This window comes from Prunus mume, linkage group LG7 (genome assembly GCF_029339155.1).
Source record: "Prunus mume cultivar Tortuosa linkage group LG7, ASM2933915v1, whole genome shotgun sequence".
In the NCBI taxonomy this organism is placed as follows: domain Eukaryota; kingdom Viridiplantae; phylum Streptophyta; class Magnoliopsida; order Rosales; family Rosaceae; genus Prunus; species Prunus mume.
Window position 1 is genome coordinate 17,460,718 of NC_142704.1, and position 72,089 is coordinate 17,532,806.

Below are 72,089 nucleotides of genomic sequence, written 5' to 3' on the forward strand. Positions count from 1 at the left end.
GCGAGTTGGGGGCTAGAGCAATCCCAGGATGGGTGACCCACTAGGAAGTTGCTCGTGAGCTCCCATAAACAAAATCGTGAGGGCAGAAAGGGGGCCTAAAGCGGACAATATCGTGCTACGGCAGAGCCGATCCCGGAATGTGACAATTTGGTATCAGAGCCACTCTGCCGTGTTGTGCGAGTGTACCAACGAGGACGTCGGCCCCTAAGAGGGGTGGATTGTAACATTCCACATCGACCAACGGAGAGAGGTGATGTGCCTTATATGTACATACCCGCCTCCATATGGTACGAGGCCTTTTTGGAACTCACCGGCTTCGAGTCATTGGAAACCGGGTTAAGTGAGTTGGGGGTTAGAGCAATCCCAGGATGGGTGACCCACTGGGAAGTTGCTCGTGAGCTCCCAGAAACAAAACCGTGAGGGCGGAGAGGGGCCCAAAGCTGACAATATCGTGTTACGGCGAAGCCGATCCCGGGATGTGACATGTACCATCTGGATTTCTCTTTATTTTGTAAACCCACTTACTTCCAATAATATTTTATCACCTGGATTAGGAACTAAGAGCCATATGCCTTGCAAATGAAAAGCATCAATCTCCTCTTTCATTACTTGTCTCTACTAAGAAGAAACGGAAGCCACCTTAAAACTCGAAGGCTTATCTAATTTAGGAATAGCATGAAGGCAGGTAAAATAACCTTGATACTCTGGGAACTGTTTGGTCTAAACTATACCATCTTTGGCCCGAGTAATCATTGGATGATCATTAATAGGCACTAGTGGAACAGATGAATCTTGAGTACTCACAGACGAGGAAGAAGCATCTGAGACCTCAAAAGGAAACATAACCTGTAACTGTTGTTCATTCAACATAGGTATAGAACCTGCAGAAGCCACTGGAGTATCATTCAATGAAGCTTGATGTTAGATGTGAGATAAAGACCCATGAGTAGATAAGATAGACTGAGATTGAGAAGTGGAGACTTGTGTATCAAAGGAAAGAGACAATGGATCCTGAGAGCTAAGAGGGACTTGAATAGGCCTTAAAGGCAAAGAAACAATGATAGGAGCCACTGATGTAAGAGAAGGAGACTGAGAAGAATGCTCACATATCGATTTGCGTAAAAGGGAATACGCTTTCATCATGAAGAACATGCCGTGAGATCACACTTTGGTAGTAATTCTATAGTAGTAGACAACCCCTTTGTATCCAGGCGCATATCCTAAGAACATACATTGAGTGGTTCGAGGTTGTAACTTATGCACATTATAATGTTTCAGATACGGATATACCGCAGTACCAAATATTCTCAAAGAAGCAAGATTAGGATGATGGCCAAATAAATGAAAATAAGGAGACTAATTATGTAATACAGAAATGGGCATTCGATTTATAAGATACACAACATGAGCAGTGAAATGAAACCAAAATTGACCTGGTAAGGTTGCTGCAGTTAACAATGTAATGGCTATTTCAATAATATGCCTATTCTTCCGCTCTGCCAGTCCATTCTGCTACGGAGTATATGGGCAAGACAAACGACGCACAATTCCCTTAGAGCCCAAGAAATCTATAAAACCCTTGCTAAGAAACTCACCACCACCATCACTCTGAAAACACTTAATGGCAGCACTAAACTGATTTTGTATCAAAGCATGAAACTGTAGGAATTTGGAGAAAACTTTTGATTTAATAAAAAGTGGATAAACCCATAAATAGCCAGTACATTCATCAAGGAAAGAAACAAAATATCTGTAGGCCTCAACAGATTTGTAATGGGAAGGTCCCCATACATCAGTATAAACTATATGAAAGGGAATTTCAGACCTACTATGGCTAATGGGAAATGGAAGCTGATGCATCTTCCCTTGAAGACAAGCTGAACACAAGGGATTCGAATTGGAGGAATCACTTGCACACTACAAACTAGAGGCTTTAAGCATTGATTGCACCGCTTCATTTGTTAGATGGCCAAGTCTGTGATGCCAAATGGAAGACTTAACATGTTGACCAAGCAAAGCTACTTTCTTGGGCAGGCAATGAAAAGATACATAAGAGGGAATAGGATACAATCCGTTGTTACTCTCACCTTTTAGAAGGATTGTCTTGGTGACTTGATCTTGTATCACAAAACCAGAAACATCAAAGCTGATAACACAATTATTATCTTTGCATAGCTGATGCATAGACAAGAGATTAGCAGATAATGTGGAACATGAAATATTGATGGCATTTTAAGAGAAGTAGAAGCATAGGCAAGGGCAGTAGTGCCAATGTGTTTAATTTTCAAACCTTCTCCATTACCAACAATCACTTGCTTTGTAGATTAACAAGGAGCAACATGATTTAATGAGGAAATATCAGACACCATGTGATGTGAAGCCCTACTATCTGCAATCCAGACCTGATCAAGCACATAGGAAGCTTGGGTAGTTATAGCAAAAAGGTTGGAAGGAGGAGCTTGACCCTGATAGACATAGTTGGATCTATGGAAACAATCCAAGGCTCCATGACCCCTCTTACCACAGATTTGGCATTCAATAACTTGAGATCCATGCCTAGAAAAGCTTGCCTTATGGCAAAAATAACAGTTAGTAGCTGGGTGACCCCATTTGTTGCATATCTGACATTCAGGAACAACTACATATTTCTAAAAAGAATTGGAACCAAATCGATTTCCTGAGAAAGATGACGTAGAGGCTCTGCTTTCAAATCTGCCTTTTATAGAACCAACATGATTAGTAAAACCAGAAAAACCTTCATGCTGACTATTGCCAATACCGTGATGCTGATGATTGTTAAAACGACTAAAACCACCATTGTTACCAAGAACAGGTCTTGAACCAGAATTGCAATCCAATGAAGGCAAGACAAAACGATCATAGGACCCCATATAGTCAACTGGTAAAGAAGATGGAGTAGGCAATAAACCCATATCGGAATTAGAAGGGCCCATAGCATTCACAGAAGCATATGACGAAGAAGAAGAAGTAACGAACATAGCAGAGTAAGGAACCAATCGAGCTTCTGCAGTTTGCACTGCAGCCAGCAATTGAGCACGAAAATCCTTCAAAGAAATTGGAGAATCCCTTGCAATCAAAACCGTCTTGATCATGTCATTTTCCTAAGGGAGGCCATTAAGAGTCGCAATCATAAAGTCATCGTCAGACACCTTAACCCCAGCTTGAACTAATTGATCACGGACCATTTTCAGATGCAAGAGAAAGCGCTCGATCGAATCTTCACCCTTCTAGGCCGTCTGTAATTCAGTCATCAAATGATTGATTCATGCCCTAGAAATTGACGCATAACGATCGGAAAGACTCAACCAGGCGTGACGAGCAGTCTTGGTGCCAAACACATACTCGATGGCCTCATCAGAGAGTGGCAATAAGCAAACTGAGTAAAGCCTTATCGGTGCGAATCCATTCCTTGTAAGCAACAATAACTTCAAATATAACACCTTCCTCATCAACAATAGCAAAGCAAGGAGGAGCAACATCAGTTCCGTCAAAATGCCTAAAAAGATCATAACCTTGAATAATGGATTCCAATTGAAAACTCCACTTGAGAAAATTATCGTCTTTGAGACGAAGAGTAATCATCCTAAGCAAACCGTCAATTTTGATCGAAGAGGAAGAAAAGGAAGTCGCCATTGATGAACAGAAAATAGAGAAAAACAGAAAAGATGAAAGAACAATAGAGACAGAGCAAGAGAAGAGCACATCGAATAGACAATTCAGAAAATCAGAAGCGGATCGAAAGTGTCAAGCCACGATGGGCTCTGATATCATCTTAACAAGAAGAAGAGGATGAGATTTAGGGATTTCAAGAGAATAAAGAAGAGAGAATGTAAGAAAGAAAATAGCCTTGTAATTATGTATTTCTGATTATATGTAAAACGAATGGTAAAAGCACAGCTTTAGTACAGTGCTTATCTCTTATTATCACGCTAACAAACTTAACAAATACAGCTATAACTCTCACTAACAAACCTCACAGAGAGCATGTGAGCTGCACACGATGAACTAATAGTTTCTTAACTAAAACACGTGGTTAACACCCTTTGGCTTTGTGGATGTTTTCAGTTTTGGGTTTTTGTGTTTGTGTGCCATTAATGTTTACTTTGGTGTTGGCTGGTGTTTATTCGTGCTTTTGGGTTTGGTTGGTTGTTGAATGAAACCAAAACAAAAACTGAGGAAGAAAATGGATATGAATTTTGAAGGAGGGTTTGTGGTGTTGGCGAGGTTGACAGGTGCTTAGAGTGTTGGGGAAGTGAAATCCATGAAAGAAGGGGGTAGTTGGATCAACTACATAGAGGAGAAATTGGTGGAGGAGAGTAAGATTGTAGAGCAATAAGTCGACTTACAACTTATTTGATTCTTGTTGTTTTATGTCTTGCCATCATTTTTTGTCATAACTTTGAACACTCTGAAGAATGGGTGGGGTTTTGGAGCAACAATAAGAAGAAAATCATATGAATTCAACCAGTTCTAAACCTAGGAATCAAAAAATTTGACCAACCCAACCCAAAAAATCCCCAAAGTCTAATTTGGAATAGAGGGAAGGTAACTAGGCAGACCTTAAGCTGCGCATGATTAGACAAAATTGCCCCTCCACGTGAGGGGCACATGACAAAAAACTAACATAAGTTACATACAATTTGACAGAAATTCACTTTTGTCCTTAAATTGCTCGAAATTGAAAGTACAGGGACAAAATTGATCAAATTGAAACTATAGGGACTAAAGTGGTTAAAGTGGCAACCTACAGGGACCAAAAGTGACTTTTTGCCTTTTTTCATTGGTTCTTCGAAAATTTTCATACACTAATAACCAATTAGAAAGTGACAAGTGTCGAGTTTCGGATTTTTCTCTTCAAACAGGCACCATAAGGGTTTTTGTATATTATGTCATGTTAGAATGGGCCTATTTATGGAAAGCCCTATTTTGAATTATAATACTAAGGCCATCTCCAGTCATGGGCCATATGCCAAATATAACCCTAAAATAATACAAACTCATCTCCAACCATGGGCTAAAAGAAATTTTGGTCAAATTTAGAGGGCCACATTTGGCCTTTTAGAGCAGTTCCAACGACCCGGGCAAAGGGGTTTAGGCCCAAAACGGCTTCCATGGACAAACGCGTTGCGGGGCTATTGGTGGGCTCCACAAGCTGGGCCCTCAGCAAAACCAGCCCTTGCTCTAGCATGGGTTTGTTGACATCGAAACAAAAAAAAAAAATCTTAAAAAAATACTACAAATTTCAGAATTTTTTTAAAATAAATACTTAGTCATATTTTTCATTTCCCACACCAAAACTCTATACAAATTCATCTCCTCATATCTCATGTGAATAGTGGTTGTCATGGCAATGGGTGGAAACACCACAAGCCTTTTGCAAGGGTTACTACTATTCACGTGAATAGTAATAGCCATTGACTCTCTTTGCCTTTTGCCATGGCAAATGAATGGAAGTGCTCTTATTCCTCCAACTAGCCAAATGTGGCCTTTGCATAGGCCTTTGTGGGCCCAGAGCATGTGTTTTCCATGAAGAGAAAGTATCACGCGTATTGCAAGAGCACGAAACATTTCATGCAACTGCAAATCCAACAGCCAATATTAAAGGCGCATTGACATTATCGATGACGTCAGCTAGTCATTAGGGTTTTATTTTTATTTTTAATAACCTTTTTAAATGTTTTTAATTTGTTTTATTTTTAATATATATAATTGGTTTCTGATCATTGGAGGTCAGAACCATTGATTGAAATTTTATTTTTTATTTATTTATTTAAAACCTTTTTAAATGTTTTAAAATAATTTTTTTTTTAAATATTGTCTCTAAATCATAGTTTAATTAAATTAAACTATACATAGTTGTGGAATACATGAGTATCATACCATAATTTTTCTCAAAATAATAAAATATGATATCTTATTGGTCTAATGGGGAATTTTGAATTTTGGGCGCAGGCAGATGCTTTGGCAAACTAGGACACGATCTTTAACAACCATTTGTTTAGGAGATATTCTTGGGTTTTTTTTTCTCTTCTTTTTGTGTCGTAAAACCACAAGTATTATTTGAGACCATTTCTCTGTAACTTACAAATTCTTTAAGTATAGCAAACGAAGCAGAAGCTGTGCCTGCATCTTGATGCCTATAGATGACAAGTTTAACATCACTCTCTAAAACAAATTATAATTCATGTACTTCTACTGGTTCCAGCACATAGCAAGAAGTTATATGAAGAGTCCAACACTTGAATCATGCAAGATACTTGAACATGTTATGATTTTCCTTGTCCCTCTCCAGGTAGTCACGGACGATGAGATCTTCAATCTGCTTCTTAATTGCTCTCATGTCAGGCTTGAATTTATGTCTTAACTGCTCAACACACTCCATAACTAATTGCTGATGACCCAAAACCTTCCGACTCTTCATAATCCGCACGATTGCAGCATCAATAGCATATCGCCTGAATCTGTCAACATCTTGGATCACCTCCTTCCTTTCATCCACTGGTGGGAGAGGAATCTTAATTCTTCTCATTCTGTCAGTGAATTTGGAGTTGAACTCAAAGTCGTCATTTGGCGAGATAGTCTTTGCATTAGGCTCCTTAATAAGGATCTTGTACTTGGCACATGAAAGCGAATGAAGGATTCGAACAGCTGCGTCATGGGTAAGGTTTAACTTACCTAGTATTTCTGAATAGCTCAATTTATCAGCGCTATTGAAAAGTAGCAGGAGAGCGGCCTGATAGGTTGACACAACCAATTCGATTTCTTTTGGCTCGAACTTGCCAATAATGTTGCAAGTGCCCAATGAGTAAATCCATTTAATTTTTCTGCATTTCGTCTTCGTTTCATAGAATCCCTTGAAGACTTCAACACATTTCACCATTTCTGCAGGTAGGCTAAGATCACATGATTTATAACTTGGCCAGAAACCAGTTGTAAGAACGGTGACGGTCAAATCCATCCCAGGATTTACATTTGGGTTACTGTGAAGATACTCCTCAAAGCTGGTCTCATTGTCCCGAGCCAATGTCAAATCTGTGACCATTCCCTCCATCTTTGAGGTGAACTGTCCACCAAATTGCTGTTTCATCTTTGTTAGAATACTTTTTTCATGTTCCTTGTTGGCACTCTGATCAAAAAGTAGCCGGCGAGAAAGTTTTTTCCTGTAGAATTCTGCAAAAAGGTCTTTGTCACTGATATAAGCAAGCAAGTTAACAACCTTTTCAAGCATTCCTTCTATGGCATCATCGCTCAACTTCTGGCTCCCACCCTTTTTGAGGATATCATCACAGAATGCAGCAAGTAATTGAGCACTTGAATTCCCGGAAACAGATTTATTGCAAAATCCATCAAACGCCTCTCTCAGAGCCTTGTGAAAGATAGAGTTTTTTATTAAGAAATCTTCGAAATGTGCCATATACTTATCATGAAGCTCGATCATTTTTGTGACAAGGACCTGTTCCAGCATGCCAGAAGCTCTATCAGAAGCCTGGTTGTTTGCTGCATATTCAGCCTGTTGGACCAGGGTTTTAACTTCAGTGCTAACTTTCTGTTTAAATACATTAGCAAGAGGTTCAAACAACTCCTGTTGCACTTTTTCCACCAGCTTTTGCTCACTGCTTGAATGCATGTAATGAGAAACTCTAGCCCTCTCCCTTCTCAAGCATTCCTCAGCCTTCACCAAGTGATCAAAACAAAAATCCTCCAAAAGCCAACTTGATGCTTTACGAGTATAGTATTCACCAGCATGTCTCAGCATGTGTTCCTCAAAGTCCTCCTGATAAGTATTCATTTGTCCCATTCCAATTCCAACAAATACATCTATCACATTCTTCACTAGTGCCCTGTCAATCTGCTCTCCAGCACGTTCTTTATCAACAAGACCAATTACGGTAACTCTGGCATTAACATTTATCTCTCGATAAACCAAATCGCGGAAGCATGTAAGTCCAACGTCATTTAGGCTAAGAAGTGATCTCCTAGGAATGAAGAAGCGATCAAGAAAATTAAAACAGTTTGACAACCACCTAATCATAACTCTATAATTTGCCCATCTTCTCACAAGCTCCCACAGCATAAATTCGTCGTGTTTCTCTATTACAGAGGGCAACACCGTTGTGGTTACATATTCCTCCAATGCCTCCTTATATTTATCATATAGCTGTTGAGAATAATTATGAGGAGGCTTTTGGGTACACATATTGTAGATAGTTGTGTAAACGTTCATATATTCTACCGAGCTGAACTGAGGCTCCGGTAATCCTTCTAAAATCCTCTTTATTTTTGTCAGCATACTCTGGATATAGTCCCATCCTTGATCAAACTCGATAAGTTGGCGACAAATTCCAGCTATAATGAAAGGATATGCAACAACATGTCACGGAATCTGCTATGGTTTCTTGACAATATATCAAAGTGAGTGAAAATCAAAAGACCAAATGTTTTTTAATGTCTCCCCATCCTGTATCTCTCTTGAAATTTTGACATGATACAAGTTCCAAATAAGAATTCCTCCTCCCCAAAACGCTCATAGTTTGACAGGAAATAGAAATTAAACGTTCTGCAACAGGAAATAGAAATGAAAAGTTCTGCAACTTGAAATTTTGCATCAGATTTTTCCTAGTACAACATTTTGCATGCTTGTTCTGAACTGGATAAATTTGATCAAACAAAAAATGAAAGAGAAATCTATCAGAATTACGAATTAGTCAATTGAAAATTCATGGAAAGAAGTATACCTGAGATCATCGCTATGAGGGAGGAGCTGACGGCTTAGGAAGAAAACCCAGGAAGTGAAAAATCGAATGGCTGCGTGGACCTTCTTCTTCAATGGGCTCTCTGCCACTCCAATTGTCACCAACAGCTCTCTCTCTCTCTCTCTCTCTCTCTCTCTCTCTCTCTGTATCTACGCAGCTGGAACAAGTGCTCTAAATAAAAACCCAAAAGCAAAAGCAAAAAAGCAAGAACGAGGACTTGAGAAATGGAAATTTCTGTTATACTTCTGCACAAATTGAAGTTTGCTCAGGCCATTTTCTACGAATTTGTCCCAACCTGACCTGACAAAGTCAACAACGATAAAGCAGAGTCCAAAGCTTCAAAGCAAAGCAAAGCAAACCTGCACTAACAAGATTGGGCCTATACCTTCCTTACGGGGTTAGGCAATTACACAGACTTTCAAAGGGCTTCGTTGGACACCCAAGAGATATCTTTGGATACCCTTCTGCTATACTTTAAAATTCCCATAATTTTTCAAGACACCCAATCTCATTTCAGATATGCCAAAGGTAACACTAGAAAGGAAAAAATAATAATCATATTTTGGTTCTTAAACTTGGAAATAAAGAAAAAATAAATAAAGAGAGAAGGAGGGCAACCACCCTAATTTATCATCTTCTTCCTCTTTTTGCCTCGTTTGGTGGCTCAGCCTTATATTTTTTCTAATGTAACACAATTTGCATTTTGCACATTAGAATATCATCTCACGAATGCATTGTTTGTTTATGTGAATTCAATTTTTTTTTTTTTATAACATGATAACTATCGTATTTTAGTTACGTTATTCCGATGGAGCATAATTCAATTTTCATATTAATATTTTGTCTTAGAAATATACTATCCTCATTTATTTTTCTACACCAGGTTATATTCACTATCTTGTTAGAAAAAAATATGGTCAAATATGTACTAAAGTGCAAGTGAAAATCATTCTACTTATCACTAAAGAAAACTCTGATGAATAAACCTTACACTAATTAGGCAACGTATCTAATTTTAAATGGAAAATGAGAGAGGATTCAACTTATGACGAAAGAAAAAAACTGAATAAACCTTGCGAGGATTCAACTTATCGCACCCCAATATGGGTATGTCCAGTGGCGTAGCTAGAAATTTTGTTAAGGAGGATCAACCTTAAACAATTATGATAATCACGTTGTAACATTGGATGAAAATCAGATCTCCAATGCCCGAAAAAAAACCCTCATGCAAGCTACCTAAAAGCAAAAAGGAAAGTTTTAAATCATATTTCTAAATTATGGAATCATCCATAGATCTAAATACATGATATATAAACTATAGAACTTATAATATGAAATAAAGAAGATGAAAACACCATTTTATGAGATGGATGTGCTACAAGTGGAAAAGTGTCAATCATAGACAGGTAGAAAACAATTTAGAATGGTCAAAATGTTCTTTCAAAGAAGTGACAAAATCAGAGTACATAAAACAAATTAAGGCCCCGTTCGGTAATATTTTAAGGGGTTGTTTTCATTTTCAGAAAATAAAAATGAGGCAAAAACACGTTCGGTAGCCTAAAAACAGAAAACACTGAGAATGTTTTCATAAAATGAAAACACGTTCATGTGTACTTGTAGAAAACAGAAAAAAGTTGTTTTCATTCTCATGGGAAACATTTTCATAAAAAGAACTCACATATTATTATTTCAAATTGTACTACCAGACACGTTTTCATTGTTTTTGTTTTCTCAAGATGTTTTCTAATTAATCTACAGACGATTTTCATTTCACGAAAATGAAAATTCTAAGAAAACATTTTCCGAAAACGTTAGCAGACGGGCTCTAAGAGTCTCACAGAAAACAAAATAGATTTCATAGTTGTCACCACTACTGTATGCTTTCACCTCCTCAAGATCACCTGCATCAAAACTGGATTCCAAACCAAGCTAAAATCGCAGTAGGATAATCACAATAGTATCTTTACCTTTTGAAATTAAAAATGCAGAATTGTTCATTAGGTGGGGGACAAAAGGGCTCTTTATTATCTTATAAGATAAGATTTTCCATTATTTACAAGGGGGAAAAAAAAAAAAAACTAAGCCAATGACCAAAAGAAAAAAGAACTAACAGAATGGGAAATTATAGAATAGTACGATATCGCTATGTCATCTCCGACTTTTATGTAATGACACTGTCAGTCTGACTGATACTATTATTAGCGACTTTTTTTTTTTGGTTCTTTTTTTTGTTTTTGGCAAATCAATCACCCAATTGGCGACTTCAAGAAGCAAAGCAGAAGATGTTATCAATAAATTCGGGCAAAGAAACAGCCAGTAGAAGATCCAATAGTAGCGGTCGCTCCTCTCACTCGCGTGCCTCCGTGATATTATTTGCTTCTTCTCTACCACTCACACACCAACAACCAACAACCAACCGTTACTATTACTATAAACACATATTTTGTTCTTCCCATCTTTGAAAAAGGAATTTTGACAGACAACAACCCACAAGATCATGGACTTCACTTCCCCTTCCATTGACTTCATCTTCATCTTGGCCTTCATCATATCCATCCCAAGTTCACTTTCCGTACCATTCGTCGTGCTTCATGGTAATTTCCTGCTCCCTATTTCATTGTTGCCAGCTTTTTTCTTTTTCTTTCTATTTAAAGGATGTGTATTTGGTTTGATGAATCTGTTTTTGCATCTGGGTTATTGATAATTTTTCTGGGTTTTGGTTGTTATTATTTTCTGGATATGATGATTATCCAAGTGTTGACTAATGGGTTGTTGAAATATGCTTTATTTAGAAAAGATTTGAAGAACTAATGGGAACTTGATTATTATCATGTTCTTAAAGATGTTCATGTAGACACTACTATCCAAAATGTCAGTATGTCTATGCGTGGATTTAATCTTAGTGTGGAAAAAAATTCCTGAAGCGAGTGATCTCCAGTGAATTTTATTTTCTGCAACTCGAATTTTATGTGCTTTTATAGAAACAGAAATCTAGCATATCCACTAGTTAACCCGACGATTACAGATCAAAGAATTAAGACCCTGTATATCAACGTACCTTTTCCACTTAAGAGTATAATGACATAGGTTTTTCCTATGTTGTATCCTCTCTGCAGCAACGTTAAGGGAACATAATTGAGAAAAGAAAGCAAATTGCTTTCTGTGTCTTTACTGTTTTTGACTTAGCAGTAGAGTGAAAAAAATAGGTCGTCATTTTTTAAAATCATCACCAAGAAAAAAACTGAAATTAAGAAGGTTGATACTGTGGCGATATGATTTCAGTTCTGAAAGTGTTACCAATTGGATTATGCACTCTATCCCTTATAATTGCCGCATGATATTGTAGTACTTCTTTTGGCCTCCTTTTATATGTTTGGCTAGTATTTCATCCTGTTCTCTTATCATTATTTATCATTGTACTCGTATGCTCTCTCTACTCCAGTCCTAATGCTTCGTCATGGCAGGCATTGGAGATCAGTGCTCTAATCGAGGAGTTAAACAGTTTACAGAGGAACTGAGGAACTTTTCTGCTACTGAAGGATATTGCATGTATGGTGCAGTTTTTTTTTTTTTCACCCAAATCTGTTTGTTTTTTGCCACTAATATATGTAATCCTGCTAGAGATAATTGCTAACAGTTCATTCATGACATTTCTCTTAACAACTCTTATATTGTTTCCTGATTCAAATTCTGATTATAAGTTTTGTGTTGACATATGTTGTTGCCCACTTGAGTTTTATAGAACAAGATGATAAAATATGGCACTTCATTGTTTTTAAAGATTCTTGTTAGTATGCCAACTGAGAAGTGCACCCTTATAGTTGTTTACACGTTTTTTTTTTTTTTTTTATAAATGTTTTAGGAGCATCTTTGTGTTTTTCCATGTGTAACGAGATTGCTTGCCTTTGCCTTCCTGCAGAGAAGTTGGCGATGGAACATGGGATTCCTGGTTTCTGCCTCTTGAGGAACAGGTTAAAACTAAAAACTGGAAAAACAAGACTTGTCATCTTAGACGTAATTTTTATGTTCACTTGTAATTTGACTTTTTGTATGTGTTTGCAGACCAGAATTGTTTGTGACAAGGTAATAATGCTCTCTACGTTAGTATATATTGCTGGTCTGGCTTTTGAAGTTTTTGTTACCTTTGACTGTGTTCCCCACTACAACTACAGGTAAAAGAAATGGAAGAACTGAGACAAGGTTACAACATTGTTGGTCTCTCCCAGGTATTATCATGATTGGATCTTTCCGTTTGGCACCTATATCTGTAATACAGTATGCTCCAAGTTGTTTATTGATTTACATTGGGGCACATTCACAAACCTTTAAATTCAATCCTTTTTCTTAAAATGTGTTTGCTTATGTGTCGGACTGGTGAGACTTTCTGAGTAGAAGTAATTTCATACGTAGAAGTAAGCTATTTTTTAGTTTCCATCTCAGCTAATGATGTCGCGCATGTTTCTTTTAACAGATGAAGTGAGCTTATCATGTTCAAATTTTACATCTAGTTGTCTTCTTAGTATATGCGTGTGTGAAACAAGGCTGTATTTCCATATTAAGTGTTCTTTAGCACGGTACAAATGATGTATTTTCCTTAGTGCATGCCCTAATACCTAATAAAAATGGCCTCGCAGATTTGTGAAGGCCTCTCTTGCCTTAAGTCATGCAGCCTCACGCGTTCTCAGAAAAAAGTGATCATTTGATTTATGTCCCATGAAAGGGTTTTTCAAGTTTGTCATACTTATGTAGCATATAAGATAATGGAACTGATACCTAATATTCATGGCCACATACTCATGAATAAAATGGTGATTCCGGAAATCAAGTCCCCAGAACCAGAATAGCTTCTTGAATTCCTTCCTCATCGGTTACTCTTAGTAATATATGTCATTAAGTCTTTTCTTGCCTCATCCGCCTAATTTTGTTCCTTGTTCCATTGCTTATTTGTGATTGTTTATCAATGGTTCTCTTAGCACATTGACTTTGAATCAAATGACTCCTTACAGGTGCTATTAATCACCATCCTCACCCAACTGATTCTTGGTTTGCAGAACTATATATTCTGTAATATTTTTCATTCTGCTGGTCGCTGGGCATATTGAAACTTTATGAATTTTCATTTCTTTAGCTGAACGAACAGAAACAAATATCTTTCAAGCCTTTGACTTGTGGCTTTGCTTGTTTAGGCGGGATGATCTGTTGTTACTTTCTTTTCTTTTCTTTTTCCGGTTTTTGAATTTTCTCATGTTGTTGGTTTTCATGTTAGACTGTTTTCTCAATCCCCAATGCTTATAAGTGAATTAGTTTATTATAGCTTACAAACATAAATATTGCGTGTATTCATATGAGTTTTGAATGATGTTCAAATAATTGCAATCAATTGATTCTTTCTCATACATTTTTTTTCTTTTCTAAATTTAACAGGGTAATTTGATTGGCCGAGGTGTTGTAGAATTTTGCATCGATGGACCTCCTGTAAGATTCAGTTTAGTAAACTCTGATATTTCCAAGTTTTTTCATCTGTCTTTCAACCAACTACATCAGTAGTTATTATAATTAATTAAACTTCAGTTATCATACACATATTGAGCTAAGCTGTCTATAACATGTTTGAAATGTATAACAAATGGTGTTTTAAGTTCTTTATGATTTTCTTATACCATTGTAGCTCGAAAAGCATTTAAAACTACTAGTTTAGTTGTGTGTGTTAGCCATGCGAAGTTCATTAGTCGATACATTCAGCTATGGAATCGCGTACTACTCTGTACTCCTTATGTTATCCATATAAAATACAGTTCCTTTGGTAGTAAATAAGAGCAAGCACATTTTTGTATGGTCTTAGTCTATAGGGAAATGCTCCATTAGATTTACAGGTCTTTCTCCGTATCATTGTTTGTTTTTTCTTAATGCACATTTATTGCGTAAGTGGTTGTTTTATTTCCTCACATCTGTGGACTTTACCAATATCAAAATTTTTTGCTTTTTCAATTATTGAAACAGGTTAAGAATTTTATCTCTTTGGGAGGACCTCATGCGGGTACTGCTTCGGTGCCTCTTTGTGGTGTAAGTATCATACTATCATCTTGGAATTTTGATCGGTCCTTATACAAATGCTTTTGTCACACCGAGATTTCTTCTGGTTAGGAGAGTACATATAAACCACAATTGGACGGACATGCAGTGTAGAATCCATATTCTTACAAACTACACCATAGTATGGTATATGAGCTTGATGTTGCCTCTTCCCAATAGCCTGGGCCTTTGGGAGAAGCTTGGGGTTGTTAAATGTAGTTTGTAAATTTTAGGTACAATTGACACACATTTGGAGAAATTTATGCTTTTATACAATAGTTGGACTAGCACTTTCTAAGTACTTCGTCACAAATGGCTGCAGCAAGTATCATTTCCTACATCGTTCATTCAATCGCAGAAGATAAGAATAGTTTGAAAACATGTTGTATCATAGTCCACTTAAGAGTGGAATTTTCAATGCAAAGATCTCATTATTCTGGTTTTCTACCTAATTGTCCAAAGGTTACCCTTAAGTGATGTCTCAAATCAAAATGATCATAGAGTAGATAACTATCACTCATAAGAAACCTCTAACGCTTAAAGGTTTAGTTAAAAATAATGTGTGACCTCTTTTGAGATATGTTGATATTGCTCAACAGCTTTTGTGTTTGCTTTTGTCTTTCTGCAGTCTGGTATATTTTGCATTATTGCAAACCAGCTACTCAAATCAGAGATCTACTCTGACTATATCCAAGTATGCATCTATTTCTGCCGATTCTTTCTTTTTGTCTCCATTCTGGTGTCAACTTTCAATCTCCTAGGTATATTTCTGATGAGGCCTGACCATTTGAACCAATTCTGGAATTGCAGGCTCACTTGGCTCCCAGTGGTTATCTTAAATTACCAAATGTGAGTGGCTAAAAGTAAAGCACTAGGAGACATTTTAATGAGGCTTTTACTGCATATTGTTATGTTATACGTATATACAAATAACCTTGCAGTTATAAGTTTGCTGAAATTAATAGCCTGCTTTTGTTTTCCTTTTCAATTTTTGGCTTATAGATTAATTTCAAAATGTTGTTTGTGTTTTCTGGGATAAACTTGGGATAAATTTCATTTGATGTAGTAGTTTTCATGCTCTCAAGTGTCCATTCATACTACAACAAAAGCCATATATGCCACTTGTAATTTTTCACCTAAGATTAAATCTCTGTTTGCTTAACAATAGCTGTAAACCTAAGCATCCAGATCAACAATTTCTTCACAGGCAATGGCTGACTATTTAGAAAAATGTAAGTTTCTTCCAATGCTCAACAACGAAAGACCGGATGGGAAAAACTCCACTCTCAAGGAAAGGTTTAGTAGCTTAGAGAACCTGGTGCTTATCATGGTAAGTTGTAAAATACATATTTCTGAGCGTAACATTTCTTCAATCTCTTTCTAGATTCATTTTTGTCAATGTTAATTTTGTATTTCTGCAGTTTGAGCATGACACTGTTTTGATACCTAAGGAGACCTCATGGTTTGGTTATTACCAAGATGATACCTTCAAATCAATTTTAAGTCCACGACAGGTAATTCCATAATGCTAATACTATTATTGTTAAACTGAGTATTTATTTACATATTAATGTTCGCTAAAATCGAGTAGCCTTGCTGATGGTTTAGTTACTTATTTCTTTTTGCCACTTAACAGTAAATTCAAGTGGGATGCGTTACAAGATTTGCTTTTATGCATTAAGCACGAACGTCATCTTAGCTTTCGCTTATTTTTATGCAGACCAATCTCTATAAGGAGGACTGGATCGGTTTGAGAGCCTTGGATGAAGCTGGAAGGGTTAAGTACATCAGTGTTCCAGGAGGTCATCTCGGAATCTCCACGAGTGACATGAAGAAGCATGTGGTGCCTTACTTGAACAGTTTAGCATCAACAGAGATTGGAAAAAAGGAAGGTAATGATCCTAGAAAGAGTGGAGTTCAACATGGAATGCCTCTTTTGGATGAGAAAGCATCAACTGAACTTGTTCTAGAAGGATCATCATCATACAGATGGCCCTTATCAGTCAAGACTTTGTTCAGTGAACTTCTTGGGCTCACAGAAGACGAGTCACTGACTTAGCCTTGACTAAAGATTAATTATTAGTTGAACTCAAACAATAAACTCAAAAATTAAGCTATATGTAGAGTAATTGAAATTTATTCGTTCCCTGTTACTGAAATGGTTATACTATCTCTGTAAATAAAATTGCTTGCGATTGTTACCACAAAACATATCATTTCATATTCTGCATGTATGGTGTTTTTGAGAAAACATGGGAGCCATGGTATCTCAAATTTATCTTTGGAACCAAGTCTCACCAGAACTCTGAAAACTTGTTCATGATGTAATTACCAACATGTTGGTTCGTAATTCCGTTTTTTTGTTCTTTTTAGTTTTTGTGTTTACCATTTTTCTTTCCAAATTTTACTGACCAGATGATGTGACACTGAAAAGGTTAAATTTATTTAAGTTTGAGCTCACTCTGAATTTTATCTATTTCTAACGAGCATTTTTTTTGTCTTTTTGCACAATAATAAAGAGCTTAATGATTCGTCCAAAATAATAATAATAATAAAGAGGTTAATGATTTAAGTATTGGGGTAAACAAAGAAAAGTGTGGGGTTTAAATAGAAAAAACCCTATTTGGAATATACTGATTTGAATAAATTGCAAACCAAATTGTGATACTGCAATGGTGTCCATTTTCCATATGCACAGAAACTTTTCTTGATAAGCGTTTTGTGGCCACACCAGTTGTTTTGTTCATACAATTGGCCAACTCCAACCTATGGCAAAGAAGTAAATGTGTATGACAGCTTTGTTTAGGCAGCTAAAATGAATTGGGGATCAAAATCTTTGCACCATCTTACTCTCACAAGAGAATAGAGTGATTCTTAGTCAGCATTTTGAACTTGATAACAAACCATGCAGGTTCTGAATGACTTTTCCAAGGTTCTTTCCTACCAGCTCACTCAATAATCACTAAATTATACGTACTCCATATATAACCACTATATTTTATGCATCATTACCATAATGCTCAACTTTCTTTCATTTCGACTCAAGATAAAGTAGCGGACTCAAATTACAGGAGGAAAAACACAGTTTAGTGCTGCCTAATGTAACATTATTTTCCAATTTCTGTACGAGAAGAAAGTATAAAAGAACGCTTAGCAAACATCTTATATGCATTCTAATGAGGTTTTCCTTAGTAGACTTGTATGTCCACATTAATGCTTCCCATATGATCAGCCCTCATCGAGCAGCTGCTTTCCCTACCGAAGTTCTCTCCTGACATCTTCTGGTGGGCACGGCAGCGGAGCCACAGACATGAGATTCTTTCCAGAGCTGCCTGACCGGCTACTCGAACCCGATAGACAACACTTAAGTCTGCCCATATCTCACTTCCCACAGCACCTGACTGGTGATTTGCATCATATCCTTCAAGATCTGATTCAGTTATCACTACTACAGAGCCTTCGTCGAATGGAACTAGATCCTGTGAGGAAACAGACTGCAGGGATCGAATCATTAGATTGGTCATGTGGCTGTAAACAACAGCTTTCTTCACCATTATATAGTAGTATTCCTGTACAGCCTGCAAAGCAACCGTCAAAGAAGAGCTCAGGAAAAGAGTAAAAGTCAAATTGAAGAATAGAGTTAGATCATGCCAGACAAACAAAAATCTAGTTTAACGAATTATAAGCAAACTGATCCACAACATACAATCTCCCAAGATGGATTACAAAGAAGCTCCTAAGATCTCTTTAAGCATCAGTTTATACACAATGATCTTAATGTGGAGAAAAAGTGATACTACAATGTCAAATGAAAAAGAAAAGAAAGTATATCTCCATTCACACCCAATGTTGTGCTCAATACACCAAAATGTCAAAAACCATTTCCACCCAAATTTTGCCCTTGTCAAAGTTCGGAGAGGGAAGGGACGAAAAAAGGGGGGAGAAGATGTACGTTTCTCAAAGAATAAAATTTTCAAATGGTTAAATAGGATTCATAATCTGTACAATAATTTTGCAAATTTGTTAGGCAACAATGTGGAGTTCAATTAGAATCACCTAAAAAACACCTACAAAAGAAAACACCAAAATTCCCACAAAAAAGGAAAATGAACAAAACTTCCAGAGCTTCAAACACGAAATAGCAGGACCAGCCAAACAGCAGGGAGAATGAACCCGCGCTGTGTAAGTTACCTGCCACTGAGAAGGGGCTAAAAGCACCCTTGGACGAATTGACTTCAGATATTCATAGGCAGAATCAGGTGTCATCTGCTTGTGATGGACCTATATAAAGACAAGAGATCAGAAAAGGTGGCAATCTTCAAGTAATTTGTTATTTTCAGAGTTCAATACTAACCAGGTAACAGATAACAATGGTCGTACTACGCCCTCGTCCAGCTTTACAGTGAACATATGTTGTCTGTCCACAAGATGCATTTTCTTCATGACAAAAAAGGAAAAATCATATCAACAAATAATAGTCTTCTGGGGAGAAAAAACAACCATACTTAAGAAGTTAGAATTGAACATTTAAAGGAAACTAACAAAGTTTACATCCCAGTAAATACAGGTAGAAATATAATGACTCAACACAACACCCCTTACTGAAGAAGCAACTGCTTCAAAAAACATGACACAGATTTCAACAGAAATATCTCTTCAAGATTCTAAAATTTCGCCTTATTTTTTATTTTTTATTTAATAAACATGAGCAGTAGATGGTCCAGAATATTCAACAATCCAAATTTAGTTACACTGGAAAAATCCAGAAGGGCAGCGTCACAACACCCTTGCATATCAGAAAGTAACTGGATGAGTGTATCCAGTCACGGACAGAATATCCTAAGTACCTAGAGCCGTGTTATGCTAAAGCATGCAATATCAGATGCTAATCAATATAATTAAATCAAGGATGCAAAAATGATTACCATGAATGAAGTCTACAGCACGACATGTATCACTCAGTGATGGTGCAAAGCAGTAATCTCTTGTAGGAATCACCAGATGGTTAATTCCATGATACTGCCAAAAGTTTAATGGTTAGATTAGAGCCCAAAAAAAGGGTAAAAACAAAAACAAAATCCCAAAGTTTTATCCCAAATACAGGCAATCACAAAGTCAACTTTAATCCAGAGCATTCACAAAGCCAATTTTAATCCAGAGCATTCACATATTAATACATACAAAAGTATGGCAAAGACCAGCTAATGCTGTCAGATGCCTATGGCATTTTGGAAATACTTCTTCTACTGAGAAGCACAGCAAAACTTCTACTAAAAAACCAAGTCCTTCCTGAAAATGCACTTGCAAAGCACTTCATGAGGAAGCACATACAGCACTAAAAACTGCTTCTATAAACTAGAAGAACTTGTACCTTTTCTGCCAAATGTGAAGTTTTACTTTTAAAAAACCCAAGTGCTTCCTGAAAATGCACTTGCATAACTTCCTGAAGAAGCACATAAAGTACTAAAAATTGGTTCTAGAACCTAGAAGCACTTGTAACCTTTTCTGACAAATGTTTCCAAAAACGCTTTTGGCTATCAGAAAGTGTTTTTAGCACTTATCAAGGCATTTCCCCACAGGCCCTAAATATTACATGAAAATAAAATACAAAAAAACTCTGAGCAGCAATAACATTTCATTTAAAAGAAAAATGTATCAGTTTATCTCCAAAACCAAGCAAAATCTGAAAATACAAATCTAGAAAACCACTAACATGATAAAGAGACGTTGGAACCAAAGTCTCATATGGCTCATTAAGTACAAAAAAACTCTGAGCAGCAACAACATTTCATTTAAAAGAAAAATGTATCAGTTTATCTCCATAACCAAGCAAAATCTGAAAATACAAATCTAGAAAACCACTAACATGATAAAGAGACGTTGGAACCAAAGTCTCATATGGCTCATTAAGTGTGATGACTCCACAAACTCCAACTTCCTTTAAGCGGGGCACATCAGTAGGGAATGGAACTGCACCTAACAATACAAACTGAAAATTGAAGTGTTAGAATTTAAACAAGAAATTGATTCAGATCAAAAAGTCCAAGAGTTCAAGCACATAAACTCTGATGTAAAACTACACAAACTTTAACCTGACAAGTCTAAGGAATAGCACAACTCACAATAATCAAAAGAGAACTGAATCAGGCACATAACAAGGCCACATGGAGAATAAACATAAACAAATTTCTTTCATTTAAATATAATCAGCTGCATCTCATTTACATCTACAATTAACAAATATAAAAACAAAACCAAAACAAAAATCGCATATTAAATCATAGCTGCAGAAAAAGGATAAACACCCACATTTATAAAATAAATAAAAGAGCTTGATAAAATGATATTTGTACTACACAAACGAGCTTGATAAAATGATATTTTTACCTCATCGACCTTGTCCCACCACCGAAACTCAGCCTGAAGCTTATTCCTGATGACATTGTAAAGCAGAGTCGGGTAAAACAGCGCACGAGCCCCAGCGCCGATCAAAACCCGTTTGGCATCCGAACCAACGATGCTTCTGCTACCAAAATCGTTATTTCCAGGGCATGAATTCCCTTCTTCCACACCTCCAACTTCCCCTACTTTCAATTCCTCAATATACATAGCCTCGGTTGAATCCCGAAACAAAAACAATCACAATTACAACACAAATTTAACAGAAAATCTTAAAATTTTAACAATATCTACATACAAAGGACCATTTACACAAAAAGCGCCATAAAAAAAATCCTAACTTGTTTATTCCTCTATTTACCAAATAAAATTATAAGCGAGAAGACCTATAGTTTCTAAAACAGTGAGATGAAGAAAGGATCGGGAGAAAATTTGAATTGGAAATAGTGGAAATAAAAACCATGGGAGAAATCGCGACCATAATTTGCGAAAAGGGGGACGATCGGAAAATGAGAAAGACCAGGGTGCGATCGATCGAGGATGGATGAAATTTTTGGGATCAATTGGGAATCGGGAACTGGTGAGAATATGAGGAAACCCTAACCCTACAAAACAAGAATTTGCTTGAATCAGAGGATAGGCTGAGGTTATACTCCACCTTTTGCTCAACAAACTCTGAAAGCGGACGGATGCAAAGAGAAGAGAGAGAGAGAGAGAGAGAGAGAGAGAGAGAGAATTAAAGAAGAGCGTCGAAGACTCGACTCGAAGGGGTTGTGGGATGGAGGGAAAGGATAATGTCACGGGGATGATTAAGGAGAGAGTTTGAAAATCGATGGACACGTGGAGCCATTTCAGGGATCGAGGGGGTTTAATTTATCGATTTTAAAGGTAACAGTGGGGTTGGCCGACAAGATAATCACATAAAAAATATGATAATTCGAATTATGACGTAATTTTTGTTTTCTTTGCTTTTTCTAATTTTTTGTGGGTGCAGCGAAAAAACGAACCACCCGAGTCTTCCTACGCCACCCATTGTGAAGAGGTCAGCTTAATTTTATCAAATTAGCATGAATTGGAATTGAAACTAGTTAGATTACTAAAATGTCCTCATTATGTTAAATTGGAAGATAAATTTGAAATTTGAAAAATTATGTGAGGATATAATGGTAAAAAAGATAGATTCTTAGTGGGTTAGTTATTCAGGAATTAAAATACCAATTCTCACTCAAGAGTTTAATTCCTTCAAAAAATTGAATTCCGCCCTACTTAAATTTTCATTCCTTCATGTGAAGTAAACACATGAGTCATTCGTAAAAATGTAAAATAAAAAACAAAGACTAAGTTTGACCAGTGTTTAAATGTAAACCTGATTCAAATATTGAGTGAGTGGGGATTCGAACACATGACCTTGAATATAGAGATAATTGCTCATTACCACTGGAGCTACACGATCCATTCTTCTTCTTTTTCTCAAGTTCAAATATTTTTAATAGGTGAGATTGTTGAAGTCTTGAGTTGAAATGTTATTTAATTGAAATTACAAACGAAAATGTAAGGTTAGGTTGACAATAATCTCATTATCAGAGTTGAAACTTGAAAGTGAATGAATAACTTTTTGTGCTTAGAAGCAAACTGAAAATTAATTTGAACGATAATTTAAGTTGCCTAACAAGGGTTTAAAAAAAAACCAAAATGATTGACAAATTGACAGAAAAACAATACAAAATAGATATGTCAGAGTAAAAACTACATTTCAGACCAAAAAAAAAAAGAGTAAAAACTACATGACTCACATAAAATACAGTATCCTTTACATGGACTCTGATATTTTCATAGCATTTTTAAATTAACGCTATTGACAATCTTATCCTCTTATGACATTAATTAAAGGCGAAAAAAAGGAAGAAGAAAACGAAAGGTCAACAATAGCAGTGCCATGGTGGCAGTACCCTGGATCCGAGCAGTGTTTCCCAACTTGAATTGGAAGAGAATAACTTACAGACGCAGGGATATCTCCTACTTTCTATTTTTTCTTTCTCACTCATCAAGTGAGAGGGTTCGGATACATGTCCAGAGACTTGGAAATAAGTTTTTTTTTTTCTTTTCTTTAAACTATTATTTTTGGAATCATTTTGAATTTGAAACTTCTTCCAACATCAGGAATAGACATAACAATTTCGTGATTTGGAGATGCGAATGTAGGGGTGCAAGTTTGATTGAAAATTCCGATTCTTATCCTTTGCTTTTGGCGAGTTCAAATCAATTCCGAAATCCGAAAATTTTGAAAAAAAATTGGATTGGAATTAGAATGTATCTCAAGATTCCAAAAACTTCTGAAATGTATTGAGGGTTCAAGCTTAGAAATAATGACTAATTTCATGTTAAACAAAACATGACTTTTTTTTTTTTAGAACAAAATATGACTTAATGACCAAATAGACAAACAAGAAATTTAATAAAGGATAACAACATATAACCCTCCATTTGGATGAGGGAAAAAACACTCAAAATTTAGCTAAAAATTGGGAATTTAATTAGAGAAATTGACAATTCTCTTATTTGGCAACTTAAGTGTGAAATTTATTAAATGACGTGCTGAAAAAATAGTCGAAATTGGGACATCAAATTTCCGAGTTTAATTTCTACCAAAATAGGCGTCATTTTACAATTTTCATATTGCCTTCTACAAAATTATGTCATTTATAAAATTCGGCATACATAAATCCAAAAACTGAAATCTTTAATTGCCAGAAATTTAAATGATGGAAATCTAAATTCCGTCATTTTAGAATTCTATGTAGTTTTTCGAGCTTTTCATATGATTTTTCAATCTTGAGCCAATTTTAACCTTTCAAATTGTTTTGCATGTTTGAATAGGGGATTCTAACTCCGATCCGATCTGTCCGAAAAGCAGCCCCATGTGAATGACATCATTTTACTTGAAACCTAAGAATGGCATTTTTCAATAAATGAATCGTAAAAATCAGCTTAAAATTGATTAAATCCAGAAAGGTCGGTTGATCGCCACCCATGCAATAAAGGCATTTAAAGCACTCTTGTTTTGTTCGTCTAAAAAATATAAAGCACTCGTGTATTCCCCTTTTTTTTTTACCTTTCTTTTCTGGTGAAAGATTCTTATAGTGTCTACTTTCATGATTCACAAGGAATTGTGACGCATTCATAATCATGCACCGACTACTTACTTAGTGCAAACAGCAAGAACAACCCCATAAGGTGGGAGAAAGAAGGGACCACAAGAAAAGGTGTAGGTTTTGTGTCTTTTGATGCAAGTAACAGAACCCATTAAAGGGACCCTTCTTTGTTGTTTTTTCATTGTCAATCAATACGGAAAAGACCATCCTACATGATCCACGCTAATGTTGGTCCAGAATCATTTTTACCTAATAATTTGTACTGAAGTTCTACCTAACCCGACACACACAAGATGAACAAGAAGGCCATTCAGGCTGGGACATTATAGATGTACCTTTCGGAAGAAACTACAGATGAGAAAATTATTCCATTTTAGTCGACATCACGAGCCGTCCATTTTTTCACAGCCAGAACTTCTGGTAGGTAATGGCTCAAATCGGAGATGATGGAGAGATTCTAGGTTGAGTGCTTTATGTTCTGTTCTTATACTTCACCCAGAACTTGAAGGTCATATATGTCCAAGCAGTATCAAGCATGGCATGGAAAGTGCCAACAAGTTAGCCTGCCTTCCTTTTCATCTGTCATCATATATATAATGATTAAGATTTGGAAAACGTTTTGGTGATTAAAATGTATTGCTATTGGTACAATGATTGGGCCTATAAATCTCACCTCAGACCAAGTTTACAAACTAATATGTTTTCATGAAGGAATTGCACTGGTTAAATTCAGAATTATCTATTTCTATTAAAAAATAATAATTAATTATTTACATGATTTGATCATATGGAATGGCATCTATTCTGTATTACGACGTGTTGTAAGCGTTTCAATTGGCTTTCAGAATCTGCTAATCCTCAGTGCAGTTTCTCTGGCTTTCACATGAAAATCAATGACAGATTTGTCTGAACTTCAACAAACTTTAATTAGGAGTGGTGATTTCCCCACTCTTTTTTCTCATATTTTATCCACTTACACTCCTTTTTTAACTCAAAAAGGAGTGTAAGTGGATAAAATAGGAGTGGGGAAATCATTGCCCTTAATTAGCCCTAGGTTTTGTCACAAAAAATTTCTCTCAACACCTCTCAGTGAAACTTTTTTTTTTCTTCAAACAAATTATAGTCTAAACTATAAGAGAGGAAGTTTCTCATACACACACACACACAACTAAGATGTCATGGGGGTTCGAATCTTAAACCTCTAGTCTACAAGTCAAGAGCTTTTTTCACTTGGTTAGACCCTGTTAGCCTTCTTAGAGAAACTTTAGTTACAATGTCATAAGTGTTTCAATTGGTTTATAAAAATTGTAAGTGCTACATGGAGGGCATGTTTGGTATCCTACTAAAAAAAGTGAACTAAAGAATCATAATTTTGTTTTTTAAAAACACGAGTTCTCAAATACTGATTTTAAGATCTAAAAATTTATTTGGTTTTGAAATTAAAATTATAAAAAAAAAGAAACCCTAAATTTTCAAATTGAAATTTAAAAAAAAAAAAAAAGGGTGGAGAAATTGAATGCAATTTCAATTTGTGCTTCAGACTCTACATGAGAGAGAGAGAGAGAGAGTTATGGGCTTTGGACTCAATAATTATTTTGAGTTTAATAAGATACCAAACGGGCCCGTAGTTTCTCTGAGAATTCACTATTTGCCTCGGACTTTCAACAAACTTTAATCACGTCCTCGGTTTTGTCACCAAAAGTTTCTATAAATACCTCCTAGTACATGAAGTAAGTCGTATACTTTTTTTCCGTAGTTTTTTCTTTGGTTATGATTTCAAATTCAAAACTCAGAGAGAAAACGTTTGGGTTTTAAGGGTAGCAGAAAGGAAGCAGAGAGGAGGAGGGGGGAAAGAAAAAGAGAGGAGGAGGGGTGGAAATGGGTTTTGAAAAACTCGAGAAACTAATTAAAATTCACATGGCGGTCTATGATTATGGTTTAGTATTATAAATTTGTATTAAAATTACCTCATATTTTGATTTGGTGGAAATTTGATTTTCTAGTATTTTTATTTGAATCCAAATGGGGGGTACTTCTTACATTGTACTTAAGTAAATGGAGGTGACAAAGCTTGAATGTTGAAAATGGAAATAAGGTAATCTATACACCACTTGAGTAAAGGGGCAATGAAGCAATGATTTTTCGGGAACTCATGTTTTTGGGTGCATGGTATAATTCTTCCTTTGCCCTTTAGCTGCTCTTTTCTGCTTTTGTTATTTGTGTTTATCAAATTTTTGTTCCTTTTTTTTTTTCTTCTAATTATAATACTTATAACAAGCTATGAGCACCTCACTCTTGGTTTATTTTTTTCCTTCTCTTTCCTAAATTTTTATTTTCAATGCTCAACAAAAAGTTTTGCGTAGGGTTTGCTTTGTTTCTAAAGTTTGATGCTTCTAGGGTTTTTAAAGCATTGTTGCTACCTAAAGCACAGCAATATATTATATATATTTACTCTATCAGATCTCTTAACCATTCATCAATCTCTTTGGTTCTTTTTTCAATCCTTTGACAATTTTTTTTTATTCTTTCAATATCAGGAATTTCAACAACAAAAGGCGAATTCCTAAGTTCATAAAAACCACTCAAAATCATGTAGTCAGATTCAATATCAAATCTCAATTCAAATCCAGGTATGTATCTAAATTTCAATCTATATATTACATGACTTATTTTATTAAATTATTATCATGTTGATGATTGGTTATATAAGAAAATATAGTTCTTAGAAATATTTATCTATTTCTTGTTGGGTTATCTTTCAAGTTATATGGTTTTGGAATTTTTCTTTGTAATCTAAGAAAAATCGAGGAATTGACTCAATCTCAAAGTGGAGCTCTAAGATAGATTCATTGGTACATGCTACAATTGATGAAAATATTTCCAATGAACAACAACAAGATGTGCTGAGGAATTGCAAGATATTGGAAACAATATGGATGCATGTGTGACTAATGTTGAGCATAATGAGAATGATGACGATGAAAATCTTGTTTTATGACATTAAGGCATGACAAATTTTTTTATTATAGTATTTTCATATTAGATTATGTGATGCTCCAATTTAATAAGTTTCTCACAAAACCCTCAAAATCTCAAGAACGGCGCCCTACTTCTGGCCTAAAACACAGCCAATTTTGACAGCTCTTGCATTGCTTGAAAAGCTAACTTATCGGTTCTGATTCTGTTGATTTCAGCACCTACTGAGACTGAAATTATTAGGTTACTGGCTCTTTGAATGTTATTGCTTCCAACAATTGTTTGTGACCCCAGATTACATGGTAGGCAAGGCAAGAAGGATTGAGAAAATGGGTTAGGGATGGTTCCATTTTTGGAGAGGATGAAGAACGTGTAAAATGGTTACTATTGTAACAAAGATGATGAAGAAGAATCTTTTTGGCTTGCTGCTTCTTGTTCTTATACTCTTCTTTTTTTTCTTTTTCCTTTTTTTTCCAAAAAAGAAAAAGACTCATGTGGCCAAGGCAGTACATGATACTGTATTTGTCCATCAGATGCCAATAATATTGTTGCCGAATATATAAATTCCTTTTCACACTTTTAATGCAAGTGACAATCTACTCTAAATCAATCTAATTTATGAGGAGAGAGATTCAAAACTTGAGTATAAGGGGACGGGCTCACTGCTCTCTCCAACTAGCCTACACAAGCATATCTTTGAGATATAAGTGAATAAGTAAATAAAGTACAAATTTATAAATAAATCCAATCCTCATGTATTTATACACACTATTTAAACATGAAATACACCCAAAATCAACCCAAAAGTCAACTTTTTGGGTGTGTTTATAAATATTTTTGTATAAGATGGGTTTTGGGTGTGTTTATAAAGTGTTTTGGGTGTGTTTTTTCATAATTTCAATCCATTTTGGGTGTTTTAGTGAAACTCCCTAAATAAAGTTGGTGGGTGTGAAATAGGTCTCTCTCTTTTTTCAAATTTTTCTTTAATTATTTTATTTTTACTAAATTACACTCACATCATGAATGATGTTATTTTTAATATATTATATTAATTAAGGACGTTCTAAATAATTTTTGCAAAACGACTTATAGTTCAAGTGATTAAAAGCAGTTACTCCTTAATTTTTATGTCATTATGATATCTCATTGCTAAAAGAATGACAAAACCAGCTCCAAGGCAGTCAACCAAAGCAACCACACCCCAAAATTTGAGGGGCCCTTTTTGTATGATCTCTCTTGAAATCTCAAGGGAGGTGTGCTTGCTCCCCACTGATGTGTTTTATAGTTTCATGAGTTCTCTCTCGAACCGAATTGATATGTGTCTAAACCTACATGAAACTATAAACACATCAGTGAAGTGCAAGCAAACCTCCCTTGAGATTTCAAGAGAGATCATATAGAAAAGGCCCCTCAAATTCTGGGGTGAGATTTCAAGAGTTAGTTTGTTACAAATCTCCACTAGTCAAAGTTCAAAATTATCCATTTTTACACTTTTTTTAATAAAACATATATTCTATAAAAACATATCACATGAATATTATAGAAACTAAGACGTGGAGCAAAAGCCGTTTCAATTGGGATTTTAAATTTGTAACTGTTGCATTCATTTCTATGTGATTTCACGTGAAATTGTTGAACAATTTATTCTGTAAGCTCAACAAACCTTAATTATGTCATAGAACTTTTATACTACAAAACCTATCACGTGGTGAATCCCATAGAAACTAAGACGCATGGCATAAGCAGTTTCAATTGGGTTTTAAATTTGTAATTGTCACATTAATTTCTTTTTGCTTTCACGTGAAGTTGGTGAACATTTGTCTGTAAGTTCAACAAACCTTAATTATGTCATTGGTTTTGGTGCCCAAATTTTCTACAAATACCTTCCCAACCCTCTTCCAATTGCAAGAGAAATGTCAATAGACCAAGAGTTAGTTTATTACAAATCTCCACTAGTGAAGTTCAAAATTATCCTTTTTAATCTTTTTTTAAATTTTAAAAAAAAAAACTTAATTCTATAAGAACATATCACGTGAATGCCATATAAACTAAGATGCGTCGCATAAGCCGTTTCAATTGTGTTTTAAATTTGTAATTGATGCATTCACTTCTCTGTGCTATCACGTGAAGCTAGTGAACAATTTGTCTGTATGCTCAACATACTTTAATCATGTCATAGAACCTTTATTCTACAAGAACATATCACATGAATGCCATAGAGATTAAGAAGCGCAGCATAAGCCGTTTCAATTGGGTTTTAAATTTGTAATTGGATGCATTAATTTCTTTGTGCATTCACGTGAAGTTGGTGAACAATTTGTTTGTACGCTCAACAAACCTTAATTATGTCATAGAACCTCTATTCTACAAGAACCTATCACGTGAATGCCATAGGAACTAAGACACGTGGTATATATAAGCCGTTTCGATTGGGTTTTAAATTTATAATTGCTGCATTAAATTCTTTGTGCTTTCACGTGAAGTTAGTGAACAATTTGCCTGTAAGCTCAACAAACCTTAATTATGTCATTGGTTTTGATGCCCAAATTTTCTACAAATACCTCCCCAACCTCTTCCCTACTGCATGAAGTAAGTCATATCTTTCATAGTTGTTTTCTTTGTACATGGTTTACCAATTAAAACCTTTGGGAGAGCTTAAGACAGAGGAAATAGGGAAATAGGAGGATGAGGAGGAAGAAAAGGGAAGGAGAGGGGGAAGGAGGAAAACTTGAGAGACAATTAAATTTACTCAAAGAAACTTATTTTGGTGTAGAAATGCGTGGCATGGGAGGAAAGATTTTAGGGCCGAAGGGAATACTAATTAACAATATTAGTGTTGTTTTGGCCTTCAGGATGAGACCATCGAAGCTACTCGACTTCGTTTGAGAAGCCATCCCAATGATTGTGCCTTGATGAACAACCGTGTGAGTGAGAGCTGTGGTTTGATGATGAGCTCTCTTTGCCCTCACTCTCACCCATCTCATCCTCAGCCTCAGCCCTTTTGGGTAACAACATTGTTAACCCTAACATGAGGCTTTCTCATCAAAACCATCCACCCCTCATTTACCATATGCCTAGCTGTCATCTTGGCCAACTTTGTCTGAAGCATGGCCGCACGCAAGGACAACTGCTACTGCACCACGTAGGGTCTGTACATCCACACAATCATGGACATTGACGAACCAGTGGTGCAAAACCCATCAGCAGCACAAGGCCTAGGAGGCCCTCTTCTTCTTGGTCAGCGGAGCAGCAGCGGTTAATTACGGGGCGCTCAGTCTTATTTCGTCGGAGGAGGGGGAGGGACTCGGAGTTCAATTCTCATAAACAATAAATATAATCTTTGTGCAGCTGAAGAGCAAAGTGGAAAACATGTGGTTCCATTTTTGGAGAGGATGAAGAACGTGTAAGATGGTATGGTAATAAAGACGATCGATGAAAAGAATCCTTCTGGATTGGTTCTTGTTGTTAAATTTGTAAAGAAAAAAAACTAAAAAAGAAAACAAATGTTAGCCCAGGCAGTAAATGATCAGCTGGTTCTTGTTTTTATTGAATGAAGTCCTTCTTTCATGGTGTAATTATTATTTTATTTTATGTTATTATCATATCTTTTCATTAAAGAAATAATGGCATGAAGTATCAAATCCTTCATTAAATTTATAGGTGAAATATTTTCAAATTCTGAATTCTAAAATGGGATTTACTTATCCCAACAATGTCGGGCTCACAGCCCTAGCCAATTGGTCTAACCCGCATTTACTATTACACCAAATTTTAATCATCAATTGATATGACAATTTCTTATTTATTTTGAATAACTAAAGTTGGAGTTGGTTCATACCAAAAAAAACCAAACGAAACGCTATCTTAAAGTTTGTGGGTTGGTTTCTCTATTACTACTCAAGTATGAAATTGTTAGTGTCCATTGTTTTGTAAATCTTACAGTAATAGCCGAATGACATTCACACTTTCCTTAATTTTCTAAATTCAAGCTAAGTTCAAAATTTTGTATATCTCGTATATCTCAATCCAATCAAGGTCTTGTAATTAGGTTCATATTTTTTTTTAAAAAAACACACACACACACTTATCACGCGATATATCATGAAAATTAAGATACATGATTTGATTTCTTGAGGATATTAATAAAACTCCAAAATGTGTTAACCTTTAAATGTGAACTTGGAAAATAAAGATGCCATCCTTTACAAATTACACTGTTCTACGTGAAGTTAGCTGACCATACAGCATTCATAACAATATTGAATTCGAGGATGAAAAATGAAATTTAATTACAATGTGATAAAAATCGAAGTACATATATTAATCATAAATCAATGGCATGCCTAATGGGATACAAACTTTTCTTAAAAATAATTAGCTTGGTGAATGCCCCAGAGTGAATTATTGGTTACGAATCTCCACTAGTAAGAGTTCATAATTATATCCACATTTTTACCTTCTTTTTTTTTTCTTTTCTAAAACATCTCAATAGTAGAACCTATCATGTGAATGTCATATAAACTTAGACGCGCAGTATAAGCCGTTTCAATTGGCTTTTAAATTTGTAACTGTTGCATTCATTTCTCTGTATTTTCATGTGAAGTTGGTGAACAATTTGTCTGTAAGCTCAACAAACCTTAATTATGCCATTGGTTTTGATGCCCAAATTTTCTACAAATACATTCTCACCTTCTTCCCTAAGTCATATCTTTCATAGTTTTTTCCCTTGTTCATGGTTACCATTTTAAAAACTTAGGAGAAAACTTGTGAGCTGAGAGAGGATGAGAAGGAAGAAAAGGGAAGGAGGAGGAAAAGTTGAGAGACCAATAAAATTACTCGAAGAAACTTATTTCGGTGTAGAAATGCGTGGCATGGGAGGAAAGATTTTGGGGCCAAAGGGAATGCTAATCTTGCTCCTCTTGCCGCCTAAGAAGCTTAAACTATTTCCTGACCTTGCAAGGTATATTTCTTTCTTTAGTGAATTGGATATATTATATTATATTCCTTTTCTTTTCTCTATATATGTATGATATGAGCAAACTGTCCACCCAACTCTGTCCAGAGTCTGCAGATTTTGCAAACAATGAAAGAATCCAATGTGATGAGTTGGTCCATGCCGATCCCTATGAAGTTATGGGGCAACTCTACAGGCAGCAGCTGTCTTGCCTAACTGCAGGTTTGCTCATGAAAACCAGCAGCAGCAGCTGTTGTGGCTAACGAGGCCCTGAGAGCCCATGAGGAGGTTGTGAGAACTCAATGCAACCTCAAACGCTGAGCGCTTTCTTGGACTCCAAAACAAGGGCCCCGTCTATCTTTCAAAACCCTACTTCTTCTTCTTCATCAAAACCTAGACTAACTCGGAGTTCAAATCTCATGAACAATAAATATAATCTTTGTGCAGCTGAAGAGCAAAGTGGGAAACATGCGGTTCCATTTTTGGAGAGGATGAAGAACGTATAAGATGGTATAGTAATAAAGATGATGAAGAAGAAAGGGCATGAAGTCTCATATCCCAACATTAAATTTGTCGTACCTCAAATATTTATCACGTGAAATGTGTAATGTGGTATACAAATATGGTATACAAAGGGTAGAAGGTGGTATGCGTAGCATTGCTCTTTATCTAATTGTAAGATTTTGTTATATATAAATAATAATAAAAAACTTAGAAGACTCTATCATGTGAAATGTCATAAAAACTTAAGACACATCATAAGCTTTTTCAAATGATTTTTTACATTTTTATGAGTGCAAGAAGATTCTGGGTTATTAACTTTTTATTGTTATTAGGTTGCCGACTTAGAGGATTTAATACAAGATGAGTTATAACCTTTAAATAATGTGGTTCATTAGAAATCTAAAGGTTGGCCAAAAAGCATTATAACAATATTGATTTCGAGGATAATGAAATTTAATTACAATTTGAAAAAAAAATCCAAGTATACATTGCCAATGCCTTTTCTTGAGAATAGTTAGCTTTGGTGAATGCCCAAGAGTTAGTTGAATACAAATCTCCACTAGTACTGTTCAAAATGATCCGTTTTTAACTTCTTGTTTTCTTTAAAATATCTATTTTAGAAGAACCTATCACGTGAATGTCAGAGACCAAGATGCGAAGCAGAAGCCGTTTCAATTGGCTTTTGTCTGCATTTATTTCTCTGTGTTTTCATGTGAAGTTTGGTAAACGATTTGTCTGTAAGCTTAACAAACCTAAATTATATCATTGTACAAAATGACCTTCTCTAATGCATGAAGTAAGTCATACCTTTCGTAGGTTTTTCATTTGTTCATGCTTTACCAATCAAAAACTTGGGACAAAAATAGTGGGCTTAAGGGAGAGGGAAAAGGGAAGAGAGAGGATGAGGATGAAGAAAAGAGGCGGAGAGTGGGAAGCAGGAGGAAGGGAATTATAATCTTGCTCCTCTTGCCGCCCAAGAAGCTTAAACTATTTCCTGACCTAGCAGGGCATATATTTATTTCTTTAATTAAAATAAATTCGATATATTCTATTACTTAAACATATGATATGAACAAATTGGTCACCCAACTCTCTCCAGCTTGCAGATTTTGAATGATCCAATGCCATGAGCTGGTCCATGCCCAACCCCATGAAGTTAGGTAATAGGAGAATGATCATCAGAAGCTGAAGTTATGGGGAAAGTCTCCGGCAGCCAGGCAGTGAAATCCACTCAGCTGCATGTGTTAATCCATTGGTGTTTTTGTGGTGTTATTGTACATGCATTAAGGATGATTAAGATTGTAATTAATTACTGTATAATCTTATATAATTCTGCCTTATGGAAACACCATTTTGTTTCCTTCTTGGCTCTAAGAGGCAAGAGTGCATTGAAACCAGATCTAGAAGATCATGCTTTTGCTGAAAACGTTTCAAAGTTATCAAGGGTTATGTTGTTCATTAATGGCGGATCCAGGAGTGTCATAGTTATTCCTTTTTTTTGCGTAGTTAGATTGCTGTAAGACGCATATTTATTCGCGCTAGATCAACCCATGTTTTCCCTTGATTTGTATCGCTACTTTATGCTAGGTGTGGCGCGACGCCGCTTCTTCAAGTGGTGGTGGTAAGGTTGAATTGCTTTAGGGTTTCAGTTATATTGGGTATGTGGGCTTTCTTTGGGATCATGTTTAATTGGGGTGAGGTGGGCTATTAGTTTTATTGCGGCTTTTGTTTGCTTTTGTATTATTTTTAACATGTAGAGCGCCCCCCCTCCTCCCCGACCCGTGCCCCTCTTTTCCTCAATGCAACCCACCTAGACCCATCCCTCTAGCCCGCACAAGATACAGAGATCATTGATGCCTCTGATCCCTTTTACATACACCATTCGGGTCAAACAGGTCTGGTCCTTGTCACACAACTTCTAGATGGTGACAATTATGCAATTTGGAGTCAGGTGATGTTGAACAACTTGGAAGCAAAAAACAAACTCGGTTTCGTTGACAGCACAATCAAGGCACCACCAACAACCAGCGCCAAGTACCTATTTTGGAGGAGATGCAATCAGTTGATTAAATCTTAGATTATGAATTCCATTAGCCCTTCATTAGCTAACACTATAATTTATGCCAACACCACCGCTAAGGTTTGGTCAGATCTCAAAGAGCATATTGCTCAAGGGAATGTGTCTCGTATTTTTCAGATCAAGTGAGAAATTGTTGAAATGCGACAACACCAGCAGTCTATTTCAACATATTACAACATGCTTAAAGGTCTTCGGGATGAGTTGGGATCATATCTTCTCATGCCATCATGCCAATGTGATCCAGCGTGCAAGTGTGGAGTTATGAAGGAGCTTGCTGACAGAGAGCAACAAGAACAGGCACTTCAATTTCTTATTGGCCTAAATGATACTTCTTCGACTGTTCATACGCAGATGCTTCTGATGTCTCCCTTACCTATGGTGCGCAAGGCATATGCCATGCTCTTACAAGAAGAAAGACAGCGACAAATAACAGAGAATAGCACAATCAGTTCCGTTCATGCCATGAACACATCAAATAGTACCAACAAACAACCTCGCAGAGTGCACGACGATGACAACAAGAATTTACATTGCACACATTGTAATGGTGACACCCACACGGTTAATCGCTGCTACTATCTTAATTGTTTCCTAACATGGGATAGATGACATGGAAAGGCAGTCAAGCCACCCAACAAGAATAAAGCATATGGGCGCCAACAACACCACCTAAGAACCACAAAAGGGAACCGTTACTCAGACTTTGGATGATCTGAAATTCAATTATATATTTTTTATTTTGACCGGTTCAGTTCGGCCCGGTCTGATTTTTGAAGACATGGAACCGGATCCAAAATCGGTCCAAATCATCCGATTCGGTTTTTGACCAATTTGGACTCGGTTCAGTTTGAGTCGATCTCCGAAAGATCTATTTTTATTGATGTCGAGACCATGCGAAGCAGAAGGAATTGGCTGGATCTGTGTTTTCAAAATCGGTAACAAACCTAAATTAATCATTGTTTTTCGCAAAATGACCTTCTCTAATGCATGAAGTAAGTCAACCTTTCGTAGGTTTTTCTTTGTTCATGCTTTACCAATTAAAAACTTGGGACAAAAATATTTAAGGGAGAGGGAAAAGGGAAGAGAGAGGATGAGGATGAAGAAAAGAGGCGGAGAGTGGGAAGCAGGAGGAAGGGAATTATAATCTTGTTGCCGCCCAAGAAGCTCAAACTATTTCCTGACCTAGCAGGGCATATATTTATTTCTTTAATTAAAATAAATTCGATATATTCTATTACTTAATTTTCTTTTCTCTACATATGATTGAACAAATTTTCTTGAGCTTGCAGATTTTGCAATGGATCCAATTGAGCTGGTCCTGCCCAACCCCGACCATGATTTTCTGAAGTTATGGGGAAAGTTCCGTAGCCAGGCAGTGAAATCCACTCAGATTCTCAAATATTTTTTTTTGAAAATAATTAATCCATTGGTGTTTTTGTGGTGTTATTATACCACTTTTTATATCATTAAGGATGATTAAGATTGTAATTAATTACGCTTATATAATTAACTTCATTTCCTTATAACCTGTTTGGCATTTCAAGGTTTAAGAGGCAAGAGTTAATAATAGAGCATTGAAATCAGATCTAGAAGATCATGCTTTTGCTGAAAACGTTTCAAAGTTATCAAGGGACTAAATTTTAACATTTCAGGGACCAATATCAAAAAAAAGTTGTTCATTCCCAACAATGGCGGATCCAGGAGTGTCATAGTTGAGGTTCTTTATCACACCCCACCTTCATATCGTCACTTTTGTGTATTCGATTGCCTTTGCTACGCCACTCAAACAAGTTCCCTCCACAAATTTGATGCATGGGCTCTTAGTTGTATCTTTGTTGACTATGCCGCATGCTAGAAAGCTTATCGTTTATATGACCTCGCAACTCACCAATTCTTCTCCAGTCACAACATGGTCTTCCACAACACATATTCCCATTTTCCACAATTTCTCAACACACCCAAACAGCACTCCCTCACGGCCCAATTTTGCCATCCCACCTATATGACCCATTTCCTCCTGATGCCACTTTTGAGCAGCCTATCATCACCTCGGAAATACATAAACCCTCTTCAGAAACAGTTTCCCTCTCCTCAGATGCCCATCACCACTCTTCAGATACACGTCCCAACACCAACCTCAACACAGATCTCAACATCATCTTTGAGTCTGTCGCTAATCCACCACTCCTTTAACATCCTCCGATAATCCCATCTCAACTTCTTCCTCTCTAGCACTTCGACACAACACTTGTTCTCGGAAACCCAACGTACGCCTCATCGACTACACATGCTCACTGGTGACTGCTCCTACTCCCACTCCATCATCTTCTTCGGTGTCAGGTACTCGGTATCCTCTCTCCAAATATCTTTCTTCTTCTCATTTATCTTCCTCATATCGCTCTTTTCTGCATAATATTACTACCTGTGTCGAACCCACTTGTTTTGCATAGGCTAACCTTGATCCCAAGTGTCGTGAAGCCATGGCAGCTGAATTGCAGGCTCTTGAACAAAATCATACATGGACTCTCACCTCACTACCTCTTGGCAAACATGCTATTGGAAGCCGCTAGGTTTACAAAATCAAGCATAAATCAGATTGGCTCTATTGAGTGCTATAAGGCGCGCTGGTAGCCAAAGGCTACACCCAAACTGAAGTTTTTGATTATTACGAGACTTTTGCCCCGGTGGCTAAATTGGTCACTGTTCGATGTTTATTAGCACTGGCTGCTCATCACACTTGGTCTCTTCATCGACTAGACATCCAGAATGCTTTTCTCCATGTTGATTTGGAAGAAGAGGTTTACATGATCCCCCCTAGCCTTCGTCGACAGGGGGAGCACTTGGTTTGTTAAGTCTGGAAATCTTTATATGGCTTAAGAAAGCTTCACGACAGTGGTTTTCCAAATTTTCCACAGCTATTCAATATGTTGGTTTTCGGCAATCAAGGGCTGATTACTCTATGTTCACTCGTGTAAAAGGTAAATCCATAACTGTGGCTATTAGTCTATGTTGATGATATGATCATAACCGAAAATGATCCTACTGCCATACAACAATTAAAGGACTTTCTCCATCATCAATTTCGGATCAAAGATCTTGGTTTGCTAAAATATTTCCTCGGAATTGAAGTAGCTCGCTCCAAGGAAAGCATCTCCATTTCACATAGAAAGTACATTTTACACATTCTGGATGATGTTGGATTGTTAGGGACTTATCCTGTGGATTTTCCTATGGAGCAAGACTTAAAATTATAGTCAACAGAAGGAGAATTTTTGAAAGACCCCACTCATTATAGAAGAATTGTAGCGCGTCTCATCTATCTCACAATAACAAGGCCTGACATTTCATATCCTGTACAAGTCCTCAGTCAGTTCATGAGCCACCCACGCAAACCATATCTTGCAGTAGCCATGCCTGTGTTGAAATATTTGATAGGGTCAATAGGCCAAGGATTAATTTTTCCATCCAACAATTCTTTCCAACTACAAGGTTATGCCTCTTGGGCATTGTACCTTACAACAAGGCGTTCCGTTAGGAGATACTGCATCTTCTTAGGTAACTCCTTAATATTTTGGAAGACCAATAAGCAGCATACAATATCATGATCTTCTGAAAAAGCAGAGTATAGATCAATAGCAGCAATTATATATCAATGGCAGCAATTACCTATGAACTCACATGGCTACGTTTTCTACTACAATTCTTTGAGTCCTTCATACCACACCTACTTGAGTTCTCTGTGATAATCAAGCCGCGCTACACATTGCGGCTAATCCTATCTTTCACAAATGTACCAAAACACATAGAGCTAGACTGTCATCTGATTCAAGAAAGAATTCAAGTTGGGCTTATCACAACTCATTTCACACCATCTAAACATCAGGTTGCATACTTGTTTACCAAAGCACATGGTAAACTCATGTTTCAAGCTCATTGCCGCAAGTTAGGCATGCACAATATCCATGCTCCAACTTGAAGGAGAGTGTTGAAATATGCAAATCATATCACAGATTATGTGGAGACAAATTGCGATTTAGTTACCTTATATAGGTCTTTATTTTTTGTAATTAAGGCACTTACCTTGTATAGCCTAGCCCAGCCCTATATTACTATGTAATGTATTCATCTTTCATATATGAAATTATAGGGGAGTCTTCTCCTTCATTAAACATTGCCTAGCCTCCGTTTCTTTTCAAATTTTGATGACCTAAGATGACACCCAGCGGAGAGGACAAGGTTCACCTTCTTTTGTAGTCTTTACTGGTCGTCTTATATGCCACGTTCATCACAATATTAAAGATTGATAAGTGTAAACTATCATATTCAAAGAAGTATGAAGAAGATATAGGAAGAAGAAGGAAATAGAAATAGAGAGAAATCGCAAATCTTGATTTCTATATTACTTAATCTACCTTTAAGCTACAGCACTGTTACACTTTATACCTGTTAAGTAAGGCTTAATCGTGTAACCAATCCAGCTGTCTAACTAATTCTACTAACAACTCACGTGCCTTGCACACCTGACTTACTAACTGTTTAATATCAATAGTTAACATTTTCCATACCCTGTTACATTCCCTAATCGAAGATGATTACAATGTCGTGAAAATATAGGACTACGTAATCCCTTTGTGAATACATCTGCCACTTGCTCTTATGTAGGAACATACTGTACAAGTAAGTCTTTCTTCTGAACTTTCTCTCTCACAAAATGATAGTCAATGTCCAAATGTTTGATCCTGGAATGGTAGACAAGATTGGAGCTAAGTGCTAGGGCAGATAAATTGTCACAATACACCACAGGAGGATTAGGTAGAAAGAATTTCACATTGTGTAGCACTTGTCTGATCCAGGCAATATCTGCAACAGTGTTTTCCAAGGCTATATACTCTGCCTTTATTGAGCTTCTGGAGACTGATCCTTGTTTTTTGGACTGCCAAGAGATAGGATTATTTCCTAAAAACACTACAAAGCTTGTGGTAGATCTCCTGGTGTTAATGTCTCTAGCTCAGTTAGCATCATTATATGCTGACAGCTGCCAAGGATCACTTACTGTAGGACTGATACTAGTAAAATTAATCCCAAAGTTCAGAGTACCTTGAACATACCTTAAGATTCTTTTAACTAGAAACCAATGAACATCAATAGGGCTATTCATATACTGACAAACTTTGTTTACTGCATAGGTCAAGTCAGGTCTTGTGAATGTCAAATATTGTAAAGCCCCAACGACACTCCTAAACATGGTAAGATTAAATAACGGTTCACCACTGTCTGTCAGAATTTGATTGTGTGGTTTACACGGAGTTGAACAAGCTCTACAGGACTGCATCCCAGCTTTATGCAATAGATCCTTAGCATACTTTGTTTGATTCACAAACAGACCTCCTGAGACAGGATATACAACCTGCAATCCTAAGAAATAAGCAAGGCGACCCATGTCTTTCATTTCAAATACTAAACTCAAGTTGTCAACCACAGTTTATACCAAATCTGCATTAGAGCTAGTCAATATAATGTCATCGACATACAGCGGCAACACAATCACATCTTAACCTTCATGTTTCACAAACAGACTAGGATCAGAATGAGATAATTTGAAACCCAGAGCCGGCAAATATCCTGTGAATTTAGCATTCTAAGCTCTTGGAGCTTGCTTCAGACCATACAAGGATTTCTTAAGCTTACACACATACTCTGGATAAGCAGGATCTTCATACCCTTGTGGTTGACGCATAAACACCTCATCCTCTAAACCTCCATGAAGGAAGGCATTTTTCACATCTAGTTGCCTTAATGACCAATGATTCATAGCAACAAGGCTTAAAACCAACCAAACTGTGGTATGCCTCACGAAAGGGCTAAATGTTTCTCCAAAATCTAAACCAGGTTGTTGACTAAATCCTTGAGCAACCAGCCTTGCTTTGTACCTTACAATAGATCCATTTGAATTCTTCTTTATTTTATATAGCCATTTACTACCAACAATATTTTTGTTGCCAAGATTGGGCTCCAAACTCCAAGTACCTTGTGAATGAAGGGCATCAATTTCCTCATGCATAGCTTTCCTCCATTCAGTTGAGTATGAGGCCACTTCATAACTACAAGGTTCATCTAGCTCACCACTTGCAGTTAAACAGGTGAAATAGCCTTGATAATCTAAAACTGTTTTGGTCTAACAATACCAGACTTAGATCTGGTTTGCATAGCATGAGTGTTTACTGGTTCTGGATTAGGAGGAGGAGGAAGAGGGGAAGATGCTTCATAAGGTAGTATCGCTTGTAATTGCTGATCACTAAATACATGCGGATCATTCTCAGACTGTAATGAGAGAGATGCAGTTGATATGAAACCATTCTAGGAATAGATTGAGTAGGTACAGAGCTAGAGCTTAAGGAGACCCCATTCCTAGATAAATTATGACATGCAAGACTCTGAATCTGGATGAGATTGCGATGGTAGAGAAATTATAATAGGAGAGGTGTTCACAACAGAAGATGAAGTAGAAGACTGCTGTGAAGTAATGGAAGGCACAAAATGATAAACAAACTCGTTATGAATGACATCCCTAGAGATCACACATTTTCCAGTTGCACAATTGTAGCCAATAGCCCCTTTATATCCAGTAGCATATCCCAGAAACACACACTGAGTAGTGCGAGGTTGTAGCTTGTGCACATTGTAATAGCGAAGATAAGGATATATAGCTGTACCAAAAACTCTCAAGGAGTGAATATTAGGGTCCGTTCCAAACAATCAAAAATACGGAGCTTGATTATCCAAGGTAGAACTAGGTTATTAAATAAGCAGCATGAGCAGTAGCATGAAACCAAAACTTCCCTGGTAATGATGCTTCAGTCAACAAAGTAATAGCAGTTTCGATAATGTGCCTATTCTTTCTCTTCGCCATCCCATTTTGTTGGGGTGTGTATGGGCAGGACATTTGATGAAGAATACCTTTGGATGAAAGAAACTTAGAAAATAAGTGGCTACAATATTCGCCACCCTCATCACTTTGTAAACACTGAATAGTTGCCTTAAACTGATTCTGAACATATGCAGTGAAATGAAGAAACTTAGAGAACACCTCTGATTTATTGAATAGTGGAAAAAGCCACAAGTAACCGATACATTCATCCAGAAAAAGATACAAAGTACCTATAGCCATCTAGAGACTTGAAATAGGAAGGACCTCATACATCACTGTGGATTCTAGAAAAAGGAATCTTAGTTTTAATATGAGTATCTGTAAATGGCAGCTTGTGCATTTTCCCATGAAGTCAAGAAGAGCAAATCACACTTGAATCATCATTTAGAGACTCTAACTATGAATTCTTGAGCATCAATTTGATGACGGCATTGGTGGGATGACCAAGTCTTTGATGCCACAAAGAGGAACTAATTTTCTGTCCAAGAAACGCCACTGCCTAGGACTGTGAAGGCAATGTACATGGGATGGGATAGATACAATTATGACTCAGTCCTCGGAGTAGAATGGTCTTGATTCGCTTGTACTGTATGTAAAAATCGGAAGCATCAAAGCATATAAGACACTGATTGTCCTTGCACAACTGATTAACAAATAAGAGGTTTGCAGACAGTTTAGGCACATGAAAAATAGAAGGCATATGTAAAGAAGAAGAGTTGCAAGAAAGAGATATAATGCCAATATTCTGAATTTTCAAACCTTCACCATTTCCCACTGTAACCTGTTCTGCAGATTCACAGGGAGTAACATGATGCAAGGAGGAGACATCTGCAACCATATGATGAGATGCACCACTATCTGCAATCCAAACTATATTAGGGATATAAGAGCTCCGTGCAGTCATAGCTGAGAGCTTAGGAGATAGAGGTTGTCCCTGATAGGAGTAATTGGAACGATGGAAGCAATCAAGAGCTCCATGCCCCCTTTTTCCACATATCTGGCATTTAATCACTTGTGCAGAGCCACTGAGCGGGAGAGGCATCATGCCTAAAATAACAGTTGGCAGCGGTATGACCCCGCTTGCAACAAAGCTGACACTCAGGGACAATATTGCTCCTATGAAACGAGTTAGAACCAAACTTGGAGCCAGAAACCAGGAGCCAGACATTTGAGAAGATGCAGATACCGGTTTACAAAAACCCCCATTAGAGAACTTTCCTCTACCAAAACCAGTAGACCCATTGGACATTAGAAAACTACTCGAACCAGACAAACCACGTGGACTAGTATACCAATGATGAGCATTATATGCATAAAAAGCAACTGTTGAACCAGAAGAGGTCGGTAGTAAACCTGTATTATTAGACAGAGAATGAGACATAGGAGCATACCCATTGAAAGAAGAAGCCACATAATTACACCCAGATGCAGGATGGTGAGAAGTAAGCATAGCAGAGTGGGTCAAAATTCTTGCTTCTGCAGTTTGTTCAGCTGCGAGCAACTGAGCCTTGAAATCCTTCAACGAAATAGAGGAATCTCTTGCAATCAAGACAGTCTTGATCATATTGTGTTCAGAAGGCAGCCCATTGAGTGTAGCAATCATGAACTCTTCATCTGAGACCTTCACACCGGCTTGAGCAAGCTGATCTCGAACATGCCTTAACCGAAGAAGAAATCTTTCAATAGAGTCCCCCCTTTTTGAGTAGTTTGGAGCTCAATCTTCAAGTCATTGATATGGGCTCGTGAAACTGAGGCATAGCGATCCACCAAATTGAGCCAAGCCTCTCGAGCCGTCTTAGTCCCAAAAACATATTCCAAAGCTTCATCCGACAGAGTGGCGATGAGCAAACTGAGAAGAGCCTTGTCAGTCTTCAGCCATTCCTTGTAACCTGCTATGACTTGAGAAGTAACACCCTCTTCGTCCAAGATTGCAAATTTTGGAGGTTGAACTATAGAGCCATCGAAATACCCAAAAAGCTCATACCCTTGCAACACAAACTCCAATTGAAAACTCCATTTCAAGAAATTATTGTCACTGAGACGAATGGTAACCATAATGAGCAGACCATCAATCTTGATGGAGGAAAAGAAGCCATGATGAATCAGAGAGAAAACAGGGAAGAAAATCAGAGGAAGCCCTATAATTGAATTTGGGTGAGGAAATAGAGAGAATCGGGAAGAGAATCAGAGAATCGGAGAATCATAGAATGAGGAAATGAGTGGATTGAAAGACAGAGAAAGCGCAGAACGGATCGATTGATTATGTGAAAGCCACTGAGGGCTCTGATACCATGTAAACTATCATATTCAGAGAAGTATGAAGAAGATATAGGAAGAAGAAGGAGATAGAAACAGAGAGAAATCGCAAATCTTGATTTCTGTATTGCTTAATCTACCTTTAAGCTACAGCACTGTTACACTTTATACCTGTTAAGTAAGGCTTAACCGTGTAACCAATCCAGCTGTCTAACTAATTCTACTAACAACCCACGTGCCTTGCACACCCGACTTACTAACTGTTTAATATCAATAGTTAACAATAAGGGTATAATATATGTACAAGGAAGGGGAGTGATCAACTAATGGATATATACTAAGTTTCTAGGGAGAATCTTATTTCAATTCTTCACTTTATTTCTATTCACTTCACTTCATCTCACAAATAACATAGATACAAGCCTTATTTATAGACTCTACTTAAGTACTTAATATTTTCTGTCAATGGCTTACAGTACTCGATGTACGTAAGAAAATGTCGAAGGACCACTATCTCTTTTATTACCCCAAGCATAATAGCTCTCGTGAATTCTTTATTTACTCTTCATTCATCCCACCAATTCATGCACTTATTAATACAAGAAAAAGAAAAGATAGCTCAACACTATCAAATTTCGCTGGTCCGGGGCCATTGGATCTTCCTCCGACGCTCGCTCTCAGGTCGCTGGAATGTAAGGGCGACAAGTAAGCACAAAATACCACATATTAGATAGACCCCAATGCCAAACGGACTGTGTTGGGGCAAGACTACAAACAACCCTGATGCAAATGCCACCATCATTCCTCCTATGGAATATTGAACAAGACGTGTACGCATGACTTGAACTCTTCCAATTCCAAACACAGTTGCCTCTATGAAATTAATAAAGACAACGAAAATTGACAGAAAGAAGGAGAGGACATCGGATAGCAGAAAGACTTGGAAAGATGTCTTGTCATATAAAACCGGCATGCCATCACTTGTGAATCCTCCAGGCATTGTGAAAGCCGCTGCAAATGTGACTGTTGCGATAAGTATTGCTACCAGTAGATTGGTGTCAAATCTTCTCAAGTCCCTATCTGTATAGGCTTGCATCTCTTGTCTCGGTTTTGTGGCAAGCATATGGTCATTCGCTTCAGATTCCAATTTCACGAAATCACGACAGATTTGTTGTTGGAAAAACGGCACGCCAATGGGGTAACCCACGTGGAAAAGAGTAGGAAGACCATTGACATCCTATAACATAGAGAGCAACACTTATAGTCAACAACTAAAAAGATATATGTGGTTCACATTTGTAAAGTTTCAATTATATTCATATTCTCAATTGAATAAAATTATAGTTAAAATAAATAAATAAATAAAAGGAGCTAATTTTTCTACTCCCCTTTTCTCCACTTACACTCCCTTTTGCTTTTTATTTTTAATTAATATTTTATTCTTTTTTATTCTTTCGCTTTCCTATTCCACCCTAAATACCATACATTCAAGATTTCTTTTTTACTTTCACTTTTATATTATTTATTTGGCTTAAATGTCAAAATGATCCATGTATTTTATAACGTTGGCCAATTTAGTCCATGTGTTTTCAATTTGGCCAATTTGATCCTTATGTTTAAGACCGTCAGTCAATTTGGTTGGTTCCGTTAAAGTTGCCGTTATATGCACATGATAATCTGTTTTTATTTTATTTTGAAAACCTATAAAGCTTTTTGAAGTTAATAAAAAGTTGAATTAATTTAAAAATACATTAAAAGTTCAATTAAACTAAAATATATCATTAGAAAAAAGGAAAAAATATTGAAAAGAATGGCATAGTCTAGTCTGGAAGGAGAGGAACTGCTTAGCAGGTGGAGAAGTGGGAAGGACCATTGCGGAGTGGTAAGGCTGCAGAGGCTTTTTCTTTTCTTTTTTCTAATGTTTAATTCAACTTTTTATTAAATTCATAAAGCATAATAGGTTTTCTAAATAATAATAAAAATATATATATTATCATATTCATTTAATGGCATAAAGAAAAAGAAATAATATAAAAATATAAAGAAAAAGAAAATGGAGTGCAAGTTGTAAAATTAAGTATAAAGAAAAAGAAATAATATAAAAGTGAAATAAAAAGAAATTAAAGTAGAATAAGGGTAGAATAGGAAAGAGAAAAAAAAAACAAAAATTAATTAAAAAGTATTAAAAAGGAAAAGAGAGTATAAGTGGAGAAAAGATGAGTGAGAAAATTAGCTCCTAAAAAAAATTCTTTATTTGCATAATACGTACCTCTCCATATTTGTTGCCAACTAAAATGTCAAAGGCCTTTAAGAATTCCTTGTTGATAGCAGTCTTATCCACCATAGGGTTGCGTACCAAAATGCGTATAATTCCAATATTTTTGTGAATGGCTGCTAGATGCATAGCGGTGTTTCCATCTTTATCTGCTTCATTTATAAGTCTCGCAAGCTTAGGCGTCGTCAAAATGTAATTGACTACATCTTTACGTCCCCCTAAAACTGCAACATGAAGAATCGTCTGGCCTTTCTCATTATACAAATCACAAGTGCCAGGCTGACGTGTGATAAACTCTTCGATAACTTGGATGTGGCCTGCATAGGCTGCAAGATGAAGAGCTGACATTCCGGCTATGTCCAGTATGTAACAAGCAGAGCTATCCTCTTTAATCACCAGTCGAATTGCTTCAAGGTTCCCTCTTAATGCTGCGTAGTGTAATGGAGTCCACCCAATTGCGTCGCGTTCTCGGATTATCTTAGCACCATCATAGGATACCATAATTCTCACAATTTCTACCTTGTTAATATAGAAACATTAGGCCATTTCTACCTTGTTCAAGTATAACACATGATTAATTAATAAAATTAAATCAATTAATCCCAGGTAGTTTATTACCTTCAGCTTCTTTGCCCGCGCAAGTTATCGCCACATGCAAAGCCGTCACATCATGGGTCCCCTGAAAAGAAGGACATATTTGATACTCCTGTAAAATAGAACGAGCTATGGATAGAAACCCCCGGCGTACTGCTAGGAACAATGGTGATTCATTGGCGCTATTTGTGAGACAACACAATTCATGATCAAATTCCATTAGCAAATTCAAGATTTCACCATGACCATATCGGACAGCAACATGCAGTGCTGTATCCATTTCACAGTTGGTCCTTCGTACCAACTCTTTCTGGGCTTCTTTACCAGTGAGTCCGCTTTCCTGATCAACTCCTCCACTGGCAAGTCTGCTCACTGCTTGAGCGAGTAGTAGCTTTACAATGTCATCACAGCCTACTCTTGCAGCAACGTGTAGGGGAGTGTTGCCCTTCTTGTTGGTGTCCCAAAACAGTGGAGATTGATTTGGAATGTTTTTGAAGAAATTTGTTTGCTTGAATTCAGCTGCAATGTGAAGAATATTATTGCCATTAGGAGTTTTCTGAAGAAGAATATCATCTGCAACATTTGCTCTTAAGAAGTCAACATCTCCTGAAGCTGCAGCCTCATGCACGGAATGATCCATGAAATCCATCTCTCAACTTAATCAAAATCCAAAACCTCTCCCTCTCAGTCACACAAATATGTACTTGCTATTTGAGAATAAATAAAAAGATAAATAGATGATTTTCTTTTTCAAGTCAAAAAGTTCGTGGAGTGCAGAAGCCCTATATAGAAATGTTCTCATGCCAAAGATTTTGCCATATGCCGACCCTCTGAGATGACACAAGAGGTCAATTATCTTCATCGATAAGGCTTAAGTTGTAATTAGTTATGTAGGCTTATTTTTCTACTATACTCAGAAGCATATAGATATGGAGCAAGATGATGTAATATCATTGGTAAGTGCTCAGGTACTCACTATGATGTGTCATTTGACTTATTTTTGGATCCCTTTACTATGCTAGGGCCGTCCCTGTTTAAATAGTATATTAAAGTAAAGGCAACAATTTGCATCCATATATATTGGGTATCAAAAGATTCAGATGATAAAGGCTTTAAATATTACTTAATTATTTGGGCTTAGTTGACATTCTCAAGAGACCAAATCTCCTATAGCCTCAAAAATAGGCTAAAGATTAAGTTAATGTGTGAGAGCGTGCCACTTTAACAGTGTAAAACTCTATAGACTTGAATGAATTTAGGCTGATTTACTGTAGTGCCTTCTGAAATTTTGGTCAAATCTCACTTTACTCTCTGAAAGTTAAAATGACCAACTTTACCCCATTGACCGATCTTTTGCATCTCAATGTACCCCCACCGTCAAGTCAGTCAAAAGCTCTATTAAAAATGTTGATGTGGCATGTCAGCATTTTTAACAGAGTTTTTGACTGACTTTACGGTAGGGAGTAAATTGAGATGCAAAACATCGTTCAAGGGGGCAAAGTGAGCCATTTTTAACTTTCAGAGGGTAAAGTGAGATTTGATCAAAGTTTTAGGGGGTACTACAATAAATAAGCCATGAATTTATATGATTTATGCGCTAAAAAACCTGACTTCCAATGGCTAACCATTGTGCATTGAATGAGGATCTGGTTCAATATAGGTTCTTTTCCATGTCTCAAGACAAATAAGGAACTTATTAGTTCTCTAATACAAAGCTACAAAATAAGAAAAACAAAAAGCAAGTAAACAATAAGTCAGATCGATGAGATTTGATAAGAACTCAGAATGCTACAAAATAAAAATAAAGTAGGATTTAACCGAAATTTCAAAGGGTATTGGTGTAATTAAGCCTAAGCATTTCAATTTCAACTAGCTTTTATTTACTACATACATTTCCTCTACACGCTCCTGTGAGATTTGTGAAAAGTTTATCAAGTTTCAAGAAACTTTGATCCGGCGTAAGTTTTGTCATCCAAACTTCTTATACATACCAACCAACCTTAGGTTAGAACGCATGAAGCACGTGAGGCGGAAGTCTATCAATAATATTAGATTTTGAGGAGAAAAAAGTAAATTATTAGTGTGAGAAGGTAAGAAAATTTTAGTAGTAATTGTAATTTTGAGGATATTAATAAAACGTCAAAATGTGTCGAATTTGACATTAATGTTCAAGACAAGAGGGAATTTTAATCTTTACAGTTGATTTTTTTAATCCTTCATTTAGAGACTATGTAAAACTCATGGCCCATAAGTATTATAACAATCGCAAAAGTTCTTGAGCTACAAACCTCTTACTATTTCTTTCGTTTTATGCGAAGTAACATGGAGGAAGAAGGGATCCAACACGTAACCTGAATCCTCTTGCATTCCAATGGCAATAAATGCCTAATGGATGCAAACCTTAACTTCATAGATTGAAGCCAAGTTCAAGGATTTCTTTTTTGTTGGTACATATCTTAACCCAATTCAGGTCTAGAGGTCTCTATAGTTGAGTTCAAATCTAAGCTGTTTCGCTATAAAATAAAAGCTCAAAATTATCCATTTTTTACCTTCTTTTTTTCAAAACTTTTATTTTAGAAGATCATGTCTCACGTGAATGTCATAGAAACTATGGGCGGTATACGCCATTTCAATAAGCTTCTTTTTTTTTTTTTTTGGGTAACTGCTGCATTCATTTTCTTTGTGTTTCGTGTGAGATCCGTGAACGTTTTTTGTGTGTTTTAACATAAAATCCACGAACGATTTGTCTGTAGCTCAACAAACTGTTGTCAAGTTATTGATTTTATTGCCTAAATTTTCTACAAATACTTCCACCCCTTCCTGAAGTCAGTCATATTTTTGTACTCAATCTCTTTGGTCAGGTTACCAATTTAAAACTTGAAAGACAATTTTTAGGTTTTAGAGAAAGGAGAATGAGGAGCGAGAGGAGGAAAGGGATGAAAAGGGAAGGAGAGTGGGAATGGAGAGGAGAACTTGAGAGACATTTAAAACTACTCAAAGAAACCTATTTCATGAGTGTAGAAATGAGCAGCATGGGAGAGACAATTAAAATTAACTTCAAGCATCCAAGCTCTTGCAAAGGTATATGTCTTTCTTTTATTAAAATAAGTTGGATACACTGTATTATTTTCTTTTTTATCTGTATATGTCATATCAACGAATTGATCACCAATTGCCTCTCTCCTGCTGCCAGTAGACTTTCATCCGAAGACAGAAGAGTTGAGCTTGGAGTATCACAGAACAAGGCCAGCGGATCATCAGGTGAAGAAAATCTGTAAGAGAGAGAAATCATGATTTGCAGCAAACTTCAACTATGTATTTTCTCTCTATCTTGCTTTTTTTTGTTTTTGTTTTTGTGTGTGTACTGTTTCAGTTGTAGAAGAATTGCCAAAACACGAGCAGATTGATGAAGGCAGGCATGAGTGAGCAAGTTTTGTGACCATTATGTAGAGCGATAATGTTATTGAATTCTAATTGTAAATTGATATTGTGGTATAAATTATTAGTGTGATTTTCCATTAATTTTCATAGTGAATGATTACTTTGGAATTTTAGTAATTTTGTGGATGTACCAAAACGTTATTATCTAATGCTGTTTAGTGTTTTTTCATAGAAAACGTTATCTAATGTGATTTTTCCACAATGGTTTTGTAAACAATTTAATACTAGTTTCTACAACTGTTTTAGATAACAACAGTTGTGGAAGGTGATCAATTACAACGGTTTTAGGTAATGACTGTAGTGGAAGTAGGGAAATTACAGCATCTCTGAATAAAACTGTTGTAGAAGTGATAAATTACAACGGTTTTATGTAAAAACCATTGTGGAAGGATGCAAATTGCAACGCTTGTTATTTAAAACCATTGTGGAAGTTAACCAATTCCAACGATTGTACATAAAAAGAAGGGTGGAAGGTAACCAATTACAATATGGTTTTCATAGATAACAGTTGTGGAAGAATACAAACTACAACGGTTATCAACCGTTGTATATAAACTATAGAATAGACGACACTGCTAAAGTCGAAGGTTTTAGAACTGAAATCACAATGGTTTTCAGCCATTGTCTATTAGAGTCATATAAGATTTGGGGTTGTTCTAGAGGTGACTAGTTCAATGTAAGAATTTATTAGAGTCATATAGAAGGGCCAAAACTACAAAGAGATTATCAAGATCTTGTACATGTATTAATCATTATAACTTTCATAGTCCCTCATGTCATGTATGATTAAGATTTTCAATCAGTGTTATTAACTTCTAGAAATTTGATTATGACAGCATCTCATATATCTCAAAGGTTTTAGAGTTATCAAGAGATAACAAAAAGAGAAAGGAAATTTGTTCTTTCATAAGTAATAATAAAAAGGAAAGCAAAAACAAGAACATCCGCCTTATTCTTGGTAGTTCTCAGAGGCCAATGTCGTGGCAAGTTCAAGAATTTGTTGGACATTTAACTGTCAATTCAGTTCAGTTCCACCAACCTATTACTTAAGTTAGGAATTATCTGTTTCTTGTTTCTTTTTCATTTTTTTTAAGAATCTTTTATTTCGAAAGATGTTATCACATGAATTGTTATAGAAATCGAGACACGCATCATAACCGTTTCAATTTAATTTTATTTACTACAGTCTTCTTCTACACGTTCACGTGAAATTTGTGAAAGATTTGTCGTGTTTCAACGAACTTTAATCCCCGTAAGTTTTGTCACCCAAGTTTTTTATAAATACCAGCCCTATGTGGTTAATATAACTCACGAAACATGTGAGCCTCAAGCCTTTCAATAATATTAAATTTTGAGGAGAAAATAGGAAATTAAATAACAATGTGAAAGGGTATGGAAATTTTAGTTTTAATTCCATCTTACACTAATGGAAAAAATTAAAAAGAAAGTTTAATCCGGCTCCTCCATTCCCCGATATGAAAAATTATAGAAAATAATAATAAACTGACCGAATGTATGATATTAAAAATTATGAAGAAAAAAAGGACATAATATATACAATATTTCTGTAAAGAAATACATTTATTAACAAGTTTTACCATAAACACCCTAAAACAAACTTGACATGTATAGAGATTTCAACTTATTACATCAACCAATGTGTATGCAAACAAAAGAGAAAAAAAAGATGGAGGAGGGGCTTATGACCACTCTAATCCCTTAGAGCAACTCCAACAAGGAGCTGAGCCCAAGGTTGGGGGGGAAAAAAAAAGGAGTTTCCAGTGGTGAGTCCAGGCCTGGGCAAGGGGTGGGTCCCACGAACTCGGTCTGGCCTGAAGGCGATTCACTGAGGTCCAAGTCGCGGGTTGTGACGTCATGCGCGAAGCAGGCTCCATCGGTTGGAAGCCACGTGTCAAGCCCCCAGCACTCTGATTTGCTTCTCCAATCCTCATCCAACGGTTGGTGTTTTTCATGCAATAAAATTATGAAGAAAAAAAAAATCGAAATTTTTTAAAAAAAATACTAAAAAATTCTGATTTTTTTTTTCTATAAATACCTATCAATACCCTTCACTTTCAACACCAATCCTCATACATTTTATTCTACTTCTACTAGTACTCAACATTTTATTCACTCTTTACTCAACATTTTCCTCTCTTTCAACTTGTATTTTTATTTCTTATTTTTAGAGCTTCTTCTATCGAAACTGGAGGGGCATGGAGCACCATGGAAGATGTTTCTTTGTGTGAGGCTTGGCTCCAAGTTTGTCATTGTCCCGAGACAGGCAATGAGATGAAATTTTTCTATATGTGGAAAAAAATTCATGCCGAATTTTGCGAAAAAATTCCGGGAGGTGGAAATAGCATTGTCGAGTAGGTGGAAAATTCACAATAAAGAGTTGGAAAAATGGAGAGATGTCTTGGCAAAAGCGATGGACAACTATAGAAGCGGGAAAAATCGTACTAACGAGGTAAGTATTTTGTAATTTTCGTTTTATTTATTTTAATGTCCTAATATATATATATATGTTGTTAATATTTATTGCATTTTCAATATTTTGTTAATATTTCTTGTATTTTCAATATTTTGTTAATATTTCTTGCATTTTAAATATTTTGTTAATATTTCTTGCATTTTCAACCTTTACCGATTATCGCTTGTTAAAAATCTTATCCGGAAATTTTATCCGATTATGAATAGTCTTGACACGTACGAACACGGAAATCTTATCCGAAAATATTATCCACATTAATTATTGAGGTAAAAAAATTTGTGAAAAAAACAAAAAAATGAATAGTAATGCCCTTAGCCTATGGCAACGGGTGGAAACACAAAATACTATTTGCAATGGCAACCACTATTCACGTGAATAGTGGCTGCCCTAACTCCCCCCTTTCCATGGCTAAGAGCAAGTCCGGTGAGCAGCCTAGCCCAAGGTGGGGAGTTGTTCGGGGACAGCCCAGGCCCGAGGAGTGTGGGACCCACCAACCCGGCTGGCCCGGCGCTTCCGCCAAGGTCCAAAATGAGGGGTGACGTCACCTCGACGCGTCGGTGACGTCGAGCACGGCGGTCAATTTTTACCGTTGGTCCGTGCAACATGCGCCGACATCGCGCGACGCAGTCCAACGGTTGGAAGCCACGTGGCACGCCCCGCTCGATTTGCTTCTCTGACCTTCATCTAATGGTGGTGTTTTTTCAGAAAAAAATTAAAATTTTTTATAAAAAAAATACTTTAAAATTCTGATTTTTTTCCTATAAGAGCAACTCCACCCATTTGCCCTTAGCCATGGCAAGGGAGGAGCTAGGGCAGCCACTATTCACGTGAATAGTGGTTGCCCTTGCAAAATCAGAATTTTGTGTTTCCACCCATTGCCCTAGCTAAGGGCAGTTACTATTCATTTTTTTGTTTTATTCACAATTTTATTTACCTTAATAATTAATTTGGATAATATTTTCGGATAAGATTTACGGGTTCCTACGTGTCAAGACTATTCATAATCGGATAAAATTTCGGGATAAGATTTTTTGGTTCAAATTTCGGATGAATTTCAAAATTCAAATTTCAGATAAATTTTTGGGTTCAAATTTCGAATGAATTTCAAAATTCAAATTTCGGATGAATTTCAAAAATCAAATTTCAGATACATTTGGGTTCAAAATTCAAATTTCAGATAAAATTGGGTTCAAATTTCGGATGAATTTCAAATTTCAGATAAGATTTTCATCCAATCAAATCAAGCCACGTGGCATCTTTATCTTGCCAAATTTTTTATAAAACCAAAGGCTCACCTCATACCTCTCACACCACATCTTTCAATATTTTCATTTCTTATAGTTTAGAATTCATACTTCATTCATTCTCAATGGAAGAATATAGGAGATGCTCGGAGAGGCATGAGAGAGAAAGAAAGGAGAGAAACTGTAGAGCCGATGAAATCAATGAGTTGCAGAGGCAAGTTGATGAACAAGTTCTCATAGCAGTGGCAATGGAAGAGGAAGAGAACCAAGGTCGCCGCCGTGGTTCACAAGTCGGCCGTCGCCGGAATGTGGACAGACATAGGCATTCTCGGGGTAAGAATCTTTTGGAAGATTATTTTATCCCAACTGCTTTGTACTCTGATGTTGATTTTCGAAGGCGATTTAGAATGCAACCCCACTTGTTCAATAAAATCATGCATGATATTTGCAATTATGATGCATACTTTGTTCAAAAGTGTGATGCTACTGGGGTTTTGGGCCTTCTGCCGGAGCAAAAACTGTTATCGCATGTTGGCGTATGGAGCATCTGCTGATCAGGTGGATGAGGTTGCCCGAATGGGGAAGTCCACTACGTTGGAGGCTTTGGTAAGATTTTGTGATGCAGTTGAAAACCTGTACACTAGGGACTACTGCGTAGACCTACTCGGGACCTCCAACGGCTTCTACAAAAGCGAAGCTCGAGGATTTCCAAGAATGATTGGTAGCATCGACTGCATGCATTGGCAATGGAAGAATTGTCCAACTGCCTGGCAAGGTGATTACGGAAATAGGAAAGGCACAAAAAGTATCATCCTGGAAGCCGTTGCTGGCTTCGACACATGGGTTTGGCATGCTTTCTTTGGAGTTGCCGGAGCCCAAAATGACCTCAACGTCCTGCGTCAATCTCCGGTCTTCAACGATGTTTTGAGCGGCCAAGGCCCCAATATTACCTATGAAGTCAACAATACAGTCTACCAGAGGGTATTATCTAGCGGACGGTATCTACCCAAGGTGGACCACATTTGTCAAATCCATTCCGAATCCCCGATCCCATAAGCAAAAATTATTTGCTACTTATCAAGAAGGATACAGGAAAGATGTCGAAAGGTGTTTTGGCATTCTTCAAGTTCGATGGTTGATTGTTCGAGGTGCGGCCCGTATGTTTGATGAGGAGATCCTCCGGAGCATTATGATGACTTGCATCATCCTCCATAATATGATTGTGGAGGATGAGTACGATTATGATGCTGGAGAGGTCTATGAACCGGATCCAATAAACACGGCCTTGACCCGGATTTATGAAAGGCCCATGGGGCCAAATGGAGAACCGTTTGAGCCGGAACCGTTGGTGAGGGACGATCGTATGATGACCCGGATGATAGATCGATATACAGAGATGCAATCTTCGTATATTCATGAAAGCCGTCAACTTGACTTGATAGAGCATTTATGGACGGTGAAAGGGAATGAAGATGAATGATGGAGCATAGATGCTTTGGTTATGTTTTAGGCCTTATGTTTTGGTCGTGTTGTTTAGTATTGCTTATGGTTTGGTTGTGTTGTTTTTTTATTTATTATTGTGCCTTGTTTGTAGTTTTTGTTTTGATTTTAATTATGTTTTGTTTGATGTATGGAATATGTTGAATAAAATTGTCTTTTATTGAAGGCTTTGTTTATTAAATAAAGAAATCCAATACAAGTCATTAAGAATTACTACTACTAAAATAAAAAACATGAAGTACACCAACTTTAATAGAAAACAAGAAAATTAAAAATACATAAAAGGTATGCCAACTAATTTAATGGTTTTGATCATTTAACCAATCCGTGTTGCTAGGCCCATCATCCTGGAAAAGTCTTCTTCTCATAACATCCCTTCGTTCTAGCTTCCAATATTGTTTTGTATCAGGGGACATATGGCTTGTATCCATCGCCATAGTTTCCCGATCCGTCTTCTCCATATCTTTTTTGCACAAATACTCCTTTTCTCGTGCACACTCGGCTTGAATTGCCACCTCCATATCTTGGCATTTTTGCTCCATTTCAATTCTTATGCCGTTTTGCCTTGCAATTTCCTCCAAAAACTTTGAATTATGATTGCTTGAATTACCCGTTTTCTTTGCCTTCGCAGCCTTTCGGCCAATGGGCCTCGGTTCCTTTTGGATGGGTGAGTCTTCACTCATAGGGGAATCGAGAGGTGAATCCGATGTCGTTGCATCACGGAGAGGCGCCTCGTTTAACACAACGTCGGGACCCGTTGGAATAATATTGAAGCGTTTACAGTATTTCACCACCTCCCAACATTCATTATGGGTGAATTTTTTTTTGCCACCCCCGGTTGCACCGAACCACATCTGTGCTTGAATGAGCTATTTAACAAAAAAATGGAAATGCAATAACTATTTAAAATATATTGGATATGCAAGTAACAAAATAAAAATAATGGAAATGCAATTAACCTTACAAATAAATTGGAAGTGCAAGAAATATGAAGAAACAATTGGAAATGCAATAAATATTAACAACATATTCAAAATGCAAGAAATATTAACAAAATATTTGAAATGCAATAAATATTAACAACATATTGAAAATGCAAGAAATATTAACAAAATATTTGAAATGCAATAAATATTAACAACATATTGAAAATGCAAGAAATATTAACAAAATATTTGAAATGCAAGAAATATTAACAAAATATTTAAAATGCAAGAAATATTAACAAAATATTGACAATGCAATAAATATTAACAACATATATATATTAGGACATTAAACTTAATAAAACGAAAATTACAAAATACTTACCTCGTTAGTACGATTTTCCCCACTTCTATACAAGTTTATCGCTTTTGCCAAGGCATCTCTCCATTTTGCCATCTCTTTGTTGAGAAGTTTCCACCTACTCGACAATGTCATTTCCGTACGAGGCGAGTCCGAATTTTTTAAAATTCGGCATGAATTTTTTTCCACATATGGAAAAATTTCATCTCATTGCCTGACAAGGGACAATGACAAACTCGGAGCTAAGCCTCACACAAAGAAACATCTTCCATAGTGCTCCACGCCCCTCCGGTTTCAATAGAAGAAGCCATAAAAATAAAAACTAAAATTACAAGGTGAAAGAGATGAAAATGTTGAGTGAATAGTGAAAAAAATGTTGAGTAATTGTAGAAGTAGAATAAAATGTATGAGAATTGGTGTTGAAAGTGAAGGGTATTTATAGGTATTTATAGGAAAAAAAATCAGAATTTTTTAGGATTTTTTAGTATTTTTTTTAAAAAAAATTTGATTTTTTTTCATAATTTTATTGTCCAAAAATCGCCAGCCGTTTGATGAACATTTGGAATCAAATCGGAGCGCTGGGAGTGCCACGTGGCTTCCACCCGTTGGGCTGGCGTCGCGGCGTCGCGCCGCGGTTCAAATTTTTACCGTTGGCGCGTGCAATGCCGAGTGACGACGCCACCGACGTCGTCATGCGTCACCCCACCGCGTTTTGGACCGGGCGGAAGTTGCCTTCGGCCAGCCCGGGTTGGTGGGTCCCACACCCTCCAGGCTTCTCCGCTGGAGCGAGTTTTTGTTTCCCCTCGGTGGGCTGCATGGCTGGAATAACTCTAAATACCTATCAATACCCTTCACTTTCAACACCAATTATCATACATTTTATTTTACTTCTACTATTACTCAACATTTTATTTACTCTTCACTCAACATTTTCATCTCTTTCACCTTGTATTTTTATTTCTTATTTTTTTGACTTCTTCTATCGAAACCGGAGGGGTGTGGAGCACCATGGAAGATGTTTCTTTGTGTGAGGCTTGGCTCCGAGTTTGTCATTGTCCCATGACACAAAGAGATGAAATTTTTCCATATGTGGAAAAAATTCATGCTGAATTTTGAAAAATTCGAGTCGCCTCCTGAAATGGCATTGTCAGTAGGTGGAAACTTCTCAACAAAAAATGGCAAAATGGAGAGATGCCTTGGCTAAAGCGATGAACTTGTATAGAAGTGGGGAAAATCGTACTAACGAGGTAAGTATTTTGTAATTTTCGTTTTATTAAGTTTAATGTCCTAATATATATATGTTGTTAATATTTATTGCATTTTCAATATTTTGTTAATATTTCTTGCATTTTCAATATTTTGTTAATATTTCTTGCATTTTCAATATGTTGTTAATATTTCTTGCATTTCCAATTGTTTCTTCAAATTTCTTGCATTTTCAATATGTTGTCAATATTTATTGCATTTCCAATTGTTTCTTCATATTTCTTGCACTTCTAATTTATTTGTAAGGTTAATTGCATTTCCATTATTTTTATTTTGTTACTTGCATATCCAATATATTTTAAATATTTCTTGCATTTTCATTTTTTTGTTAAATAGCTGATTCAAGCATAAATGTGGTTCGGTGCAACCGGGGGTGGCAAAAAAAGTTTCACCATCATGAATGTTGGGAGGTGGTGAAATATTGTAAATGCTTCATAATTATTCCCAGGGGTCTCGACGTTGTGTTAAACGAGACGCCTCTCCGTGATTTAACGACATCGGATTCACCTTTCGATTCTCCTATGAGTGAAGACTCACCCATCCAAAGGGAACCGAGACCCATTGGCCAAAAGGCTGCAAAGGCAAAGAAAGCGAGTAATTCAAGCAATCATAATTCAAAGTTTTTAGAGGAAATTGCAAGGCAGAACACCATAAGAATTGAAATGGAGCAGAAACGCCAAGATATGGAGGTGGCAATTCAAGCCGAGTGTGCACGAGAAAATGAGTATTTGCGCAAAAAAGATATGCAGAAGACGGATCGGGAAACCATTGCGATGGATACAAGCCATATGTCCCCTGAAACAAAACAATATTGGAAGCTAGAACGAAGGGATGTTATGAGAAGAAGACTTTTCCAGGATGATGGGCCTAGCAACACGGATTGGTTAAATGATCAAAACTATTAAATTTGTTGGCATACCTTTTATGTATTTTTATTTTTCATGTTTTCTATTAAAGTTGTTATACTTCATGTATTTTATTTTAGTAGTAGTAATTCTTAATGACTTGTATTGGATTTCTTTATTTAATAAACAAAGCATTTAATAAAATACCTTTTTATTCAACATATTCCATACATCAAACAAAACATAATTAAAATATAAAAAAAAACTACAAACAAGGCACAATAATAAAAAAACCACAACCAAACCATAATAAATAAAAAACAACACAACTAAACCATAACTAAATAAAACATAACCAAAGCATCTATACTCCATCATTCATCTTCATTGCCTTTCACCGCCCATAAATGCTCCATCAAGTCAAGTTGATGCCTTTCATGAATATACGAAGATTGCATCTCTGTATATCGATCTATCATCCGGGTCATGAAACGACCGTCTCTCACCAACGGTTCCGGCTCAAACGGTTCTCCATTTGGCCTCATAGGCCTTTCATAAATCCGGGTCAAGGCCGTGTTCATTGGATCCGGTTCGTAGACCTCTAAAGCATCATAATCGTACTCATCCTCCACAATCATATTATGGAGGATGATGCAAGTCATCATAATGCTTCTGAGGATCTCCTCATCAAACATACGGGCTGCACCTTGAATAATCAACTACCGAGCTTGAAGAATGCCAAAACATCTTTCGACATCTTTCCTGTATCCTTCTTGATAGGTAGTAAATAATTTTTGCTTCTGGGATCGGGGATTCAGAATGGATTTAACAAATGTGGTCCACCTTGGGTAGATGCCGTCAGCTAGATAATACCCCGTCTGGTAGACTGTATTGTTGACTTGATAGGTGATATTGGGGCTTTGGCCTCCCAAAACATCGTTGAAGACTGGAGATTGACGCAGGACATTGAGGTCATTTTGGGATCCAGCAACTCCAAAGAAGGCATGCCAAACCCATATGTCGAAGCCAGCAACGGCTTCCAGGTTGATACTTTTTTGGCCTTTTCTATTTACGTAATCACCTTGCAAGGCAGTTGGGCAATTCTTCCATTGCCAGTGCATGCAGTCGATGCTACCAATCATTCCTGGAAATCCTTGAGCTTCGGCTTTTTGTAGAAGTCGTTGGAGGTCCCTAGGAGTAGGTCTACACAGGTAGTCCCTAGTGTACAGATTTTCAACTGCATCACAAAATCTTACTAAAGCCTCCAACGTAGTGGACTTCCCCATTCGGGCAATCTCATCCACCTGATCAGCAGATGCTCCATACGCCAACATTCGTATAACAGTTGTAAACTTTTGCTCTGGAAAAAGCCCCAAAACCCCAGCAGCATCACACTTTTGAACAAAGTATGCATCATAATTGCAAATATCATGCATGACTTTATTGAACAAATGGGGTTGCATTCTAAATCGCCTTTGAAAATCAACATCAGAGTACAAAGCAGTTGGGATAAAATAATCTTCCAAAAGATTCTTACCCCGAGAATGCCTATGTCTATCCACATTCCGGCGACGGGCGACTTGTGAACCACGGCGGCGACCTTGGTTCTCTTCCTCTTCCATTGTCACTGCTATGAGAACTTGTTCATCTACTTGTCTCTGCAACTCATTGATTTCATCGGCTCTACGGTTTCTCTCATTTCTTTCTCGCTCTTGCCTCTCCAAACATCTCCTATATTCTTCCATTGAGAATGAATGGAGTATGAATTCTAAACTCTAAGAAATGAAAATATAGAAAGATGTGGTGTGAGAGGTATGAGCTGAGCCTCTAGTTTTATACAAAAATTTGGCAAGATAGAGATGTCACGTGGCTTGATTTGATTGGATGAAAATCTTATCTAAAATTTGAAATTCATCCGAAATTTGAACCCAAATTTATCTGAATTTTGAATTTTGAAATTCATCCGAAATTTGAACCCAAAAATTTATCTGAATTTTGAATTTTGAAATTCATCCGAAATTTGAACCCAAAAATCTTATCCAGAAATTTTATCCGATTATGAATAGTCTTGACACGTAGGAATCCGGAAATTTTATCCGAAAATATTATCCAAATTAATTATTGAAGTAAAAAAATTTGTGAATAAAACAAAAAAATGAATAGTAACTGCCCTTAGCCATGGCAACGGGTTGAAACACAAAATACTATTTGCAAGGGCAATCACTATTCACGTGAATAGTGGCTGTCCTAGCTCCCCCTTTGCCATAGCTAAAGACAAATGGATGGATTTGCTCTTAGTGGCTCCGCTCCTTACTTCAATGGTAGCGTAAGTAGTTTCATTGTTCAACGCAAAAGTACCATTCTTATTTGCCCTTTTCCTTCAATAATCATACAAAATAAAGTCTTTAACATATCCTTAAATTTGGTGTGGGCATAGAAAAATAAGAGAGCATTGCACGTGTTAATGTTTCATAGGATTGTCCTATTTTGTTTAAGGTTAAAGAGGTCTCATCACAAACAAAAAATTTCAATTTTTGGACATTCCAAAGCATGAGAATCAGATCCGTTGTTTAGGGATCTTTCCAATGTACTTTCGGCCACGAATGTGAAGAAAGAAGGATACCTTATCACCCTTCTTCATCCTTCTTTCGTCTCATCTTATGAGGATTAATTATCTTCTTAATCTTGCTTTTTCTTTTTCTCCTCCTAAAGCTGCCTACTGCCATGTCTGATTACTTCATTAAGCACCCTTTACATGTTTGAGACCCGCAATCAGCAATAAATTTATTAACCATTATTTTGTGCTCTGGCTGTGGCTAAATAAAGGTCCCCTTTCAAACTTTACTTGTTCGTCCTGTCAGCCTCGTCATTTAGGTTTATGGGCCTCAATTCACTGGCCAGTTAGGCTTCGGCCTGACCCGATTTGAGTTCATGACTCGTCGTTTTGAAGAGAATAAGAAGACGATTCAAAGTAACTGATTTGCCGTGACATACAAGCATTTTAGGTCAAATAACAACTTTTGCTGGGTTAATACAGTGTTTTAACTTTAAGTTTAAAGGATAGAAATGAAAAACTTCTCAATTACGATGAAAAGCTAATTAGAATTTCTATGAAAGCCTGAGTTTTCTCATCAATGCTGGTCAATCTGTCTTTTCCAGGAGTATCCAGTCAATGTTAAAAAGAAAATAAAAGAAATTTTAGGGCAGATATGTTCCATCTGTTTTAGTAATATTTTTCCAGAACAAATATGAGAAAGTGCAAAGTTACATAGTAGTTTGATTTGATAAGACCCTTATGGAATAAATCATAGCCAGAAGCCCAATTTCTAATAAATATTCCTAATAAACTGCATACACAAGGAATAGAAATCAGTGGCAAATTCTAGTTTTCCTCTACTTCCACTACTTTACAAATAAATTGGTAAAAATTATTTTTATTATTATCTATTAAATTTAAGAATTACCCAACTGGCTGCGTGCCTCTTAAGAGCATCTAACATCATCTTCATCCTCCTAGAATAGCAGTTGAAGAATACAGCAGCAAAATAGACAAGAAAAGCATTCCCACCAAAGTTGCAAATAAACACAATTTTTCTTTCTTTTTTTTTCCTTTCTTTCTTTGATGAATATATTATTACCCCCACAGAAAAGCTAGCGTAGGCACTCCAAAAGAAGAATCCCCACCACATCCCACGCAACCTATTTGCCCCTCCCATTTTCCAACATCCCCAGAATGTCCTTGTCCCCCTTTCTCTTCTATTCTATCAAAATCAAAATACTCACACTGCTTTCCTTCCCACTTCATTCCTTTATCTAATGCTTGTACAAAGCAGAAACGAACATGTTTGTGAGGTACAAAGTATAACTTACAGTTCAGCAAAACCTTATCTTGAGCATTGGATTGTGTATTTTTTTTGTTTCTAGATTCACATTGACGCGTCAGTGTTACGATTATCTGACTCAATTCTTTTAAGTTTTTTTCTTTTTCTGAGAAATGGTGAATTTTGGTTATTTGACTGCACAATCAATGCTATATGTTTTTACTTGTATTATGGTGAGTTAAGCCGTGGTCGTGACTGATTTCTAGTCGAAAATGCATGTAAACTTTATCACGGGACTAACCTAATTTTATATAATTCACGTAAACGACTGACAGTAGCACTCCTATAAACCATATGCACCGCAATTTTTATTTTATTTTTTCCGTTTCTTCTAATGTACATAAACTGGGAAAAGGAAAAAAAAAACCATGATCACTTTTCCTGAGCATGTGAGTTTCAGCATAATGTGCAAGACTGCTTTTGTTCACAACTGTATTCAACAAAATTGTGGATTCCAAGTAGACTAAGTGGGATTATGTTCTCACCACTTCCCACTAGAATGTTAAGAAGCATCTTTCCTTGAAGAAAAGGAATAATGGGAAACCATTGGTGCATAGCCAAATGGCAAATGTAGGCTTAGACTTGACTGCTTTTTTAACTGGTTAGTTCTTGAAGAATTCTTTAGATAGGTCATTTAAACTAAACAAAGCTCTTTTCACCAATTGTTGAGAAAATAAAAGATTGAAAAAGAAAACATTTTGAGGAAATTTAGTAAATAAAAGGCTATAAATGTCAATTGAAAAGAAAGGCTAAAAGCAAAAGAATGAACATTTCTCTCACACCTCTCTATAACTTTCTTCTCCACTGCCTCTACTTTCCTCTCTCTGCACTTTACCTTAATCCCTAAGTCTTCTTCACCTTCTTCTTCTTCTTCCTTCCATTTGTTCTGTTAACAAAAAGAACATTGAAGCCAGGGCTTCATTCTGTCTACTCTATGTGTTCTTCAATGGCAGAGAGTGAGACAGAGTCTAATTACAGCAAACACCAAAAGTTGGTCCCAGAACAAAACCATGAAAACCCAAGTAAGTTTTACAATCATTTTCTATACAAAGTTGTTCTAGTTGTAGTTTTCTTTGTTATTCTCCCACTTTTTCCTTCACAAGCTCCTGAGTTCTTCAACAAAGTGTACTCACCAGAAGCTGGGAGCTTCTGCACCTTCTCCTTGTTGGCATAGCAGTCTCTTATGGGCTTTTTAGCAGAAGAAATGACATAACAGAGAAGGAAAACACTACCGCAAAATTCGATAATGCTCATTCATATGTGTCTAGATTTCTTCAGGTGTCTTCAGTTTTTGATGATGAGACTGAAATTCCATCTGGCTCTGATGAGAACAAGGTCCAATCATGGAGTAGTCAGTATTACAGGAACGAACCGGTGGTGGTTGTAGCTCAAGAACACTCTGCTCTTGATGATCAGAGAGGTACCGCTTCAAGAATTGGTGAAAAGCCATTGCTTTTGCCTGTTAGGAGCTTAAAACAACATGTTCCTGATACGGCTAATATAGGGTCTGTTAATGAATCTAGTGCCAGTTCTGGTTCTCTAAGTAGGTCTAACTCAAGGTCAGGCTCGAGAAGGTTTTCGAGCAAATTGAATAACAAGGCTCTAGGTGGTGAATTTGGAGGGTTGGATCATCAAGAATTGGAGAGTTTGAAGGAAAGTGTTGTGCTTCCTTCTCCAATTCCATGGAGATCAAGATCAGGAAGGATTGATGTGAAGGAAGAAATTGTTAACAGTCCTCCAATGGAGGAATTTGAGCTTAACCGCCAAGAGTCTTGGGGTTCGAGGTCCCAAGGTTCTCGATCTTTGAGATCGAATTCCTTGTCTTCATCCCCAAGCTGTCTCCTTCCCCATCACTTTCGTCTCCAAAGAAGGCATCTCCTTCGCCTTCATTGTCATCGGAGTCTCAAGCCAAGAATGCCGAGGATTTGGGGAGGAAGAAGAGCTTTTACAAGTCCTGTCCTCCCCCGCCTCCGCCACCCCCGCCAATGTTTTATAAGTCATCATCAATGAGACCAAGCAGAGATGGGGTTTTGTATGAGAAGGACTTGAGGAGAAGCTTCAGTAGTGAAACAAGGGACTTGGATAGGAGCAATGGAGAATATGTGATGGGGGGAGTGAACTCAGGGGTTGAAACCATGCATCAAAGCTATGTTGATGGTTTATCAATGGGGAAATCAATGAGAACAAGCAGAGCTGGAGAAAATAGGGCAGGGGCCTTGAGATCAGGCAGAGAGATGGGGGAGTATGGATATGTAAATGGCAATGTGGAGAAAAACTTCGAGCAAGTTGAAGAAAATTTGGTGGAGAAAGCTGCAAGAAAGAGGGTAGGATTTGATGAAACTTCTTTTATTGGGACTGAGAACTTGGGGCATGAAAGCATCCCCAACATGCCAAACTCAGCTTTCAATGGATTTTCAGGGGAGGAGAAAGAAGATTTTGTCGACAGCGTGATTATGGAATCGGAGGAAGAAACAGAAAGTGAGGATGACAACTTTGGAGGAAGTTTCATCCAGAAAGACATTGAAGAGACCCCAAAGCCAACTCCAAGGAATTTCGTTTCGGCTTCTAGCAGTGGAAGTGATGGAGGGCCTGATGTGGATAAGAAAGCTGATGAGTTCATAGCCAAATTCAGGGAGCAGATTAGGCTTCAGAGAATAGATTCTATCAAGAAATCGAGTGCTCAGATTAGTAGAAACTTGTCAAGGTAAACAGGATGAATTAATTAAACTTGGTGATTATAGTTCCCTTTCCTTGGGTTTTATGTTCCAATTGACTTGGTATCATATCTTGTGTTTCAAAATTATAATCATGGTATACAAAGATTTATATGTTTTCTTTTTTCTTTTTCTTTTTTGGTTTTGGTATGGGCAGTACACCAATTGCACTGGTTAATAAAAATTTACCCTCTTTGTTATGGTTTTCATTTTCTGTTCCTTCTGTTGTAAAGAAAAATCCAAAGCCATTTTTAGCCAAGCCCCAACAAGAAATTTGAGTTTTCGGAAAATAGTTGTGCTAGTCCATGCATGAAAAATTAGGGAAAAAAAAAATATGGCTGATTAGGATAAACTTATGAGCTACTGTTGCTTAGGAGAAAATCAGGATGCTAATTGGGTAATGGTTAGGCCATTAATATCTATCACTCTGAATTTCTAATTACTAATGTGGTATATGTGGCTTGGAAAATCAATCAGCATTGCCACAATTCCTTAGTTTTGATAATAGCATGAACATGTGGAGATAATTTTAGACCAGATGTGAAACAACCGATAGAAATACTTGGTTATCCATGCGATCCATGCGAGCCCATATAGCGTTTTGTATGCATTGGGCATCGGATTCTTTGGTTCAGTCCAAGTCTAACGCGGCATCTTTACAAGAGGCAAGGGAAGACGTGCATCGTTCAAAGTGAGCTATGTGTAACAATTTTTTAAACAAACCACGAATATCTGGAGTAATACAATTTAAAATCAGAGAACAAAAAAAGGACAATAGGAAAAGAAACACATAACAGGCTTCTTTTTTTTCTGGCAGAGATATGAGTGCTCATGCCTTATCCCTAAGCCACCCTGGGATCCGCTGTCGATGTCTCGCTGCTTATGGAGATGCAATTAGTGCTGAACCAAAAATTGGCTCATATGAACCAAAAATGTCTTGCTGCTAAAAGTAATAATGTTCCTATTAAATTTACATTTGGATTTATGCAGGGAGATGCAGTGACTCAAGATGAAGTGGGCTGTCTCTTCCACATTTTCTTGTTACTTTTTACACAAGTGATAAAAGCAAAACCAATTATAAATTGAGAGTAACGTCGGCTGCAAAAGCATATGCACATCTTTTGGGGAAGTTAGAACATCCCATAAACATGCTTAAATTGTATAAATCTATGAAATCCCTAATCTAAACGAACTTATAGTTGCCTTCAATATCTCAAAAAACGACATATAGACAAGAAAATGTGACACTTAATTTTTCTTGGTAAAAAAGTGAAACAATGATAAAAGTACATTTTCTCTTAGTTTGCTTACTTTTCTAATGAAAATTATGTCAAAAAGTCATAATAAACATGTTGCTCATTTGCATACAATTGATATGTGACAAGGTCAATACGTCATTTGCATACAATTCATCCAAAACTTACAATGTTATTTTGTTCACGTACTTTTTATGTATATATTGCTCATAATTTTAGATGTAGTACAATCACATTACATGTACTCAGAATATAAAATTGGCACAAATTTACAATCTGTTTGCAAAGCTAATCAAGCATAAAAAGCAATAATAACGAGAATCATTTCTCATGTTGTGTGAATCATGATAGATATAGGATGATAGAAAAACATTAAAAACCGCCTCACTTGCCTTACATGTCCTCCCTCTTTCTTTTTCTGTCTTTACATCCGCATGCATGTACTAATAATAAAACATACAGTTTCTTTTTCTTTTTTATTTTCTTTTTTCCTAAAGCCTTGTTATGTTGTTTTGAGAAGAAGATTTTATCTATAGAACCAAATGCGTATGTAGAGCGACACGATATAATGGCCTCGTTAAAATCTTTCTAGGAAAACTACTTGGGATAAACCCCATGAGAAAAAAGAGTACCACACATGTCGTTAACTAATAAGAGAGTTTGATTCAAGTCACTTTGGACCACTACAATAATGGAACAAAACAAAGTGAAACCCTACACAACGACCTCCTATGAGAGCACATCAACACATCCCAACTGTCAAAAGAATCCTGCTATGAAACCATAGTCCTTTGTATGGCCACAAAATAGTAAAAGCACCCAACATAGAGTACACCAAGAGAGACTCCAATATTGACAGAAGAGGAACCCCACGGAAGCACACCAACTCAATCAAAACCCACCAAAGAAAACCAAAACTCTTCAATTGGCGCTTAAAAGAGATAATCTACAAAAGACAACACAAGAGAATAAACAAATCACAACGAACAGGCCAGGAAAGAAAAAAACCGAAAAATCCCTCAAGAAGCACATCGTCTCATCTCAACACTCTCAAGAAAAATTCCTATGAAAGTACCATAGTCCTTTAGGCAGGCGAAGAATCAAAAGGTATGCTGAGATAGATAATATCATAGAAGAATGCCACGCAACAAGAAAACAAAACTGGCATCAGCAACTTAACCTAAAAAGAGATGTCAGGTATCAAAGCATTGGCCGGATGCCAAGCCCATAAATGCTCCATGTAGACATTAAGGAAGGCTTAGCATCCATAAATGCTCCATGTAGACATTAAGGAAGGCTCCCAGGAGACCCCACTAGACCAGTCTCCATAGGCTTATCAAAACACGTAGCACTGCAAAGATGCTTAGGATCCACGAAGTCTACCCCATGAACTAAGACATCACTACCAGAGGACGCCGCAACTGGACTCTCGCTTAACGTTGATTTTAACAGACGCATTGCAGGAGGCCCCCCTTTTTTGGGTCTGTCGTGACCCCTCTTTATCAGAATACTCGCAGAAAACTAGATAATAGGCATAAGGTCAAAAGGATCAGAGAATACCAGATCCACAAGAGCTTGAGTAGTAATCGGAGGACCAATGTGAGCGCCAATCATTGGAACCGCTAGTATACGGGGAACAGCCATGGAGGAAATTCCCAATGCCGATACATTCAGATCTAACAGAGAAACTAAAGGAGAACGAGCAACATCATCAGAAACTAAAGGAGAACGAGCAACATCATCAGAAGATACGGCATGGCAGCGAAGAGACTCGACAGCCTCTAGTAGAATGGGGCAGCGTGGTAGAGACAGGGGAGATAGAATCCTAGTTCATTCTGATCCCTAGAAGACGACCACCAAGACTGAGCATCCGAACTACCACGGTCACCCGAGCTATCATGATTCCAAATACCATCCTGACGAGAAGAATTATTGGGGCTCTTATAAGGAGATGAAATTGTCGATGAGTGACATGCAAAAGTACCAATAGATTTACTCCGTAAATTGATGTCACCCTCCAAATTTTAAAAAGCATATGTAAACTGGGCTAACAAACTAGGATTGAGGGACCCATGAATGATTTCATACTTTTCAATACACACCTGAGTAGGATGATTGATTCTACCCTAGACAAAACAATATTTAGGAATATGGATCATACTTAAACTCCACTATTTTCTCTCCCACCTCTGGCAAGGTAACTGGAATCCATCAAATAAGGGGATGTGTGACGTCAAACCGTACACAAATACAAATAGAGATTTTCTATTTAAACATCACACTTCTCTTAGTTCACCCCACATACTTAAATCATTAATATGTAAGTTTTATTATTGTGTAAAAAGACAAAAATGATCATCCAACTTAATACTTAACCCTAGTACATCTTTACACACACCCCACACACCTACACACCCCACAACTCTTCAAATTAAGTTTTAGAAAAATACAAACTCTTCTATATCCTATGTCAAATTACTTTTCTCTTTTAAAGACGTAAAACATTGACGAGCCTACCTCTTTGAAATTTGCGCGGAAACTGATAGAAAGACTTGTTGATTGTTTCACCGTAATGATTTTATTCTCTTCCCTTTGTTGATTGCTTTTTTTTTTTTTTGGTACTCTTGGTTGTTAATTGCTTGATTGTTTTGATTTTTGATTTGAAATTTATACCTGATGTTTTGGTAAAACTGTTCTCTTTCTCTAGAAAGTACGGGGTAGCTTGAATTTTTCTTCATATTATATTAATTGACATACACGTTGAAAAGCCACGAAACCAGGGAAGCCACACAGGTTGTTAGCTACAAAACTGAGTATGAATGGTACAGTACAAGTTGATCCATCTTTACCCACGTAAAAATACAAAGCACATGTTCAAATTTCATCACCATAAACTAATAATATTTTAATATTAATAATAAAAATACTTTTGGTATTGAAACCAAATACCAAACCAGACTGAACTATTTACATTCATACCTTCATTATAACTACACCAAACTGGAGAATGTGCGATGGTGAAGAATGTCCTCTTGATAATGAGGTGGTGATCCTGGGAAAGCAGACAATGAATAAGACTCTGAAATATCATCAAAAATTAGGGTTTAAATAGAAAATCTCTTTTTATTTCTTATTTTTTTAGCTCGGGGTGTATTTAAAGGTAGTTTGGGAAGATAGTGGGGTTTACTTAGAAATTGTGAAAATTTAAATTAAAAGTTAAGGTGAACTTAGAACATGGTGTGAACTAAGAGAAGTGTGGGGTTTAAATAGAAAATCTCATACAAATAAAGCTCCCCACACAATCAATACCATCACGTTTATCCACCCAAAGAACTCCTCCTAGAGTGGCCTCAATAGCTTTAGCAACGGCAATAGTCACACAAAAACCAGGAACAGCCTAGAGTTGAACCCAAAAAGTGCCAAATGACAGAGACATAGAATGCGTACTCCTATCATCCGAGAGATCGGCCAACAAAATCAAATAGCGCCGAAACTCCCGGGGTTCCATATCAAGGACTCGTTTTTTATCACGATCACAAGCAAAACGCACCCAAAATCTATTGGGGTCAATTCCTTGATAGAGACATCTGCAGAGCCTTTCCATAGTTGCAAGAAGGTTCTAATGAACCCATCCCGATTGGCAAGTTGATATGTAAGAACCTTAGCCACAAGATTATAAATGAATCCAACAAAAGTATCGTAAACGTCAGAAGAACCAATTACCACACCAACATGTTCCCATGGCGTGAGAACCAATCGGCTCCCAAATGACCCTTCAATATCAGCAGCGGTAGCATCACGATCAGAAGCCGGAGAAGACATGGCGACAATGGCAGAAGCCTAAAGAAGACCAGCCCCAATCGCAAGGAAATCAAACCACCAAACCCCTAAGACTTGGCTGAAAAATGAGGGGTGCAAACGGCCGTGAGAAAGATCCAACACGAGCACACCAGACCCAATGAGTATCGAGAGAGAATGGAGGATCGAACGATACTAAACAGGATTGGACCAGACCGGACCAGCTGCGTATTTTTTTAAAGTTATTTAAGTCCAATGCTAAATTTCTAATCCTATAACTAATATTTTCCCAAGCCTAACTTCAAAACATCTTTCTTTTCTAGGCTCATTCATCTCTCTTTGCATGACATTGGATTATTTGTGAATTTTTAAACCCCAAAAATTAAATTTTAGTTGGAATTTGTAAAATTAAATAATTTGAAAATTAAATAAAATAATATCCAGTTCGAACTGAAAAAACTAAAAACCGCACTAGAACTGATTTAAACTAGACCGATTTTATTTAAAAAATTCACTAAAATCGGACCAAACCGCACGAGTTAAATAGTACCAATTTCAATTCCAGTATGAGATGGAAATCAAACCAGACCGAATCACGCCCACCCCTACATTTTACATTAGTCTTCTTCTTTTCCTAATGAAAATTATGTCAAAAAGTCACACACAAAAAACATGTTGCCCACTTGCATACAATTGGTATGTGACAAGGTCCATACGTTTTTGTCAGACAATAAGGACCCGTTAGGTAACATTTGAGAATGTTTTCTTACAATATTTTCAAAAAATGAAAACAAGAAAACAAATTTGCATTTTCAAGAAATGAAAATGTGTTAGATTAATTAGAAAACATCTTGAAACAAAAACAATGAAAACGTGTCTGGTAGTACAATTTGAAATAATAATATGTGAGTTATTTTTATGAAAACATTTCTCATGAGAATAAAAACAACTTTTTAGGGCCCGTTCGTTTAAGTTTTCAGCACCCGTTTTCATTTTCAAAAAACAAAAACAAACCAAGAATCCGTTCGGTGGACTAAAACAGAAAACACTGAGAATGTTTTCATAAAATGAAAACAACATCACGTGTACTTGAAAAACAGAAAAAATGTGTTTTCATTCTCACAGAAAACAAACGCCTAAAACATAAACCGAAATGCACAACCCCATCGCTCTACCCAGCAAAACAGAAATGAAACGAAAATCAAACTCACCACGGCCACGACTGTCAGACCATCATCATCACAACCGCCACTGATTCTGCCACTGCCACCAAACCTCACAGACCCAGTCCCCACATCACCACCACCTATCAAACCCAACCGACACCAACACCAACACCACCACCATGCCAATGGAATCAAAACCAAACATCCAATCGAACCCAATACACATCTCGCCA

At 36.8% G+C, this 72,089-nt stretch overlaps 5 protein-coding genes and 1 pseudogene across 7 annotated transcripts; 3 read left to right on the forward strand and 3 right to left on the reverse strand.

Annotated features, from left to right (window-relative positions):
* Nucleotides 1-6,003: 6,003 nt before the first annotated feature.
* Nucleotides 6,004-9,133, reverse strand: LOC103337055 (cullin-1-like). 2 transcript variants are annotated; one of them, XM_008240204.3, is made up of 2 exons: nt 8,757-9,133; nt 6,004-8,367 (listed from the first exon to the last, which is right to left on the reverse strand). In XM_008240204.3, exons 1-2 carry the CDS (start codon nt 8,764-8,766, stop codon nt 6,266-6,268), a joined length of 2,112 nt encoding a protein of 703 aa, XP_008238426.2. In that variant the 5' UTR covers nt 8,767-9,133; the 3' UTR covers nt 6,004-6,265. The 2 variants fall into 2 exon arrangements, with proteins under 2 accessions (XP_008238426.2, XP_016651401.2); XM_016795915.2 differs by having other exon boundaries at nt 6,004-8,578; nt 8,757-9,096.
* Nucleotides 9,134-10,962: 1,829 nt separating this feature from the next.
* Nucleotides 10,963-17,055, forward strand: LOC103337056 (uncharacterized). The gene is made up of 13 exons (XM_089055612.1): nt 10,963-11,111; nt 11,254-11,368; nt 12,239-12,323; nt 12,694-12,745; nt 12,837-12,857; nt 12,947-13,000; nt 14,199-14,249; nt 14,775-14,837; nt 15,475-15,540; nt 15,657-15,695; nt 16,054-16,176; nt 16,268-16,360; nt 16,567-17,055. The coding sequence occupies exons 2-13, from the start codon at nt 11,272-11,274 to the stop codon at nt 16,903-16,905; spliced, it is 1,083 nt and encodes a 360-aa protein (XP_088911738.1). The 5' UTR covers nt 10,963-11,111; nt 11,254-11,271; the 3' UTR covers nt 16,906-17,055.
* A 787-nt stretch (nt 17,056-17,842) lies between these two features.
* LOC103337113 (Phosphotyrosine protein phosphatases superfamily protein) lies at nt 17,843-22,029 on the reverse strand. 2 transcript variants are annotated; one of them, XM_089055613.1, is made up of 7 exons: nt 21,234-22,029; nt 20,713-20,835; nt 20,560-20,616; nt 19,772-19,865; nt 19,201-19,283; nt 19,038-19,127; nt 17,843-18,424 (listed from the first exon to the last, which is right to left on the reverse strand). In XM_089055613.1, exons 1-7 carry the CDS (start codon nt 21,453-21,455, stop codon nt 18,035-18,037), a joined length of 1,059 nt encoding a protein of 352 aa, XP_088911739.1. In that variant the 5' UTR covers nt 21,456-22,029; the 3' UTR covers nt 17,843-18,034. The 2 variants fall into 2 exon arrangements, with proteins under 2 accessions (XP_088911739.1, XP_088911740.1); XM_089055614.1 differs by lacking the exon at nt 20,560-20,616.
* A 12,263-nt stretch (nt 22,030-34,292) lies between these two features.
* On the forward strand, nt 34,293-35,622 carry LOC148915631 (uncharacterized; annotated as a pseudogene).
* A 9,101-nt stretch (nt 35,623-44,723) lies between these two features.
* LOC103337114 (protein ACCELERATED CELL DEATH 6-like) lies at nt 44,724-47,604 on the reverse strand. The gene is made up of 3 exons (XM_008240266.2): nt 46,989-47,604; nt 46,365-46,885; nt 44,724-45,332 (listed from the first exon to the last, which is right to left on the reverse strand). Exons 1-3 carry the CDS (start codon nt 47,602-47,604, stop codon nt 44,724-44,726), a joined length of 1,746 nt encoding a protein of 581 aa, XP_008238488.2.
* Nucleotides 47,605-63,674: 16,070 nt separating this feature from the next.
* Nucleotides 63,675-65,845, forward strand: LOC103337057 (hydroxyproline-rich glycoprotein family protein). The gene is given in 3 exon segments (XM_008240207.2): nt 63,675-64,045; nt 64,048-64,747; nt 64,750-65,845. Coding segments are annotated over 3 exon segments (1,770 nt in total). The 5' UTR covers nt 63,675-63,856; the 3' UTR covers nt 65,631-65,845.
* The last annotated feature ends 6,244 nt before the right edge of the window (nt 65,846-72,089 follow it).

Excerpts from the sequence above, each read along its gene's own strand:
- LOC103337056 (XM_089055612.1), top strand. The coding sequence starts at position 11,272 with ATGGACTTCACTTCCCCTTCCATTGACTTCATCTTCATCTTGGCCTTC. Across the intron at positions 13,001-14,198 it reads ACATTGTTGGTCTCTCCCAG|GGTAATTTGATTGGCCGAGG; the intron begins GTATTATCATGA and ends TAAATTTAACAG. Across the intron at positions 14,250-14,774 it reads TTTGCATCGATGGACCTCCT|GTTAAGAATTTTATCTCTTT; the intron begins GTAAGATTCAGT and ends TTATTGAAACAG.
- LOC103337113 (XM_089055613.1), bottom strand. The coding sequence starts at position 21,455 with ATGTATATTGAGGAATTGAAAGTAGGGGAAGTTGGAGGTGTGGAAGAA. Across the intron at positions 20,836-21,233 it reads GGTGGGACAAGGTCGATGAG|TTTGTATTGTTAGGTGCAGT; the intron begins GTAAAAATATCA and ends TTCAATTTTCAG. Across the intron at positions 19,866-20,559 it reads TTCCAACGTCTCTTTATCAT|TATCATGGAATTAACCATCT; the intron begins GTTAGTGGTTTT and ends AACTTTTGGCAG.
- LOC103337114 (XM_008240266.2), bottom strand. The coding sequence starts at position 47,604 with ATGGATCATTCCGTGCATGAGGCTGCAGCTTCAGGAGATGTTGACTTC. Across the intron at positions 46,886-46,988 it reads CGCGGGCAAAGAAGCTGAAG|AAATTGTGAGAATTATGGTA; the intron begins GTAATAAACTAC and ends TTAACAAGGTAG. Across the intron at positions 45,333-46,364 it reads TTGGCAACAAATATGGAGAG|GATGTCAATGGTCTTCCTAC; the intron begins GTACGTATTATG and ends TCTATGTTATAG.